Source organism: Rhipicephalus microplus, chromosome 6 (genome assembly GCF_043290135.1).
Source record: "Rhipicephalus microplus isolate Deutch F79 chromosome 6, USDA_Rmic, whole genome shotgun sequence".
Lineage (NCBI taxonomy): Eukaryota > Metazoa > Arthropoda > Arachnida > Ixodida > Ixodidae > Rhipicephalus > Rhipicephalus microplus.
In genome coordinates this window covers 70,384,617-70,456,705 of record NC_134705.1, presented here as the reverse complement: position 1 = coordinate 70,456,705, position 72,089 = coordinate 70,384,617, and the positions used below count along the sequence as shown (strand labels likewise).

At 43.8% G+C, this 72,089-nt stretch overlaps 1 protein-coding gene across 1 annotated transcript; it reads right to left on the bottom strand.

Moving 5' to 3' along the window:
• Positions 1 to 42,267: 42,267 nt before the first annotated feature.
• Positions 42,268 to 71,017, bottom strand: LOC119167598 (uncharacterized). Its single transcript, XM_037419096.2, has 5 exons — positions 70,873 to 71,017; positions 58,709 to 58,758; positions 54,760 to 55,026; positions 47,570 to 47,908; positions 42,268 to 42,964 (listed from the first exon to the last, which is right to left on the bottom strand). The coding sequence occupies exons 2-5, from the start codon at positions 58,748 to 58,750 to the stop codon at positions 42,773 to 42,775; spliced, it is 840 nt and encodes a 279-aa protein (XP_037274993.2). The 5' UTR covers positions 58,751 to 58,758; positions 70,873 to 71,017; the 3' UTR covers positions 42,268 to 42,772.
• Between the last annotated feature and the right edge of the window lie 1,072 nt (positions 71,018 to 72,089).

The following is a 72,089-nucleotide window of genomic DNA, read 5'->3' as shown; positions in this document are numbered from 1 at the left end:
GCAATGAAATTTGGAGTCACTGACTAGAATTTCAAACATGGTTAATTGTGCTGTATTGGGATGCAACAACGAGTGAAGAGGAAAAGCTGACCAAAATGAGAAGACGAATAAGGTCTGCTTTTTTTTCGCTCCGAATGTTGTTCACCACCAGTGCAATCAGACCCTCGAGATCTCAACGAAACGTCGGGCAGAATGGTTTCGTCACCTCAGCCGTGGAGACATTAGTGGAAACGCTACTCACTACAAGGTCTTTAGCGAGCACTTTGTCTTTAATGAGTGAATATTTGTCGTTCTTTTCATAATTTCAAAGATTGGCTTGCGTATGTTGGTTGACTTTAATAAGGCTGTAGTGGTTGTAGTTTACAAAATGTGTGAAGGCTTGTTTTAGAAAGCGAACTTGAAGCTCTTTATGCACGCGCAATTATCCTAAATAGTGACGCTTGCACAGCCTAAACAAAAGAGCTGCGGAAACAGTTTGCACTGAGTTCATTACTTTTTCCTTTAGTGCTGGTGCGTGTCACTACGTGCCGTGAAGATGCGTCACGAATTCGTCGTACTAATGCAGTTTGTAACTGTGCTATATCGTTTAGTGTAGCCTGCCTGCTTAGGGTGGCAGATTGGGCCACTTCGTAATAAATGTCGATAGCAGCTGGAGGGCGAGAAATGAACAGTGATGGGAGACGGGGTGCGCGCTGAGTTTTTTTTTTTTCTTCTCAATTAAACTTACTTGCAGGAGTGCTTAGACACCTGCTGTTGTGCTCCCAGCAAAAGCGCGAGTTCGTGGTATCGATTTTCAGTCACAGTAGCCGCGTTTTCATGTTTTTGAAACAGGCGGGTGTTTGTGTGAATGAATATTTCTTTTGGTAATAAAGTGGTGTGAAATAAAGTGGTGTGAAACCCTCTTTGTGGCGTGTCTCGAAGTGTTCTTGGCATGTAAACTTCAGAAATTTGCTAATGGCCAGAATAAGTTATGCCTGATGGTTTTTTTTTTTAAGTTGCTGTGGAAGCGAAACTTGTGCAAATGATCCCGTTGCTTCATTTAATTTTGCGCAGAACCTCTTAGAACAGTGTTTAATTAATTTCGTGCGGTTGTGGCTTGACTCCAAGTAATCGTTGGACTTCTTGCTACTGCAACGGGTATCTCTCACTGGAAAGGTGAATAGTTTTGTACAACTTCATGTTGTGCTAACACAGTCTCGGTTACACATTTATGAAGACCATTCTACCTGATGAATGTTATAAACCCGGACGGGGCTCCGAGCTTGCGCCTGGGGTATGACACTAACTCAAGTACTAAACCCGATAAAAGGTATGTTTGAATGAGCTACTTTTGGTAATGCACAACAAATTTGAATTGCGCAACTGCCAAGCAACAGTGAATATTACGCATGCAAGGAAAATAATAATGAGACCTCAGTAGGTGCTAGTAGACATGGTAGGTGGTAGTACATAAGACAGCTACAATTTATGAAGCACTCTAAACAGCAGGAGACTGCTAAGAGCCAGTCAGCCTGAGCATTTTTGCATTATTTATCGAAAGTTATCTATTACTCAAGTTGCCTGTGAGGCAACTGCAGTATAAGTTGCACAAGCATCAAGTTATGAGCCCCCATTGGTACTTTGAAGTTGTTATGAGAACAATAGTGTCAGCGGAGAGCAGACAGGTTTTAGCTTACGAAATTATGAAAAGATAAGTATTGTTGCCAATAGCAAACATTTGTATAGGTCCAATCATCAGTAGAAGTAATGCAGCATAAACGTTTTCACAAAGGCTTTACGTTTTATTTCAGGCACCAGCGACGTTACAATAGGAATGTGACTTAAAAGAAATCCTTAAGGCCAGTGGCAGAGTTCTCCAGTCCTCAAGTAAATTGAATATACAGCAGAGCACTGCGTGAAGCCCTAACATAGGTAAAGAGGTTTATTCATAACTTTCCTTCAAGACATGCAGCATTTTTATAGAACCTTGTTTTCTTACAGGCATGCTACTTGGAGGCCCCAATGCAATAGGCAATAAGAAAGATGATGAGCCACTAACATCTCATTGAACAATCTAGAGCGGTTCAGGTCAGTGGCCCGTGCGAGCTGTTCGTGGCTTATTCATAAAAGGAGATTGTTTCCTTTATTACATTCAATGTCTTGTTTTTATGCAGGCACATCATGTGGGAGCCCCGTTGCAGTGCATGGCAAGGAAGGTTATCAGCCGCATGCAACTCATTCAACGGTCAACAGCGGTTCAGGTCAGTGACCTATATAAGATCTCCGTATTACTGTCCGCAATATCAGGCAGTATTTTACATCACAGTGTACTTGTAAAGGAATTAAAATATAGCCCCGCCACACTAGCCACTAGACCACCGCGGCAGGGCCAAGCCTTAGCGGCAAGTCTACGTTGCCAAAACAGAAGAATTGCTAGAGACTATTGGGATAAGAAGTAACTTGTTCTGCGTAGAACCTGCAATTCAGTCGAGATCAGATGCCATGTTAAGGTGTATTGTTTTTGTGAGTCGATGTTCTGGAATACAAGGGTGGTCCCACCGCGGTGGTCTAGTGGCTAAGGTACTCGGCTGCTGACCCGCACGTCACGGGATTGAATCCCGGCTGCACCGGCTGCATTTCCAATGGAGGCGGAAATGCTGCAGGCCCGTGTGCTCAGATTTGGGTGCACGTTAAAAAACCCCAGGTGGTCGAAATTTCCGGAGCCCTCCACTGCGGCGTCTCTCATAATCATATGGTAGTTTTGGGATGTTAAACCCCACATATCAATCATTAAAATACAAAGGTGACTCATTTAAAAGTTATGGGTGCCACACGACTAGGTTTTGCGACATTTGCGTCTTTTAATACCATCATCAGCCTGACTACCCCCCCCCCCCCCGCAGGGCAAAAGCCTCTCCCATGATCCGCCAATTTACTCGGACTTATGCTTTCCGTTACCACGTTATCCCTGCAAAATTTTTATTCCCATCTGCCAAACTAACTTTCTGTCTCCGTTTTGTGCGTTTGCTTTCGGTGGGAATCTGTTCAGTTCCCCTAAGGACCAGCGGTTATCTTGCCTACGTGCCACGTGCCTGGCTAATGTCCATTTCTTCTTTTTGATTTCATCTGTGATAGCCTTAACCACGGTTTATTTCCTAACCAACTCGCCCCCTTGTCTCTTGTTGTCTCTTAAGGTTACGCCTATCAGTTTCATTTCCATCGGTCGCTGCGTCGTCCTCAATTTAAGCTGAACCCTCTTTGTAAGCCTCCACGTTTCTGCTATGTAGGTAAGTACTGGCAAGATACAGCTGTTATATACCTTCCTCTTGAGGGTTAGTGGCAGATTACCATTCATGATTTCAAAATGCTTGCCGAACGTGATCCATCCCATTCTTATTTTACTAGTTACGTAGATGATATCAGTCGTGACGCAACAATGATTGGACTGACCAACGCTTGTTTAAGGTGTTGTAGAAAGCCTGTGGAGATTATGTAAAAAACTGTTATGATGTCAAAAACATTTTATGATGTATATCAAGTGCTCATAAAATTGGGGCAATCTGAGGCTTTACGTTTAATATTTCATTACCGTAGCGATATCCTGTTCATATCGCGTGCTTCAAACACTTCGTCCATAGTTTTATTGTATGATGTTAGCCAAGAAGTTTCAATTGTAGATTACTAGAATGACCTCTCCAAAGTTGAAAGTGGCTTGAGCCAGGGAAGCTTTGAAACGTGGCTGCAATCTGTGTAGTGGTTAGCAAGCTTTCACCACGCGCAATTATGCACGTGAAACATTTTTAAACTTCGCATGGAGCCCCCTTCTCAAAGTTTCATAGAAATCGACAGGACCTCGGTGTGAAGTCTGTCAAAATTGTTGTCATGTCTGAAAAGTACAGACGCGTCAAAAAAAATTGCGATGCATTTCCGTGACTACGGAAGTGAACCGGTTTTCTCTTACACTTTTGTACTTTTCAGACATGACAACAAATTAACAAGGGAAATTGCCGAAGCCCTTATGAAAAAAGTGAAAGGCGATGCGTTTGTAATTCAGCCTTCAACGAGCTTGCTTGGCAGTGAATTTAATCTACTGCATAAGTCTGGTGCCTTATCTTAGTGATTTTAAGCGTGTGCTGGTAAGTTGGGGTTGGATTTCTTTCGAGCAGTATTGCGCAAGTGTCTATGCATGTGTGCCGTCCAAATGGGTGTACCTTATAAGGTCGAAGCTCCTTAAAGCGGCACCCGTCCGTCCCTCGTCGTAGTACGTAACATGTCTCACGCTTTGACTTGCAAGGTGGTGCCGATGAGAGATTTCTCCTGTGTGTTGTTGAACAATAAAAAATTCGCAGCGTGCGCGTTAAGTAAAAGGTGAATTCTCCTGTCTCTCATTCGCCATTAGCAGCCATTGGCATGTACATTGAGCACTATCTGACAAGAAAGGGTTGCTACGTTGTATACGCTGGGCGTAACCTCCTTAGTGTTAGAAAAGTTTAGTGATCGTTGGACCGCAGTGCAATCCATCCAGTGAATCAGTATATACCATTAACACGAGGTGGTTAAAGGTGGAAAGTAAACACAAAGCACAAGCAGTAAGAAAGTGTGCGTGTGCCTCCTCTCGTTCAGCTCCTTGGAATGTCCGCTAAATGGTGGTGCTTCTATATGAGGAGTATATGAAGAAAATGCGAGATGGTGGTACTTGGAGTGTTGAATAGGTGGACGAATGGACACACAGACAGATGCATTGACACACGCACGGATGGACGCATGGACAGACGCAGGAGTGGATGCATGGAGGAACGCAGGGACGGGCGCACAGATGAACGTGCGGACGCACGAACAGACGCATGGGCGGTCACACAGACGCAGGCATGGACGGACGGAAGCAAGAACGAATGGACAGACGGATGCGTCACCCCACTCTCCATCATTCACTCCGTGGATATGCTGCCATTTTGTTTATATTCTTTCTTGCTTTCCAATTTTTGTTAAGCATGGTTGTGGCGTTCAAAGTGTATGATAGTACGCAGTGTAATATGTGCAAACATCCTACGTTTAAAAATTGTAATTTACCTCCTGTTTCTTTAAGTGTTTTCCTAACGGCAAATATCTGGGTATTTTAAAAGACATTTCGAGTATTAGAACTGCTTAATACCCTGATTTTCTAGCTTCACAATCTAGGTTTGCATAGAAAATCCTGTTTCTCATAGTGATCGTGGTTTTGTCTGTTTACAGAATTTTATCGGTGCAGCATATGTGGCAGCGCTAACGCAACCCTCTCTTCTTTCCTGAAACATGCCGCTTTATACAAGAATATCAGCCACTTTCAAATAAAGTGCCCGTTTCAAAGCTGCATTGAGAAACTAAGCAATATTGGCACAATATACAATCACATTAGCCGTGAACACAGAGAAATTAGAAGAGCTGAACGGGAGAATATTGTTGTTGTGAATAAGCAACCATGTAGTTTGGTCTGTGCTGTTAGCATTTTTGTTATTTATTCAATGGATTAACTAAAAACGTGACGAATTCAAAAATAATTGTACTTGATTCATTCTGTCATGCGTCTAACTTTTGAAAAAGCAGCCCATACTTTCCAACGCACGTATACTTCAGTTCAGCATTTTAGGAGCTAACAGTGTAAACCTTTTAGACAGAACTTGTGGCCAATTTTATTTTTGTTTTTCTAGCTTTTACAGGCTACTAAAGAATCATTCAATCAATACTCGTTTCTTTATTCACGGAATCCACCTGTGATGTAGACTTTGTACAACTGCCACGTTGGCATTTAGTAATTGCTAAAGGTATAATATTTCCTCCATGTAAGCGTGTGTAAGTTTTAAACCTAAATTTTCATCTTGCAGGTATTGGTTTTATAACAGCGAAGTCCTTCACCGTTTGTATTGACAACCTTCTTCTAATGCACGCATCGAGTCCGAGACAGGCGTTCAAAGTGTTTTTCCTGGCACACTATGCATTCAACGTTGCCTATACATAAAACAGACAAGCCTCACCTTCGAGTTCACTGAGAGGTGGCAATGAAGCTGAATCTTTTATAAAATGCTTTAGTCAATTTTCAAGTTTTTTTCAAGTTTCAAGTTTCATTATTTTCAAAAACAAGGTACAAAATCTAGGATATACAGATGAGGGTCCCAGAGCCAGAGACTTTAGTGGGACCCTCGGTTTGTCGATACAAATGGACGGTAAACTTTATACAGAGCAACAGAAAATTCATACAATATACGGATATCAAAATGCACTTTTATATCACACATTAAGCCAAAACACGCAACAAGGTATAAAAAAACGAAGAACAAACGAGTCAAACAGGTAAACGATCACAAGTAAAGTTATACGAAAAAAAAAGATTTTTGACGGATTTTTGAACAAAGTAATTAAAGTGCAATGGTTAATGCTAGAAAGTAACACATTCCAAAAGGATATCGCACTGAAAGCGGAAGTGTTTTGCCCGTAAATAGTATGAGCGGGGGGTGACAGGATATTTTTATCAGCCGCAAACCTGGACACATAATTATTCTGCAAAAGATCAGATGTAATGATTGGGAATGCGAGTTGATTATACATCAGTTTGTGGAATAAGGTCACAAGATTTAACCGGAACAAAAGATTCACTGGCAAGATATTGTAAGAGCGTAGTAATATGTAGGCGTTGGATTGCGAAGAACTAGAAGTGACAATGCGGATTGACTGATTTTGAATGTGCTGTATTGATGATAAATGACAAGCATAAGTGTTGCCCCATGAGGCTACGCCATATGTAATATGACTATGAATGAACGCAAAATACAGCGCCAGTAGAGCTTCACGGGAAAAGAAAGGGCGAGCTTTGACTAACGCGTGGATACCAAACGTCGTCTTCTGCTTAAGATGGTTCACGTGACTGCGAAAGGTAAGGCATGGGTCAAAATGTATGCCACGAAAGACAACATCAGAACAAGCAGAAATGAAATGAATACCAAGTTGTATTAAGGGAATAGCAGATAATGACCTATGAGCACTTTTAAACACCATAAATTTAGTTTTTGTGGGGTTGATAAGTAAGTGATTACTGCTGCACCAATTCACAAGGGCACTTATAATAAGGTTTAACTTTGAAACAAGAACGTCAATGTTTTTATCAGATGAAGATATTGTTGTATCATCAGAGTATAGAACACAGTGACCACAGTCGAAAAAGTTAAGAACATCAGGAAGATCATTCATATATAAAATAAACAGCAAAGGACCCAATACTGAGCCCTGCGGTACTCCTTTGTTAACATATTTTGTTGTAGAGAAGGTATTTGCTGCGCGTAATGTGTACTGTCGGTCAAGTAGGTAATGTTTTAAGAATGTAAGTGCAGGGCCTTTTATTCCCGATAATTTCTGAGAAGTTTTTGAGAAAGCATAGAGCCGATAACTCTAGGTTTCCAATAAAATTTTTTAAATTGTTACATTGGTCACCTAAACTGCCTTCATTAATTGAGATGGCTTCGTTTCGTCGAAAGGCAAACAGATCATTTTGGAACAAAATTACTAGCATTGTTGTTTAATGATATGCTTTCTGTTTGAAGAATACTGGTTGCGAGTCACGCAAGTACATGGCTGTCAGTGCATATAAGTTAAAAGCTTCAAACTCAACCTTTAGTGCTAGAAAGATTAGGAGCTTAATTTTACACCCTTGTTGCTATATCCTATTTAATGTGAAGGTAATTAAAAAATATCCGTGTAAGCAGAAAGGTATATTCTACATAAAGAGCAACAAGGTCATTTCTCAAATTTCTCAAATTTCTCAAATTTCTTGCTACATATTAGAACAGAAAACTTAATGTATTGACAGATACTTTCAGTGCTAAAAACAAATAACTTTAGAAATTACAAAAGATATCTGTACTGCAAATGCACAAGTTCGCTGTTAGTCAGAACAAAAAAGTTTATTTTATAAAACTGTTATAAGTAACAGTTTTCTGGTACTTATAACAAAAAGTTCAGCGAAACCACAAACATTTTTTTTGTTACTGATAACAGAAAAATTATAAAAAATTACCGAAAATATCGGGATTAAAAACAAAGTTCAAAACAACGGAATTATTCTGCTATCAGGAGCAGAAGAGCTATGTAAAAATACAGAAAGCATAAAAACAGAAAACAAAAGCAAACAAGTTTTCTGCCAGGCCAGCTGCCAGAAATTTTCTGTTTTTTTTTCGGGAAAGAATTTACAGTTTAGTTAGTAAGTACTGACTCTTTACAAAAGGACAAGGCGCGTTAACATGGGCACAACAAACGCCGTTTGTGGCGTGCAAACATTGAAGCCATCTCAGATCTTTTTAGTAGGTGTGCCATACGAGACTTTGGAAGACCACGCTCAGCTATTTAAGGGTTCCTGTCAGCCCCCACACTGCTTCCCACTCCCGCAACTCTCTGCGCAGCTTCCGCGGGACAAGCAACTGCCGTCGCGTTAACTTCTTTGCTGGAGATTTCAATGCTGGCAGCACTCGCAGGCTTGCAGTCACATATGAAAAAAGACCTGCGGGTGGATTGTAGATTTGGACTTGATGAGAACCAGAGAGAAAAGTCGATATGATTGCGGTCGCAGTAATGTCAAACGCAATATAACTCCGCAAACTTACAAGCTTTATAATATAATGGTTCTTAAGTACCCGCATGTCCTAAGCGATCAATAACGATCAATGTATCCCTTAAAAAAGCTGCTTCTCGCTCAGTTTTCCGCCAACAAGGTAGGATATATATAGTTTACACAGTTGTCGTTCACCCACCATGGTCAGGGTTGCCACTGTTGGCTACGTTTCACCAATATCATGAATTCAAGAGACCCGTGGCGACCAAAAGTTATGAAAGGGGACTTAGCAAATTTTTGGCAATTTTAGGCTGAAGTCTCAACCGATTGACGCGTTTTATATTACGTCTCTTAATGGGGGCCGTTGTTTTCTTGTTTTTCTTAGTTTGGACCCATAAGTACTAGGCACACTTTAGGAGCAATGCAGTACGCCTGCCCTACTTCTCGAGTGTACATCTTCAATTCACGTAGATCCTGGCAATACTAGCACACCGGTGTGTCTTTTAGCAATCTATCAGCAAATTTAGGCAAACGGGCTGCTTCACAGGCACTACGCCGTGGTGTCGGGCTAAGTAGTGCTTTAAAAGCTTTAGGCTTTTTTTAAAATTTCGCTTCCAAAGTGCACCATGGCTAGCTCATGGTCAGGCAGCGTGCTCTGACCACAGCTCCTACTGACATGAATTGCTGTACTCTCAACTTGGTATGGATAGTTTCAGAAACGTTTTAGTTGATTCAGAGATTTCTTTTGGTTTTGCGAGAAGGATACGTAGAACACCTAATGCGGCGTATGGCGAGTGGTTTGTACATACCTTTCGTCTACTCTTCACCGCGAGGAGGAGTTATCTGTATTTCGGTTTTGTATACAGTTATTTTGCGCCTTTAGTAATTTTCCTACTTTGTCAACTTCAAGTTTTTTCAGCATGCGAGTTTTTAGGGGCAAAGCTCCTTAAAACAGCACCCGTTCATCCCTCGTGTCGTAATGCATAACCAGTCTTACGTTTCGACCTGCAAGGTGGTACCAGTGGGAGATTTCCCCTGTGCGTTGGTGAACAATAAAAAATCACAGCGTGCGCGTTAGCTAAAAGCCGAATCCTCCTGTCTCTCATTCCCCATCAGCAGCCATTGGCATGTACATTGAGCACTATCTGACAAGAAAGGGTGGCTACGTTATACTCGCTGGGCATAACCCATTTGGTTTCAGAAAGGTTTAGCGAGCGTTGGGGCACAGTGCCATAAATACAGTGAACTAGTATATACGATGACCTCGAGGTGGTGAAACGTGAGAAGTAAGCACGAAGCAAAAGCCGAATTCTCCCATCTCTCATTCTCCATTAGCATCCATTGGCATGTACATTCAGCACTATCTGACAAGAAACGGTTGCTACCTTATGATCGCTGGGTGTAACCTCCTTGGTTTTAGAAAGCTTTAGTGGGCGTTGGGTCGCAGTGCATTAATTACAGTGAACTGGTATATACCATGAACTCGAGGTGGTTGAAGGTGAGAAGTAGACACGAAGCGCAAGCCGTAAGAAAGTGTGCGTGTGCCTCCTCTCGTTTAGTCCTTGGAATGTCCACTGGATGGCGGTGCTTCTATGTGCGGAATATATGATGAAAAGATGCGAGATGGTGGTACTTGGAGTGCTGACTGGATGGACGAACGGACACACAGACAGATGCATGGACAGACGCACGGATGGCTGCGAGGATGAATGGACGTATGGACGGACGCAGGGGTAGATGCATGTACGAACGCAGGGACGGATGGACGTGCGGACGCACGAACAGACGCACGCACGGACGGGTGGATGGACGCATTGACGGTAACACAGACGGACGCATGAACGGGCAGAAGCAAGAACGAATGGACAGACGGATGCTTCGCCCCACTGTCCATCATTCACCCCTTGGATAGGCTGCCATTTTTGATTGTTCAACAACGCACAGGAGAAATCTGCCACCGGCACCACCTGGCACGTCAAAACGTAGGACATGTTACACACTACGACGAGGGACGAACGGGTGCCGATTTAAGGAGCCTGGCCCCTAAACACGTAGCAAGAAGTGCGAAAGAGTAGAAATGCATTCTTCAGTTGCTAACATCCAGAAGGATGAGCGAAAGAAAGAAGAGGCTCAGACTGGTGACCGTATAAATTCGGCCACAAGCTCGTTTGTGTCAACAATATTTCGTGTAATGTACTATGTAACCTCTACCTTCACGTGAGAACGCTCAATATTGTAGTTGGGTACTAAAATTATTTCCTTGACTTCTCATTTCAAAGTGAATTTGTGCATATTTAGTAACGGTTACTATTGCAAAAGTACTTAATAGTGTTCATTCTACAGATGCACAAATGTTTGGAAATGTACACCTTTCGTAAACGTTGTCATACTTTTTTTGTTTCGAAAGTTACCATACTTAGAATGTAGGCCTGTACTATCTTCCCCGTGTATCTCTTATTCAGTTTAATTGCAATACTTACTACCCTTTCATTATTGCTATAGTATTCCACTATGTTACAAGCTTTATCAGCTATATCTCTGTGGTGCAGTGGTGGTTAGAGTATCAGCCTCTCGTACAAGAAGTACATGGTTTGAACCCCGGCGATTCGCGATTCCCCACCAGATTTTAACAAAAAAGTTGTCCACGTGATGTCAATATTGCATAAAGAGGCCTGACGGGCGGCCTGTTTGGTGACCACTGCTGGTAACGCACTCCCTCATTAGAGAAAGACTGGCCAACCTGGTGCAGTATCGGCCACTACCTCGCACTTAAATACGCCAGTTAACCCTCGGTCCTCAGTCCCCAGCGGCTGCGAAGCAACGGTCGATGGTGGCGGTCTGATCTGCGACGCAGCGGAGGGTGTTAAGAATCTCCCGGCCCAGACAGCCCCCATTGGTACCTGAACTTGGCAAAGCTTAACGCTAGAACCTTATCACGAGAGGCACGTCTAGCTGTGCTAGTCAAAGAGCTAGAGGCTGTGAAGTGGGATGTGATAGGGCTCAGTGAGGTTAGAAGGACATATGAGGCCTAAAGTGCTAAAAAATGGGCACCCCCTTTCTCATAATGGCTGCCTGACAGAAGAGATCTGGGAGTGGGGTTGCTCATTCACAGAAATACCAAGGAACACGTAATGCCTAACCGGGAAAATACAGTGCGTTGCCCAATTAGAAGTACAGACAATCAACACAGCTAGTTACAGGAAATTCTTGTGAGCAGATATTGCCAAACTAAAGCATGCCCCCACCTCGCCGAAAGGAATGGTGAGAAAATGCGAATGCATCGCGTAGCGTCCATAACGGCGTTGCGAACGTGATAATCCAGCATTAGACCAATATTATTTTTTTCTTACACTGTGCAGCCAATAGTGCGGTTCTCGGCACGTGGCGTTTTTATGTCTTAAGAAACAAGGTATGCGTTAACAGCGCTAGTAGCTAGTGTGCATGGTTATCATGATTTGAACAAAAATATGGCAGCATATCTACGGGGTGAATAATGGAGAGTGGGACGAAGCATCCATCCGTCCATTCGTTCTTGCTTCCGTCCGTCCATGCGTCCGTCTGTGTGACCGTCCGTGTGTCCATCCGACCGTCAATGCATGTGTCTGTTCGTGCGTCCGCACGTCCATCCGTGCATCCGTCCCTGCGTTCGTCCATGCACCTGCTCCTTCGTCCGTCCATGCGTTCATCCGTCCGTGCAGCCATCCATGCATCCGTCCATGCATCTGTCTGTGTATCCGTTCGTCCATCTAGTCAACACTCCAAGTACCACCATTTCGCATCTTTTCATCATATAATCCACATACAGAAGCACCGCCATCCAGTGGACATTCCATGGGCTCAACGAGAGGTGGCACACGCACACTTTCTTACGGCTTGCACTTCGTGTCTATTTCCCACCTTTAACCACCTCGAGTTCATGGTATATACTAGTTCACTGTAGTCATGGCACTGCAGCCCAACGCTCCCTAAACCTTTCTAAACCCAAGGAGGTTACACCCAGCGAGTATAACCTAGCAACCCTTTTGTCAGATAGTTTTCAATGTACATGCCAATGGCTGGTAATTGGGAATGAGAATTCGGCTTTTAGTTAACGCGCACGCTGCGAATTTTTCATTTTTCAATAACGCACAGGAGAAATGTCGCACGGCACCACCTTGCAGGTCAAAGCGTAAGGCTGGTTGCGCACTACGACGAGGGACGAACGGTCTGCAAGTTATTCTGAAAATTTCGTTGAAAGACGATAGTCTTGCGTGTGGAGAGAGTGAACAAAACATTTATTTGATGTTCTGCGCCAGAAAATCAGTGAATGGTATTCTGGAGACGCTGCGTTAGAGTGCCTGCAGCGTGCAGCGGAGGCGAACGAGCGCATCAAATCCTGTCACACGTGAGACATGAGCGCCATCTCGTAGTTTTCTTGAAAAACGAAGCGCGTGGCTCTGAGTCGGGTGTGTGCGCGCGTCTCAGAGGTGATAAGATGTAGCGCTAGGCGACGGGTAGGTGCCACCACCGTGTCGTCTAAGCAAAGCGTTGGAAACGCTCGCATCTTCGTGCAAACGTTGCATGGTCAGCGCAGCGTTATAAGCGCTACGGTCCTTAAAATCGCCTTTGTATGCCTTTTCTAGTAAATGTATGCTTTTCTAGTAAACGACGCACTTTCAAATTATATACGTGTTGTTATAGTGCCACAGACATGCGCCATAACTGCTTTTTATCTGACAATTGCACAAGTCATCATCATCATCATCATCAGCCTGACTACGTCCACTGCAGGACAAAGGCCTCTCCCGTGTTCCGCCAGTTAACCCGGTTCTGTGCTTGCTGCTGCCAATTCATACCCGCAAACTTCTTAATCTCATCTGTTCACCTAACCTTCTGTCTCCCCCTAACCCGCTTCCCTTCTCTGGGAATCCAGTCAGTTACCCTAAATGACCAGCGGTTATTCTGTCTACGCGCTACATGCCCTGCCCATGTCCATTTCTTCTTGATTTCAGCTATGATATCCTTAACCCCCGTTTGTTCCCTAATCCACTCTGCTCTCTTCTTGTCTCTTAAGGTTACACCTACCATTTTTCTTTCCATTGCTCGCTGCGTCGTCCTCAATTTAAGCTGAACCCTCTTTGTAAGTTTCCAGGTTTCCGCTCCGTAGCTAAGTACCGGCAAGATACAGCTGTTATATACCTTCCTCTTGAGGGATAGTGGCAATCTACCTGTCATAATTTGAGAGTGCTTGCCGAATGTGCTCCACCCCATTCTTATTCTTCTAGTTACTTCAGTCTCGTGGTTCGGCTCTGCGGTTATTACCTGCCCTAAGTAGACATAGTCTTTTACAACTTCAAGTGCACTATTACCTATCTCGAAGCGCTGCTCCTTGCCGAGGTTGTTGTACATTACTTTCGTTTTCTGCAGATTAATTTTAAGACCCACCTTTCTGCTCTCCTTGTCTAACTCCGTAATCATGAGTTGCAATTCGTCCCCCGAGTTACTCAGCAATGCAATGTCATCGGCAAAGCGCAGGTTACTAAGGTATTCTCCATTGACTCTTATCCCTAACTGTTCTCATTCTAGGCTTCTGAAAACCTCCTGTAAGCACGCGGTAAATAGCATTGGGGAAATCGTGTCCCCCTGCCTTACACCCTTCTTGATTGGTACTCTGTTGCTTTCTTTATGAAGCACTATGGTAGCAGTTGATCCCCTGTAGATTTCTTCCAGAATGTTTATATATACTTCATCTACGCCCAGATTCCGCAGTGTTTGCATGACGGATGATATTTCTACTGAATCAAATGCCTTCTCGTAATCTATGAAGGCTATGTATAGTGGTTGGTTATACTCTGGGCATTTCTGTATTACCTGATTGATAGTATGAATGTGGTCAATTGTTGAGTAGCCTGTTCGAAATCCTGCTTGTTCCTTTGGTTGTTTGAATTCTAATATTTTCTTTACTCTGTTGGCAATTACCTTTGTAAATAGCTTGTATACTACAGAGAGCAAGCTGATCGGCCTGTAATTCTTCAAGTCCTTGTCATCTCCTTTCTTATGTATTAAGATGATGTTAGCGTTCTTCCAAGACTCTGGTACTCTTCCCGTCAGGAGACACCTCTTAAACAGGGTGGCTAGTTTTTCTAACACAATCTGTCCTCCATCTTTCGGCAGATCTGATGTTACCTGATCCTCACCAGCAACTTTGCCCCTTTGCATGCTCTCCAAAGCTTTTCTGACTTCTTCTATCATTACTGGTGGGGTGTAATCTGGGTTACTGCTAGTTCTTATAGTATTAAGGTCGTGGTTGTCTCGGCTACTGTACAGATCTCTGTAAAACTCCTCCGCTATTTTAACTATCCTATCCATATTGCACAATCCTATCCAATTGCACAAGTATGAATGCTAAATCTTGAGCAACATTGGTGGGCGCTGCGGATGGTGTCGGCCGTTTCAAGTACTTGGTGCCGTTAAGAGTAGACAAACAGACAATTGTACAGAAAGACAGACAGACAGACAGACAGACAGACAGACAGACAGACAGACAGACAGACAGACAGACTGACAGACAGACAGACAGACAGACAGACAGACAGACAGACAGACAGACCAAAATTTTTGCGTCGAAGGTCCCCAAGGAAGACTATCGTCTTTAAAAAACAGCCTTCCCGGCTCGGTGTTCGCGTTTCACAGCGGCATATCGAGCACACAATTCCGGATGTTCTTGAGAGGCGCCCGGCCGCGTGTTTCCGTATCATATCTTGAGAGATGTATTAGGAGAATGCGGTGCAGCTATTGGCTGAAAGAGGTCAGATGATCTAGATGCGCCTCCGGTTTGTTGTCTTGATTTTCGTTTCTTTTTATGCAAGATGGCGCCACACGCAGAGTGATTTTTCCGAAGCTGGTTAAAGCCGTACGTCTTAGAAATTTGGGTTTTTCGCTGACATGTGTTACGCGTGGCTGAGCAGATCATTTTACGATGGATGCAGTGGTGTTTAACATTAATCCGGGAGTGTGAAGAGCATGCCCCTTTCGCCTGCGATCATGAGTTCGACACGACGCAAGAAACTTTCGTTTGCGCTGCCGCGCTGAAGCCCCGCTTCGTACAGATTAAGCCGCCCGTGGGCCGCAGGCATGACGGACACCGAAATGTTCGGGCTTTTTGCTGCCAAGAGTTTTCGCGGCTATAAACGCGGATCGTTTTACGACGGACGACGTGGTGTTTGCATAGATTGTGTCGCGATGGGCGAAGTGGTGCAGAACGTAAATCCGGGAGCGTGTGCATGCCCCTTTGGCGTGATATTTATCATGAGATCGTGTGTGTACCATGACGCTAGAAACCCTAGTACTTGATTTTACTCGCGTATGAATGCAACCTTATTCAAATACGGTGTAAAAAAGGGCGTGAGGTGATTTGTCAATATTTGTTCATTTGTCACAACTCAGTTCGATGCCATTGCAAATAAACTTGATGCTGTAGAAATGTAAAAAAATAAATTTGTTTCAAGAATAGCGTCATTATAAACTTCTAAGCTGCTTCTGGTAAGTGTATACATCATTTTGCAAAAGGCAGGGAGCACTCATCTCCCAGCCTTTCATGTGAACTATTCTAATGTAATATTATGACTTGAGCATGTTATAAAACACCTAACATGTCTGCGTGCAATGCAATCCTCACAGTGAATGAGGCATGCATAACCAAGTAGTAACAGTAATAGATGGCCCATCATGACCGTAGTGTCGACACCAAAAAGGGAGAACTACATTTAAGGGCTTCTTTTTATAATTAGACACATCATTATAGAGATCTAGTAGGTAATCACACCAAACAAAAAATTACATTTAGGGGCTTATTTTCTTTGTTAGACACAATAATAATGCGATATAACGGACAATCATGCCATTTCGCATGATTGTTCATTAGATCTCAATAATATTCTTTCTAACAAAGAAGAAAAGCCCTTAAATGTACTTCCTTTCTTAATTCATAGTGAGCGACTAGTTATGACAGACTTGGTCCCTTCAGGTAGTATACGAGGAATTATTAGTCATCTACCAACTTATAATAAGCTCAGAGACTACGCAACGCCACACAGACACAAAAAAAGTGTTCTACACTAACCATCATGGCTACTGGCCACGCTCCCGCATTTAATTTACATATACTACATTAGGTGGACGGGGAGATGGCCGCCGTGGTAGCTTAGTTAGTAGAGTTTCGGATGTATTATTCGAAGGTTGCAAATTCAATCTCTGCCCAGGGAAACTTATCTTTTCGTCTAATTTTCTTTCTACACATTTAAAATACAAAACCGAAACAGGGCATATTGTGAAACGAAGTACAATTAACATGCTGAGCAACGTTGGCAGGGAAAAAAACAAAAAAAACATGAGTGCCTGTGGAACAATTGGCAGACATCGATTCACGAAATGTGCCTGTAGAATGTACCCATATTTTGTAAAGCCCTGCAATGTCGCTTGTGATACACGGTGGTGGTATCATGTTTGCTGTAAGAAATATCTGAATACGCATCTCGCTGACAACTACCCCCCCCCCCCCTAACCTCCAGGAATCACACAGATGTATGATGCACATACCACGTGGACTCGCATAGCCGGAAGAATGACATAGGTTGTGTTATTTGAGCACAGGTTCTTCTCAATGCGATGTGTAAGGTTCACTATTGACATTAGTATAACAATGCCAAATTCCAGGCCCTTCCTGAAAAGCGTTTGTTCTTCCTTTAAACTCGTCTAAGAGAAAAACACATTGTTTATTCAGATGTAAGTATTACTTGCCCAGCAGTACATATTTCTTAACTAGAAACTGATGACAGCACATATATTCATTAACGCAAAACCAGCACCACCTAGAGCCTCTTTGGCGTGTAAATGTTCTGCTATTTTCCTCCATATTAGATTTCATATTCAAGTGCATACTGTTTCTTGTTTTTCATCAGGCTAGCTTATTACACCACTAAATAAATTTCCAGTACGACATTGTTTACTAAAGGCTCAATACTTCATTAAAGAAGTGCAGTTTAACGTATAACAGCTTCTTGATGCAGACCAAAAGGTCAGTGAAGTTGCTTCAGTAAGCTATTACCATCTGTCATTACTAAATAAGCACCTGTTTTCAAAGTAGGTAATAAGTTATACAGATGCTATCGTAATTTTTCTCAAGAAATTATTGACAAATTTTGAACAAAATGGACCAGGATGGTTAACAGGTCAGGTTAGCTCTCCATTGAATAAATTACGATACATTTCACATTACTTCGCATTAACCAGTGTCCTAAGAGACATATGTATATAAATGAGGGGGGGGGGTCGAAATAGGCATTACTCATGTCATGCTTTTGTATCTTACACAGGCATTTGTATGTTACACAGATAACAAGGTGCTCTATAATTGCCATGGCAATCAACAATCAGTATGCATCAGGAATGCTTCCAGATTTCATGTATTTATGTTACTTGTAATGAATTGGACAATATTATTTTAAGAGATACAAGTCGGCATGAGCACTACAATAACAGAGCTGATCTAGTTGGTTTGTCTTCCTGTTTAGAGATAAGACATGGAAACATGGACACCAGAGAAAAATAAAGTTGCGTAAACGCCGCCTAACAACGGAAAACATGCACAGCAGCAGAAAAGAAAGTAGACATTTCAACCTGCTTGCGTATATCTCATGTGTCCGTGTTTGCATGTCGCATATTTTAACATTGCGCTTGTGATAACTACAAACCAGTGGTAAAGACTTAACCTACGCATTTTCATTTCAGTTCAACCACTTAGTTAGATCTCTATTGGTTAAGAGAGAGAGAGTGAGAATTTATTAGAAGGCAGAGAGGTCGGCCTGAGCTAGTTCGCTCTAGCCTGCTACTCTACACAGGGGATAAGGGAAAAGGGAAGGAAAGAGGGATGAAGGGTGATGATGGGGACAAGAAGAGGTGGTGCGTATGTACAGTAGCCACTTAGCATAGTACCATACAGTCTAGTTTCTAGTCCAGTGCTTTTTATAAAATCTAGAACAGCCTTTGTAGCAGTTTTTGACAATGTTTGGTCGTTCATTGCTGACAATATGTGGCTTTCACTTAATGGTGTTCGTCCAATGCTTGCCAACGTTGCAGTTAGCATTTTTCTTTGCGCCACGTATAATGCACAGTCACAAAATATGTGAGCTATCGTTTCGCGCACTTGGTTCAGTGATAAAATGCTGCTCAAGTCTTTTTTTTTCTAAGAACTATGGATTATGAAAGCATTTCTTATGAAACATTTGTAGATAAACTGCAAGTAATTCATGAATTCCTACCTTTCTTGGGAGCCCTTACCAGGTAAAATGTTAAGCGTTAAAGTAAGTGCATTTTAATAATGAAACAGAGCTTTCTTAAGTCTCATTTACACTGCTATTTTCACATATATAAACGTACAAAAGAAATTGTGTTTCGAAGTTGTCCTATGTCTCAATAAATATTGTCCATAGTTGTCCTATGTCTCAAAAGACAGAACACCTTTTTCAGCGACTCTAAGCTCAGCTAGCGTATGTTCACGTGTAGAATCGTGTACTTTGTCTTTTTGTAAACCCCGGGCTCCTATGATAAAAGTGTATCTGCTGTGGTTGCTAAATAACTGAGACATTTTTATGGCTAAGACCAGCTCATCTGGTATTATCCTTGTTGTGGATTATGGTGGGCGTTGGGCAAAGCAATACAAATGAATCTCGAAACAGACTAGATTTTGAATAATTTATTTTGGTGTAAGTAGATAAAAAATACAAATATTTATTACAATGAAACTGTTAGGTGTGACGTCATCAATTATTGAAACAGGGGAAAAAAACGTCAAAAGATACTTGAGGGGGGGGAATGGGGGTTTGTGTTACATCGCAGTATGTTCTCCAATCTATTGTTAAATGGAATTTTCTGTGCAGTGTCCAGGATTTCTCCTGAAAAAAAAATAGGGGCAAGACAAAGGAAATTAAAAGAAAACAGCAGACTCCAGGGTCTTTCTAAGCTTTCGCCAGCCCCAAAAACATTATGAAATATTTCTCTTAAACCATCTTTAAACAAAAGCAATTTTTTTTGTCATTGCTGGCAGTAATTTCCACACTTACCGAGATAAAGAGAACATGTTTTCTTCAAAACTATTTTTATTAGGAAGTAAACCTCTCCACGCAAAGTGGCCCACAATATAACTTGAAGTTTCAAAGCTTTCGTGAGGGAAGGCTTACAGCAAGCGTTATACTAGTGTTAAATAAGTACTGACACAAACTTTTGGGGCCCAGATAGCCTGCGATGTCGATTCTCTTGAGCATTCGTATATCATCTGCAAGATATCAACAGCGAATATAGCTTGGAAGGCACTTTAAAATAATTCTGAACGTTGCGTGGGCAACCGAATCCGTAGCACTATAGGCACCCTTGGAGGCAACCCCTAGGTGACCCCCTACTTCCCTCACGTCGCCACGCTGCCGTGGAGAAAACAAGTTATGATGACGTCATATCTGCCACTTTCCTTTTGCCGCGTTGGTTCCCGAAGTCTATATTTCTCCGCGGCTGGTTACGAGTGCATGGCCGTGGCGCACGCTTAGAAAGTTTTGTGTTTGGCGATAATCCAGTCTCGTTTCCTATTCGAAAGTAATTTCTGATGGGGACCATGCGAAAATGCGTCACAGTTCTGTGTGCTGACGTGGTCAAGAGCTGCACACGCTAGGTGGCGACAGTTGCACCCAGTTTTTAGAACTCTCTCAAACTGAAACTGAGACTGATTGATAATGATGGGCCTGTAATTAACTCTCGATCACGTGCTGCAGAAAACGATGTGTCGTGTCATGACTAACAGACTACCAGCAACGCATTGCAGCAGAAAAACGCGAGGCCAAAGCTTTTGTGTCAGTACCCCTTTATTAATCAATAACAGACTATTCATCACTTTATCAAACTTGAAATGCAGGCTGTAAAATTATACATTATTTTATAAATAATTGTTCACTTTAACTGTGCAATATTTTCATTGTTAACTAGTACACTAAAGTCACACATGGCATAGGACCCTTCAGGTTCGTTCAACAGAAAGCAGCAGGTTCGAAAGAACTGTGTATTGAGCTTAGAGATAATATAAGGCAGTGAGCTATGCTAACATCAACAATATATAAGTCCTTGTGAGGTTTTTTTTTTTCATTCGGTAGTTTTTGTTGAATTGACAAAATTTAAAAATGTGGTTGAAAAAAACCACCATGAAAAAAATCCCTCGCAAAAAAACAAGTGGACTAAAGATTTTAGGTTTGTGTGGAAGATGTAGCACAATTGCAGCATAAGCTGGAGGAGTGGCCTTCCATAGAGCATTCAGGAAACTCTCATGGGGTGCCTACTGCAGGTACACTAGCTAGGTATTCACTACACCCAATCGCCATCATTTTGCATAATAACAAAACACCCAGTGTGCATCTGTAAAGTGATTACGTAGCTTGCACGCTAATTTGATGCTGCGACCGATGATGATGAGGATGGGAAATTATGCTTCGGCCCTTCGTAACGAGTTGGAAGCCTTCAACCATCACCTCATTAAAGAGTTCACGTGTAGTGATGTCTTGTGCAAATCTGCTCTTCTTCCAAGCAATTATTGTGACTTGTCACCTAACATAATGCCTGCAAAGGGTGTTTTTGCGAAGAACACTCAGGCACTTCCATTACTTTATGGCAGAATTAATGATCACCATCTCGATTACGGCTTGGATTGCTCACACGTTGAGCTTCCTTTCTTATTAAGGATTACAGCTGGAGACAATATTGCCACTAAAACTGGCTATTGTGAGCTCATAACTCACACTGCAAAACGTTTTTCTTTTGTGTGCAGAATTCATATGGCCCAACCAATGAAGAACAGCTGTGTGATACGGTTGTACGCTTATCATAAAAGATATCGCACACTTCGACAGTGATTACAGCATAGTTTCCAGCAAATGCACAAATTTGAGCAACAATGAGCCTCACATTGTACGTCATGGCCTTCATGCACGAGTACAAATTGACAACTTTCTCAAGACCAAGACAGGGCAGTAGGTTTTAATAGACTTGCTGGATGACAAGGTGAATCTTATAAGACTTGACAGAATTGCAGCTGGCTGCTGTTTCTGCAATTGTGCACAATACACGCATTCAACACTTTTCCATGGCCCATGATGGGGGCATGTCCATTACAGTTCATCTCTGCTGGATACCCTCTTCAATTGGGATGCACTTTTGAATCTATAAAGCCCTTTATATCACAAGTTATTTACAACAAAAATTAAAATGTAAATTATAAAGTTATATTATCCCAACTTTTTTGAAACCTTGGGTGTGCAGCATCACTTGGATGTTCCTTTGAGTCTCCTTCTATTATACTGATTAATTTTTCAACACGTTCTTGAACCGTATTCACTACTGTGGCACACTTTTCACCCTTTTCTATACAGTTTTTCAAGTGGCGCAAGTGTATTCTGGATGAACGAGACGTTCGTTTGGACACTGCATGCCAATTTAAAGTATAGATTTTATGTAATACCTAATTTCTGTGGCAGTGTTTAAGACCTTCCGCAGAAAATTTCTATTAGGCCCTCGGTTCTCTTCATCACCCTTCATACTAACAATAAGATAATTATGCAATGCGCCAGGCAGGGCTCGGCGAAACCCCGAGACATGCATAGATCATCTTTAAATATTTTGCATAATGATATTTTCCACCAACTTGTGCACAAAATTGCACAGAATTTGGCATAGTGTGCGTGGCAGTGCCACTGAAGATGCTGGCGGAGTATAGAAATTTTGGCTAGTTGTTGTGGGTTCATCATGGTCAAGGAACTTGTTGTTGGGCTAACTGGTAAAGCATTTCAAAATGTTAATTAGAGCGCGAAAACTTGACACGATCACTCACACACGCACACACCCATGCATCAAACACACACAGCGCTCACTTCCAACTGATTTATTCACAGCTCGAAGGCTTGAATATATACAGGACACATTGTGCGCACACACACCATAGAAGGCCAACAGCATACATTATTAATACGTACAGTTAATCAATGTCATAGCCTCAGAGCGATAAACTGAAGTTCGCTTGGTAACAACAAGATTGAAGGGGCGCTTACACAGTGATCTTTCTTTTTTTTTCAATGTAAAAGGCCTCTAACACTTCACGTGCAGTTTTACTTGCGCTTCTGCCTGGAATCTTTGTCTCAGAAAATCGTGCGTCACAACCACACGAGATGACATGCGCAACCAGGTGCACATAATTGTCATCTCTTTTTGTTAATTTTTGGGCGTGCTCTCTTAATCGGTCATTAATACACCGTTCGGTTTGGCCAATGTTCACTTTTCCGCAGGATAAGGGTATGGAGTACACAACCCCCATGGAACACTTAACAAAAGCCCTCTCAGTTGGAAGTGAGCACTGTGTGTGTTTGATGCATGGGTGTGCGCGTGTGTGAGTGATCGTGTGAAGTTTTCGCGCTCGAATTAACTTTTCCAAACATCTTGGTCAAGCTGCATGTTCCGGCAGAACAATGAAAAAGAAGTAAGAAAAACAAGAGCTGAATTACAAGATTTCATGAGATACCATTATGTTATGTGAGGAGTGATTGCATTGACTACAAAAAGAAGAGCGCTCATGTAATTAGAACATGTCACATGAGTTCAGCAATTTTAGAAAATTTTAAATTTCTACTTTTTCTGACTTATGCAGGTCAGTAAAGGTTTATTTATAATACTATATGGACCACATATAAAAAATGCCAGATACTACAGTGACTAGATTTTGCTGCTGTAGCACAGTGAAATACTTACTACCCTTGTACTTTGGTGCTGCTTGTTTGGCGTGAGTGCAAGTTAAAAAAACCTGTCTGAATTAAATGCAACGCGTAGCCTTTCATTTTTGTGAATTTCATGTTGCATATTGTTAGGATTTGCAATATACTACTTCTCCATTCATTGCAAAAGAACCAAAAGCCTAATGAGTCTGTTCATAAAGTTCAACAGCACGCACTTTTCCACGTAAATCTTATTCCTAGGTTGCATTGGAAGCACAGACCTCATCACATGGCTGGTTCTTTCTGATAGCAAACGTAATATGCGTGGAAAATTTATGCATCCGGAAGTATCAGGGAAAGTCGTACTGCTTAGCAAATGACATTTGTATAACAAGAAAATGCCGAGAAGCCTGATGCCAACCAAGACTATACAGAAATCTAGGGCTGTCAGCAGGAAACCGAAAAGCTGTGGGTTAACTTCACTTTTTGTGACATCATATACATGTGTGCATATATATATATATATATATATATATATATATATATATATATATATATATATATATATATATATATATATATATATATATATATATATAAATTGTTAAACATGGTAAACTACTTGCGCTTAGAGACCTAAAATATATGTTTGAAAATATGTGACTGTCAAGTGCAAAAAAAGGCTGATTTGCTGCTCAATACTCAAGTTTTAGCTCTTCCAGATTGTGTGCAAATTAGGATCAATGGCATCACTAATAAACCCCACCATTTGAAAATATTTCATGCTGGGTATGTACCAGTTCGTAATTTCATTTTCTGAAGACAAGCAATCAATGTGAATTATATCGTACCGTAGATCCTGCCTAACATTTTTTTTAAATATTAGTCACCAACACACCGAAATTCAGAGTGACCATGGTTGTGTAGATAAGTCGGGTTCAGTAGATAAGGTTGAGGAGATAGTCGGAGTAGATAAGAAACAGAGCTAGGAGCATATGAGAAACAATGCTTTCCACCAGTACGGAAGTAGCAAATCTGGGCCTTTTGTCCAATGAAGGTTAGCGAATACCTTCAGAAAAGATGTTCATCTGCAGCAGGATCCGCTAGTTGAGCTGGCTCAATGCCAGACTAGTTCGTTTTTATTCAGTGCACTTGATTGTTCATATTAGTGCGTTTTGGGTCTTACGTATCCTTTTCATGCATCTTCAATATACAGCAATTATCTTCTGTTTGCTTAAACTAGCCTTGATGTTCAGTCCTTACTTCTCATATGGGAGAACATTAAGATGCCGTATATGTCATTTCATGACATGCACTCTCACACTGCCTGCTGTGATTTCTCTGCTCATATCATTTTATTTTATGATCAATCAATCAGCTGCGTGATTGTATTCTCTGCTTGCTTTTCATTAACCAGCTATGTAATTCAACAATTATTTTACCACGAGCCGTGCCGAGTGCTGTCACATGCAGCACTAAGGTTCCGTATACAGTAATTTCTCAGATGTATTTGCATAATGTTTCAATTATTTTTTCATCGTTTTAAATTCACTCCTGCCCAACACCAGCAGTGTGTACGAGATAACTGCAGAAATAAAAAAACACAAGTGACTCAATAAATAAATCAGATGTTTAGGCTCACGTCTGGGCTTACCAAGTGGTATCGCAAGCCTAGTGCTACTTTTAAGGCAACACTAATATTCTTGAACAATTTCTAGGGTGAGCTCGTGCTTTCTATATAACATAATATATCATTAAAAAATCCCTAGGAGAAAGATTAAAACTAACTAAGATGTGGACGAACTGTTAGGAAAGCTAGAATGGGTGGACTGTGCATTCGCATGAACTGGACGAGGACAGAGACCATTTCAGGAGAAGGTATTCATTGATTATTATGTGGGGTTTAATGTCCCGAAACTACCACATGTTAATGAGAGACAGTTAATGAGTAGTGGAGGGCTTCGGTATTTTCAACCACCTGTGGTTCTTGAACGCGCACCCAAATCTGGGCACACGTGCCTACAGCATTTTCGCCTCCATCGACAATGCAGCCGCTGCAGCCGGGATTAGATCCCGTGACCTGCGTGTTAGCAGCTCAGTGTCTTAGCCACTAGCACCATTACAGTGAGGCTCGAGCAAAAGATAGGAGTACATATATTTATGTGAATGACGTTCTGGTGCATTTTCATGCCATTTGTGCAAGGTATCAGAACACACAACTTGCTCCAAAATTTAATACGGCTTCACACATCATGGTGATTTAATCCTGCTTCCAGTAAAAGATCATCGAAGTTTGCCTGCTGCATGGTATGCTAAATTGAGAACAGATGTGTCATTTTAATGTGATCATGACATCGTCTTCCTTTGATAACATGCAATGTGAAGTACTGTTATTTCACATGATCATATCTTTCAAAACATGTCAGTCTAGGAAACTTATTTGCAGTTAATGAGTTAGTGGAATAATTGGTTTTGAAACACACTGAAGTGATAAATGGCACGAAAAGACACACACAAAAGAAGACATACATGTGCAGTGACTCACAAATTATTTCATATTTAGTAGTGCATGAAATATAAAGCATTTTATTTTTAACGAGAGAACACGTCTGTCTTCTTTTGTCTGTGTTTTCATACTGTGTATTATTTCACTAACTTCCTGTTAGTTCTTTTTTCTTGCAAAGCAAATTTTTTGCAGTTCATTTGTCGATATTTCTATCAACAATTGTTTTGTAATCTGTGTTCAGTGACACAAATAAAAAAAATGCGTAGAGTATTTCCAATAATTGTATCTGCAAATACCATATGTGTCTGTACTGTACAACTGTTTCTCAATTCAAAAGCCATGCTTTTTGTTTCACAATACTTTAAATATACAGGTTGCATGGTCAACAGTGCATGAACACTGCTACATGCACTGCATGTTTTATTCAACAAGACAGAGATATGCATTAAGTGACATGTACCATTTCCTGCTTCGTATTTCCAAATTTTTTTAAAACAACCCAAATCATTTTTGAACGTTAGATTACCCATCCGTCTGGGAGGGACAACTGCGCTATCTACTTTTTAATGAGGTAAGGCCCACGCTATGCTTTCAGTGTCCTTCTTAAATGCGGAGTTGCATCTGGGGAACACTGAGGGTCCAACCGCTCTATACTCGACTGCATGAGCTTCATGAGCACTACGCACGTTAAGAGCGCGCAAGCTGGCAGTGCGTCGCGTGATAGAAAGAGAAATAAGATGGCAAAGGACTCATGAGCGAACGCGCGGCGCTGCGAGAAATAGCACACCGTCACAAAACAACTAGCAATGAAATAAGTTCGTCTCATCTTAGTTTACGCATGGAACACAGAAGACCACAGCGCGAATTTCACAGCCGATACAACCCACTTACCTCGAAACAGCTGACATCCGGAGTAGTTCGAATGGCGCATCTTCTTCGCCAGTCGGCAGCCCACACAAAAGCGTAATAAATAAAAAATCGGAGCACACCCGCTGCGTAAGAATACAACTTGTTTCAGCGACACCGTCAGCAAACAGCCCACACGTTTCGGTACAATTTCTACGGCGTCAACAAGCTTCATCGGCTAATTGCAAAACTAGCGTTATGCTAACGTGTATGTGCACCGCCAACTTGCATACAAAACAAAAAGAAACAAAAAATACCGGAAGTGCGTTTAAATCATGTGATTGCTTTCAGCCAATAGCGGCGCCACATTTTCACATACGTCTCCTGGGATATGATACGGAAACGCGCCGCCCGGCCAGTGAATGGTCAAGAGTGCAGCACCTGGGAACGGGAAAGTGGGTGGAGGGAGGAGTGAATGGCGAGAGGCGGAGCGGCGAAGCACTGCACCTACCCTCTCCTACACTCTCTCGCACCACATGCTCCGGTTGATTGATTGATTTGTGGGGTTTAACGTCCCAAAACCACCATATGATTATGAGAGACGCCGTAGTGGAGGGCTCCGGAAATTTAGACCACCTGGGGTTCTTTAACGTGAATCCAAATCTGAGCACACGGGCCTACAACATTTCCGCCTCCATCGGAAATGCAGCCGCCGCAACCGGGATTCAAACCCGCGACCTGCGGGTCAGCAGCCGAGTACCTTAGCCACTAGACCACCACGGCGGGGCCACATGCTCCGGTTGCCGGTTGCAAGGATAAGCGTGCGCGCCTGCAGCTGTTGCTATGAGAGAGGGACGCAGAGCGTAAAGATAACACCTGCCGGCGCGCGGACACCACCAGGGACGCCACGGGCAACACCGGATGCCTGACATAGCCCATCTACAAAATGAACGCATATTTTAAAAATCCCTGCATATCCGCAGAGTGAATGGTGATGAGTGTGGCAAAGCTTCGAAGGGATTTATCGGCAAACCGTGAACCATCCGCTGGCCGCGTCCATCCGTTCATTCGTCTGTCTGTCTGTTTGTCCGTATGTCCTTGCATCTGTCTGTCTGTCCGTCCATGTGTCCGTGCGTCTGTCTGTTTGTGTGCTTGTACGTCAGTTTGTCTGTCTTTGCGTCTGTCCATAGTTCGTCCGTCCGTCCGTCCGTCTGTTTGTCTAACTGTCTGTCTGTCCGTAGTCCATCTTTCCGTCCGTAGTCCGTCCCTCTGTCTGTCTGTTTGTCCATTCGTCTGTCTGTCCAGAGTCTGTCTGTATATCCGTTCGTCTGTATGTTTGTCCATCCGTCCACCCATCTGTATGTATGTCCATCCATCGGTCTTTCTATCCGTCTGCCCGTCCCTCCACCCGTCCGCTTGTCTGTCCATCTGTCCGTCTATTCACATGTCCGTCTCTCTTATGCCTGCGCTTCCGTTCATTTATCTGTCCATCTGGTGAACACTGTTAGAAGCACAGAAGTATGAAGACGATTAATTAAAGCTGGTTGACGGTTTATGTCCAAGCACAGACTACAGAAAAATCAGAATCCTTGTTAGATCAGACGTGTACTGGCAAATAATGACCATACACTTCAGAGGTTATTCTTTCCATCTCTTCCCTGGTTAGCAGTCTCTTTCCGATGACTTTCTTCAATGATGATTTCATGCTTCGTATTATCCTTTCATAAAAGCCTCCCCCCCCCCCCAAAGCGCTGGTTCGGTAATAAATGGAATGGAATGGAATGAAAAAAACTTTATTTCAGTTTTGCAGGACGCGCTTAGCGCGTAGCGGGCGTCTCCCACGTAGGGGCTGACAGGGAGTACCTGGCGGCCGCTTCGTGGGCCTGCTGGACGGCCCATTGCTGGTCGGCGGGCAGTGAGCTTTTGAGGGACCTCTCCCACTTGCTTGAGGTAGAGTCGAGAGGAGTTGTTCTACACTCCCAGAGCATGTGTGCGAGTGTCTCTGTCCACATGATGGGCATGTGTCGCTAGGGTATGGATGAGGATAATAAACGTGAAGCGTGGCAAGGTTTGGGTACGTGTGTGTCTGTAATAGGCGTAAGGTTAATGCCTGCGGTCGGTTAGGTTTCGGATGTGAGGGTTGGAAAATGCGGCATTACGGGTAAAAATTCTTCGTTTTTTCATTGTACGCAATTGGTGCATCCCGATTGGTATCCAACCCAGCAAGATGTGGTTGCCCTGTGGTGGTGTGGTCGGTAAGTGTGCGCGCTGCATCATGGGCGATCTCGTTGAGGTTGGATAGGGCCGAGATGGACGGGGAACCACATGACAGTATGGTGCTTTAGGGCACTCGGGTCTGCTTTGCGCAGGATACGTAGCGCCTGGTCGGAGATGGCTCCGCGTTCGAAGGCTTTGATAGCCGGCCTGGAGTCGCTGTAGATGAATTCCCGTTTGCTTTCTAGCATAGCTATAGCTATAGCTATTTGCTCCGCTACTTCGGGGTTTCGGGTGAGGATTGTGGCAGATTTCAGAGTCTGCTGCGCGGATGATACCGCGACCGCGGCGAAGGCTCGGTTGTTGTGATAGGCAGTGGCGTCCATGAACGAGACGTTGTCCGCTTCCATGTCTATGCACTTGAGAATGGCGGTCGCCCGCGCAAAGCGCCCGCCTCTGTTGTATTCGGGGTGTACATTTCGTGAAATGGGAGCAATCGTAATAAGGTCACAGATTTCGCAATGAATAAGGGTCCACTCTGGGGGGTCCTTGGTCCTCGAGGAGAAGAAGACGAGCAAGCGCAGAATCTGGCGCTCTACTTTATTTGATCTCCTTGGTTAGTTCTTTTAGAGAGTTGTTTTTGTATTTCCTTTGGCATGCGATTGATTTCTCTGTTGGCTTTGTTGAATGTCCTTAACTTGTCACTAAATACTGTGCGACATAAGCCTCTTTTCGCTGTAAATCTTCTGAATGCATGTAAGAGTGTTGTTTTTTTTTTTTGCAGTTGTCGACAACTTGGAATTGTACAGCTCTTGTTAATGGTTGGCATGCGGGGTTAACGTCCCAACACCATCATATGATAATAAGAAACGCCGTAGTGGAGGGATCCGGAACTTTCAACCACTTGTAGTTCTTTAACGTGCACCCAAATCTGAACACATGCACCTACAACATTTCCCCCTCCATCGGAAATGCAGCCGCCTCAGCCTGGATTCGATCCCGCGACCTGCGGGTCAGCAGCCGAGTACCTTAGTCACTAGACCACCGCGGCGGGGCCAGCTCTTGTTGTTGCACACACGAATACGGCGATGTGCAGTTTTGCCATACCTCTCATGGCGATTTTATAAGAATCGGGCCTGCAAAATCTACATCAGTCACTTCAAATGGTTGTCGGTGGTTTACACTGCCAGCAGGCAGAGGTACTGTGTCTTGCTGAATTGGGTTAGCGTCAAGTTATAAACACTTGAAACATCCATGAAAAACATTCTTCACCAGCTGCCTTCCCTTGATAATCCAATATTTCGTTCTAAGCTGCGACAGTGTTGCACCGACTCCTCCATGTAACGCGAGTTGATGCGCATGTACTAGTAGCTTTGTAGCGGCCGTGCACTTTGGTAGCACAATAGGATGCTTTTCGTTGTATGTCCGTCCACTTTGAGACAGACGACCCTTGTGTCTTATTAGCCCTTGATATTCTTCGAAGACTTCGCAACGACAAAGAAACATTCTTGTTGTCTTAGTCGTATTGCTCTTGTTGAGTATATTATGTTCCCGTATCTTTCATTGCTCCAATTTTATTATCGCCTTCTCTGCATTCTTCAGTTCCTCAAATCTGAGATTGCCAATGATCCACTTCTTTCTTATTATCTCTATGTATCTCAGAACCCAAGCTGTTGCTCTGAGCAATCTTATGTAGGCTCCATACTTCTCTGCGTCGATCATGGCCGGAATTGACGTTTTTAGTCGCATAACATTCACTACTCTCAGTGTCTTCTTCCGTTTCCGTCTGCGCTGTGGACTTGTTTCCGTAACAAGCCACTTTGGGCCATGCCACCATAGTCCTACTGTATCAAAGACTTTGCGCTTACACTTCTGCTGATAAGATCAGCTGGGTTCTCTTCACTTTTAATATATTTATACTCTGATAGCCTCGTTTTCTCTTTTATCTCCACCCTATTCTCTACAAAGACGTCTCGTTTTTTTTTCTTTCCGTGTAGCCAACTGAGAACAATGATCGAGTCCATCCAGTATCTTGTACCATCTATCATCCTCACTAATTCGCTTCTGATATATTCAGAAATACGTGCAGACAGCAACGCAGCCATTACCTCAAGTCATGCTAACGAGACTTGCTTCGTTGGCGCTATTCTTTTTTTTTTTGAAACTAGTACTTCAGCCTCCTTTTCCTTCCCGTATTGATTTATCAAATAAGCCGCTGTTGCGTATGCATATAGACTTGCATCTGAAAACAAGTAGAGTTCCACTTGAATAAGCTTCCTCGTTTGTCTTACATGAAACCATCGTGCACGGTGCAGGTAACTCTTGAATAGATTCCAGCTCTTTAATTCATCTCCTCCAAGTCTCCGTTTCATCAACTGGCAGTGAGTCGGCCTAAGGCGTCCCTTTCCACCACATGTTTTGTATTTCTTGCTTGGCTGTGATCGTTAATAGAGTAAAAAGTCCCGGAGGATCGCATACTCTTGCAGTGAGCTGTAACATTTGGCGCTACGTTAGCACATCACTAGTATCGATGTCTTTTATGTCAAACGATGGTAGGTAAAGCCTATTTTCCTTGAAGTTCCGTCTGATGCCAAGGACCTTTATTTCAGTGAAAGCCCCAAAGCTTGCTTTTTCCTTTTCCTTTTTCTTTTGTTGTAATACAGGCTCATTTGTGTTGAACTTTCTGAGAGTCAATGACGCCTCTTGAAAAATCTTCTTTCATTCCCAGAAAGAAGTTTCTCGGCTTCCTTGGGTGATTCGGCTCTCATTATCACGTCGTCGACATAGATTTTGCTCCTTAGCTATTTATTCGTCTCTGTAAATTTCTCCTACAACTTTCTGAGGTTTCGCTGTACTGTTGCGGCGAGCAAGAAAGTACTGGGAGCAGTGCAAGACCTCACTGTTGAAACTCAACTTTTTACAACCTTCTCATCGCTTACACTCGGAATTCTATTCCACCAAAGGAAACGCAGTGCGCCTTTATCTACCTCATGTATTGAAATCTGTAAGAATGTCTTAAGACCGGTAACAGCTCACAAAATCACGGGACGAAGAGAAGGAACACAAGCAATTAAGCGCTCCTCTCAACTGAACATTTATTGAAATATACAAAGTATATGAACACACAAGACAAACAAACAGAACGTGAACAGAGGGCCCAGCGAGGGGCCGTGTCGACGTCATTAACAATTTAACGCTGCGTATCACTGCACAGGCACGACAAAAATCAATTCAAACAAACGTGCTTCTGATGTCAACACTCAATGTCAGCTGTCCTTACAATGCGATGGTGTCGGAAGTTTATCAGCATGTGCATGAGATCACAATTGAGATTTGGTCCAGATGCAAGGTTGTCATTTAGAGATGAGCCTTTTATGGGCGATGATGATGCATCAAATACAATTCTTATCTTTGTTGTATGACAGTCTTCCGTGATGACGGCTTGATGTGGGAAACCGCATATTTGCACAGCGCAATACTACGAGTAGTTACGACGTAACTACAGAAGAAGAGACAAAGACAGAAAGGGCGCTGACTTCAACTGTTGATTCCCAATCACCAACTAGCACAAGCATATCTCTTATCAGGCCTGATGTGGCCTGTAGTAGCAGTGTGCAATGGTCCACTTTGTTCCTCGGCCCCTCCTGCCACTCCACTATTCAAGTACTCTCTGATAGTATTGTCGCAGTACACTTTCGTCCTTCCGTAACCTTCGAGTGAGTTGTCTCAATTTGGTCATTGCGACACCTTTATTCTGATCAAGCTCCACGTTATCGTTGAATGGAAGTCGTACTGAGTATATTTTCTATTGACACTTCAAGTTCCTGCTCAAATACTCCGTCACACTCTCTTCTTTCATTGCGTGTTGTTCGGTGCCTTTTATGCCGATGGTTTCTATGTCCCGGAAATGCCCCATTTCCGCCTCAATGTCCGACTTGTACACTTCAACGTTAAGTACCATGATGGTTGACCATTTCATTATTGTTGCAGCAAACTTAGCTTTGCCCTGCACTGTCCAACCGAATATGTCTTTGTTGCTGTCAGCTTCTCTCTCAGTTTTCGGATGCCTCCGGTCATTATTTGCCAGTACTCGTCTGATCCAACAAGGATTTCAATTTCTCTATAGTCTGTGCTGCAGAGAAATAAACCATCAGCCAGCTTTCATTCATCGTCTTCATACTTCTTCTTCATGAAAACTGGTAGGAACGGTATTTTTTATCTTGACATAACTTCAACCACGAGTGCTTCCAACAAAACCTCTTTGCCACTATATGCGCTTCTAAGTTAAACTTCAACTGAATGCTGTCTTTTCCTCTTGTCCTCCTCCGAAAGATCCTGTGGTCAGTCTTTTTTTTGGGGGTCGGGCAACCTAGCTTTTTGGACAAGCTCTGAAGGATGATTGTTCTTTGGCTATCAGTGTCTAACAAAACCCGGCAATAGCACGACTTGCTTGTACCTTCTGTTATTGCCGCTGCAGTCTGCAGAAAGATACTTGACGATATATTTGTATATTGACAGGTTAGCTCTTACTTTTCCTGATTTTCATTTTCACCTTGAGTGACCGCTGTGCACTGCGCTGTGAGTTCTTTTCTCCTGCCTATAGACGTTCTGTAATCATCCCGCATACCTTGCATTTTATGCGTGCCTTGCATACTTTGGTGGTATGGCGAGGCCTCGTGCAACGGAAGCATCTGTCAGACGCTTTTAGCTTCATTTTCTCCTCTTCATATGGCATATTTTTTCTACAGTCATTAGAACAGTGGGTATTAGTCACAGAATATACAAAAATTTGCAGTGGTGCTCTGAAAATTCACCATTTTTTTCTGTTGCCTACTGTCAAATTTGTTGCCGTGGCTTTCCTTCCGCTCTGCCAATTCCTCTCTGCACTCAATTTGGTCGTCCATATACCTCATCAAACGCTTCAGAGCTTCCTCATTATGTTTCGTTGCATTCTGATATTGATCTGACGACCTACCGCCTGATGAACTTTGTTTCAGTTTAAACCCCATGTACATCTCCGCAGGTAAATATATTTTCATTACTGGTAGCAGCATCGTTGCATAGCACTCGATGTTCACTCCTAAGAATTGCTGCCCACGTGTGTGCACTTCTATTTTGTCTGACAGTCTTCTCATTCCTTCATAGTCACTACAGCTTGCTACTGTACTCAGGTGAGTTAGCTCTTTCATGTGCATTTTTACAAGCGCTTCGTCTTTCCCGTACCCCTATTTGAGCATGTTGATGGCATTCACATAGTTGCTGCCTGAATATTGAAGTCCCTCCACGGTAGCTGCCGCTCTCCCGGTTAGAAAGTATGTGAACTTTTGATTCTCGCTAAATTCTGTTCTCACGTTAACAGCCGATTCAAACTGATGTCAGAATATCTACCATTTCCTTCTGTAACCATAAAACTTCACTAATTCTACCTTTGGTAGCTTTACTGGATGTGCTTACGGCGCCTGCTGGCATTGTCATTAGAAGTGACTTGTTTTCTCACTGGCTCACGCTTTTCTTGTCGGCAAAGGTGAGCATTTATGATATGCAGAATGCCAATCGTCTTTCACTTGTACTCAGTGGTCTTCGCGAACTCTGCTTCGGCTGTTTCCGGCGTTATGAACTGTTTCATCTGTCCGTGAACTTTCTTTAACATGTCGGCGATGCCTCTGATCTGGCTGGTTATCAGCGATATTGTCGTAGTGTCTTCATTATCCAGAAACTTATTTTCTGTTTCGCTCACTAGGTGTGTTATTTGCGTCCACAGCGCTTTTTTTCCTTCGAAATTACTTCCCTATTCATTTTGAATAATTTAGGAAATGATTGGTGGCTAACAGATTTCAGCAGTGAATCCTAATCCGTGGCTGTGTTGTACCCCGTGTCTGTGCCGCTCTCTGATATGGCGATGTCCCGTCTCGCTGCCGTTGGTTCATACTGGGTCTCGTCTTCGTCCGTCCTCTGTGGCATGTCCTTCTTCCTAGTATTCCGAGGCCAGTTCGAAGAGGAGATGCCGCTATCCTGGTCACGTGCGGTATCATTGTAACAGAAATGAAATTAAACGAGCGTATATTGCGTTCGCTTGCTTGCTTGCTTTCTTGCTTTCTTTCTTGCTTGCTTGCTTGCTTAATCCTTTTTTGTGGCTCTCACCCACTAAGAGGGATCCGCCAAGAAGCCAGTGATTTATGTAAGTCAATACCTTAAGATTATTTAGGCTAGGGAAATATGATTACATTGTTTTGACTTGGCGGGATTATTTCGGCACAATGTGAAAAAAGTGAAAGAAAAGAAATAAAAGAAATTTTTGAAAAGCTGTGATGTAAACGTTATATGAATTTCTTGTGAAGTTTAAGTCATTACAGTGTAATAGTTAAATATTAAATGTTAGATTGGCTAGTAAAAATTGAGAGCTGATCGATGGCTCAGCAAGGTTATTTTCTTGTGTTACATAGGAATTCGCAGGGAGCCCCGCAAATGTTCCTGTCGCTGAGTCCTAATGAAGCGGCTCTAAAGGACGAAACATTAGGAGTAGTAAGTGATATTCCTAGTTTCTTTAATAAAATTTTGAAACAGTTGTTTTTCTTTCATTTTTAAATTGGTCGCATCTGAGAACAAAATGGTCGATATGTTCTGGTTCATTACAGGTTGAGCACAGAGGGGATGGCACTAGACCAGAGCTGTTTAAGTAGAAATTAAAAGGTGGTACACGGCAACGTAATTTCGTTATTGAGACTTTCAATTTACGCGTGGGACACCATTTTTTATTGCATGCGAAGTGCACGTGCAAGAAATCTGGATTTGTTATCGTAATTTTCGATGAGTCTTCAAGAAGTAAATGTTTTCTGAACGTCCCTGCTGTTACATAAGCTGTAAGGGGCACGATTGGCACAATCGGAAGATCAAAGAATGCTCGCGCGAGTGAGTCATCAATCTCATTTATAAGCATACAACGATGGCCTGGCACCCATATCTTTCGCACTAGACCATTGTTTGCTGGGATTATTGATTAAAAGTTTCTAGTACTGCTCATGCCGACGATGATAAAAATGAACACACGGAATACAAGTTGCGAACGAAAAGCAAGAATCTTTTCTTTCCTTTATTTGCTTATTAACGCTCGCGCTCTTCCGTGCCCCTTGTCTTCGGCGAGTTTGAATAGACACTATAAGTACCGCCATTTTGTATCTTTTCATCATATATTTATCGTATACAAGTACCGTCGTCCAGCAGACTTTCCAAGGACTAACTTGAGAGGGGGCTAGCACATGCAAGAGACGAACGACCCACAATTTCAGGAGCTTCACCTCATATATACAAGATGCCTAACATCAAGGGAAAAGTCAATTGAGGACAGAACCGAAAGGGCTTCGCAGTGAGCACGTACTGACTAGCCCTACAAAGCGTTTCAATAAAATGAACAAAATGCATGATATCCGCCACTTCAATCGTGGATATATCACCTAATCGTTTATAAGATCAATTTTATCCCATTACAATAGACACATGAAGGGTAAATCAACGTGACTCAAGTGTTCACAGTAGATTTTACTATTGTAAACACATTTGTTGTTTACAATTATTGTCCCTGAAATGCCGAATTCCCGTTTCAGGTGCAGCCGGACGGGGCGACAGTGATGTCGTTCGGCACGCAGTCATTCATTCATTTGTGCGGGTATCAGGTCTTCTTTTGTGTTACGTGTGAAGCTCCTTAGAGTGCGGGTCATTTTCTCGTAGTATATTTCAGCAGCCACTTTTGGTTAGTTTTAAGAGTTACTCACTAGATGGCGTTGTGTTTATAGGTCCTTGGAAATACTATCACTGGATGGTGTTCGTGATTTTTTTAAAGTTAATGATTCACAATAGATGTCGCTTTTGTAAAACATTCACAGCACATTCACGAAGGCAATGCTGATGAGTGGGGCGAAAGTTCATCCGTCCGTCCGTCCGATGCGTGCTCTTGTGTGATAGGAACAGACAGAAAGACAGACAGACGGACAGATGGACAGGCATAAAGACAGACAGTGGGATGAATGGATGGACAAACCAAACCATCAGACAGACAGATCACTGACGGTGGACGCTTAGCCCCCTTCATCATTATTCACTCTCTGGATATGCTGTGAATATTTATATTTACCAGGAAGTACTCCAAGCTGGACCTGCCCCTTGCTTAATGAGGAATTCGTAGCAGGCATTAAAATGCATCATCGCAAGCATCTTATGACTTCGTGCTCATTAGCGTAAAGGACCAGCTGGAAACCTGATGTCTACGTTTCCAGTAATTTTGTATTTGGATTAGCAAGCAAACGTACTATAGCAGGTTGCTGAACTCTGCTGTATAAGCAGACCAAGGTCTATGTTTTTTTTTCCTCTTTCACTCAAGCTAAGTGTACCGAATGTGAATTGGCTTTCTAGCAGTGCCCTGTCGCAGTCTGGTGAGCCCTCCCATTGTAGAATGCACCACACTGTGAACCGTCGAGCGGTAACATTATTCGAACAACTGAGACAGCTTATTGCTGTCCCTTAGTGCCGTAGATCGTACTCTAAATGGTCGAACAATTGTTCTAAACACTCCTACCCTAAATTGTTACATATTTGTTCTAAACCTCCATTTCACATGGTGAAGGGGCCGATCAATACTTTCCCACAGTCATCTGCAGGGAGTGCTCAAATGCCTTTTTTGGAATGCCAGAGCGGATGAGTTCAGTGATGCTCCACTATTTTTCGGCTCATAGTACGACACCGCCGTCGCCACACCGACCACGGTCGCCCCAAAAGCCGCGGCGGGAAAGTGAGCGCGGGTATCATCTTCCAAAGCGTGCGCATGGCTGCCGGTAAAAGGAGCGATCGAATCTGGTTGGCGATTGTTCGAATCTCCCCCGACAGTATGAAAACAATAGCGGGCCTGTCTGACAATCTGCGTTGTGGGACAACCCTTTCGACTAATACCTTGTTGCAGTTTAACAAGAAACCATCCTGTCATCGTCTCATTCCTAGCGCTCGGGCCTTGCTGGCACAGGCCAGCTAAAAATGTGTAGCGCACACAAAAAGTATTTTTGCCCTTAGAGCCCACTCCAACACATTCATCTTTTTTTTTCAACCAGACTCCTCTGGACTCGTGGCTTCATGAGCCTGATCGAGTCGACTAACGAATGAGTTTGCAGACCTATGCATGCAAGTTCCGCGTTTGAAACACACAAGCTGAGCTGGCTAGAGCCAGCTCGGCCTGTTCCAGAGGTTATAACCTCTGGAACACTGGCGCCACCAAAGGGCTAATTCGTTTGTACGGGCCAGCGAAACGCCAGCGTCGGGAGTAGGGCAAGAGATATACGGGACAGATATATTAATACATGGGAGTTCATTTCTCAAACACATGATACGATTATGAGGGGTGCGTAGTAAAGGGCTCCGGAAATTTTGACAATCCAGTGTTCCTTAATGTGCACTCGCATCGCACTGCATCGAAATTCGAGCACTACCACGAATGAACCCGTGACCTTCAGGCCATCAGCCGAGCCACTGATCCACCGAGGCAAACTACGAAAGTGAGAAGCTGAGGCGAAATGTCTGCGCTTGTAGCAGCAAATATGAAAACAGTGGAAACAAAGCAATCGAAGAGTAATTAGATCATTGCAAGGTGATAGAGATAACCACGAGAAATTCAAGGAAAAGGGATTAGATATAACACGATCCAACTAAAATAGCATTTCCTACTAGCGTTCTTTCGCTCTTGCTGCATTCTGTTTACGCCCGCCAGTGCAAAGCACGCCACAGCGTTCGAGAAGCCTTACCATTCTGGTAGATCGTTTTGTTTACATTGCGTGCCAGACGCGAACACTCGAGCTTATTTCAGAGCACGGTGTAGAGAGAAAGAGAAAAACTCTATTGTTTATATAGTATATACAGGGAGTACGAGGAAGATGGCCCGGTGCCCATATGCTAGGTGGGCTCCTCATTACAGAAGTTCATTAGCAGCCAACGCGACTCGGGCTCGGTTGACCAGGGCCTCCTCGCTCGCCAGGTCGGAAGAGCCGAGCAGGCCTGCCTTCAACTTTATCGGGTGTGGTGACGTGACTGCGGAAACATACGATAGTCGAGCCTGCGCTTAGGACCCTCCCCACTTTCGCCAAATAGAAAGGCAAAGGCTTCTTCAGAGATTCTACCCTAATCGCAGTTTATTACTGCATCCTGGGAGTCGCACAGAACCACTTCGCTTTCCTGGCTAGTCAGGACCAGTGGGATGGCTACTTTGTTGGGTATAATCCGATGACGATGGCCGTTGGGTATTCCGCTGCGTCGACGAGCACCTCGACTACAACTGAGGCACAAGAGTGGTAGTTTTTGTGGCATCAATTACGAGACAAGTCATTTTCTGCGAAGTAGGAAGACACTGATTACGTCATTATTGGTTATTTTTCTGAAGAGAAAATACCCGCTACACACCTGTTATTGTGCACTTTGTTGGTGCGGTGTCTGATGGCAATGAAAGATAACGGCCCAACATTTTGCAAGAAGTGCAAATTTCGATGACCCCCTCTTCGTGCAATTCGAATACTGTTACGTCTGGCTGTTGTTTTACTCTTCTAAAACGCCAAATTTCACATGTTAACCTGATTGCTTACCCAACATTAGGCCTGTATAGGGTCCGTTTTCACGGAAGTTTCTCGCACCGAGAGGACTCTATGGCAGAATAGTCGGTTTCCGCACGGAGTGTCCGGATGCAATCACATTTTATGTTAAATATATTCTAATATATGTGCTGATAAGCCATCTCGGCGAACCGTGATTTTCGTAGAAGCAACGCAATAATGGAAATTATCACGAACACATACAGCGATAGTGCGCGTAATTCATGTGTGCGTGATTCTATCCTTTTGTGCGCTGTTCCATCAAAAATCATGTTTTTTTCTCTCATTTTTCATATCGAGTGATAGTGGTTAAAAACACTGACTGTCATGGCGGTGGACAATTGCGATGCGAAAAATGATTGTTATCTCACAGCTTTCCTTGTAATGCTTTAAGGAGGCTGTGCGGGCGTTGCTATTTTTTACCGCAATGATTTTCGCTTTCGCGGCCGGTGTTCAACTCGCACTATACGCGTTGTGCCGAGAATGCGGTGGCGAATTCACCTTGAACATGTTTTCGCGTTGTCTCGCATTATCCTGGCTAGTGAATACTGCAAGCATCGGTGCAGGTTGTTGACTGCAATATGCGCGTGCGCTAGCCCTTCGAAGGACGCAAGCAGACCACCTCTGCTCACGCTTTCAAAAAATGGAGTCCAAGAATGCATTGTCCTTGAAATAGCTCAGTTATGCTGCAGTAATTAAAGGTCTATATTTACGCCTTACTATACCTGATAGAAACCAGCAAGGACACTTAAGTGAGCACACACAGCAGAGGCCCTGTTGGCCTTTCATGTCTGTCATATTTCACAGGCCAATTTAGCCTGTCAAAATCGGGCTCTAATACCCAGGAAGGAAGAGAGTGAGGCCTTGCGAAAAGAGAACTAACGAGAGGCTCGTCAAGAAGGGCGAGAGTGAGGCTCAGTGAGGGAATCCATCTGTTTTATGAAAAGTATTCAGTGTGTCTCACTGGAGATAGAGTAGGGCATTGTTTCTTTGAGAGTTTGAAACTTCATAATGGGCAAGACGGGTTTGGAGAGCAAGGACACCCGACATGAACTTCAGTGGGAGCTGACGCGGGAACGAGCATGTTGCTGCCCAGCCAACCTCACGCAAGACACACAAGCTAAGCACCAATGGATGGAAGATTTGGGAAACTATATGTAATTATGATGGAAGGGAATCGGTCTTTTTGTTTTGACAGTGTTTAAGTGCACTGGCTGGATTCTTTCTTAGGCTTAGTAGAGCTTGGCTTCAAAATGGAATTCACTTTGTGCACAGAACGTAAAAAGGAGTGCACACTTGCACGATGATGAAGCCTGCGCTTCAGCTACAAAATTTCAGTTTATTTGAATTTCAATTTAGCTTTGGTTCCCGGCTGTATGACTTGTGCGCCACAGATACGCGGGTAGCCATACCTTATGTATCCAAGAGCTTATTTCGTACCAGATTTCTGCTTCGCTTTAATAATTGCGATAAGAATTGTGAAGTCGAATTCTGAAGCTAGCCCATGAAAACTTGACGAGCGGCTAATGAACGTGTAACACGTGCTTTTCCTTGGACATACCAACAGATGGCTCGTCTCGCAATGAAATGTGTTGTTTTAAGCCAAGAATGTTTTGCTTTGAAGTGCTCTCTAGGTTTTTATACTACCTGCCGATTAGGAGGGCTTAGAAATTAACGAAATTATTTCAATGTATTAGTGCAGAATTGTTAACGCATGATATACTATGACCAATTTGATGCTTTCGCTCAGGATTGTACCTTGAACTAGCAGGATACTTCTCATGCGAACCCTCCAAATACTTAGAGGAACATAACAGAGTATATCGATAACACACTCGCCTCAGTAGCAGGTTTTCGATTCTTATTGAGGGGCGGCTTACTGCTCTCCCATAGTTTAGTACCAAGTACTCCAAATCGCGGAACATTTTTTTTTCAAACACACAAGTGTGAGTGAGACCCATGAGACTGCTTGATGTTCTCCCATAGTAGAGTACCTAGTACTCTGAATCATTACTCATTTTTTTTCTAAACACTCTACTCAGAAAATCAACTCCATCAAATACACATTTGACAACTAACTTGTTTTCAAATATTTTAATATATTTACAATATCAATAAATGGCATGCTGTTCCGAAATCACGTCTCAGAGAAAGGGCATGTGCAAGTTTCACGCAAAAATTGGCGCTTGTCAGAGGCTCAGTAAAAATGGGATATACAGTAAAGCACATATACACACTGTACAAATATAATGCGATGATTTTGTTCATTTTTGCGGCAAGTAGTAAAATCGCATTAACATTGCTCGGACGCCGCTGTTGCCAAAAAATAAAGCGAAGAAGACTGCTGATAATGTAAGCGGGCCCAATTTTTAAAAACATAATTAAGGCACGCTGTGGAATAGCTGTAAACAGCTGCGAAATACAACACACGACGCCTATTGCGTGAATATGACAACATCAGCGTGAAACAAACTTTCACCAAAACATTTGAACTCGTGAGCGTACATGACACATTACAGTGAATACTTATTTAAAGCTCAATTCATATTTCGGCCCGGTGTTCCGCCAGTCCTATTTCTAGACCCTATTTACATCTTATGCAATAAAGTCGACCAGCTTTCGTAAAAATAATGAAAACGAATAGTCTGCTATGCTTATATTTTTTCATTGAAGCTGTTCACTACAGCCCACCTACTAAACCATCGTGTTAGGAATAATTGCCTTGCTTTGTCATGTCAGAATAAATACTTTGAGCAAGAAAATTCTAAATCTCTCTCTCTTTGGTACGACTGTATGGCTACGCCCGAGTGAACGTTAGTTAGTTTTTACCGAATTCTTATGCGCGTTACCGATTGCACTCTCAAGGTTCTTGTAGTTAGCTAATTCAATTGATGATCCATGCCGTTGCATTTGAAAGGTCTTGTGCAACTAATGCCAATGGGACAATGAGCTATCAAGTGCATCGGGGGCAGTTGGCTGTGAAGCAGGTTGTGATAATAAAAACCCGCTCAAGGTGCTCAATACCTGTGAGACAATTATGTGTAAATGATTTAGGTGTTACAGCGTACGCTGATTTGATCCTGCATGCATATAAAACCGTCAATATTTTTGCATAAATCAGCGTTGCGACGGATCACGTAAATAAGAAGTCGTCGGTGCACACCAGTGTGCACGTCGTCAATATTATTCGTCCCGCTGAAGAGACTGGCCAGGAGAAGAGTCATCAGTGTTTCGAGCACTTGAGTATTGCGCTCATCGTTCAGGTGTCGCGCGGGCAGATCTGCTCGAAGACGTCGAGGCGTCGGTACGGCATGTCCCTCCAGCGATAGTTCCAGCGCCTTCGGAAGTCGGGTTCCAGCGGTGCGTCCAGCAGGCCTGGCTCGAGGGTTACGGGAGGGATGTCGGACTCGTCGCGCTTCCAGGGGCCAAGATTCCAGCGAGGGTCCAGGGACTACACATTTGATAGCGAGGGATATTGTTACATGGATATTGTTACAAGGTAGTGCGAGTAAAGACGTCGACATTCACGTTGACAGAAAAAACTATTGTGGTAGCCTATGCACAGACACTAGCTCAAAGTACTATCCTGAGAAACATGACAGGAAAAAACAGGAACACGTTGAAAATGCCCTGAATCCTAATGTGATTGATAGTCGGATGGCATAATCAAAAATAAAGTGGAATGGGTGACGCTTCTCCGCGAACTGTTGTCAGTCCGACCACTCGCCTGTTTTGACGCGAGAGCGTTCAAGAACTCGTTTTACGGAAGTTTAGGTGTCGACGCATAGTTAGCGAAAAATCACTGCTGTGCGCAAGTGAAAATCACAGACAAGTGAAGAACAAAAATTGGGGACCCTTAAGCTTCGCCTTTAATAGTTGAACGCAATAGCAGAATCCGGCCCCTAGCGCATCCTTCAACCGCTAAGTGCATACTTACTAATAGGTTTTGTTACATACACACACGCACGCACACAAACACGCGCACAGTAAATTGGACGAGCACGCGCTATTATCGCCGAATGGGTTCGTTTTCGTCGCGACACCTGTCGAACAAAGTGCCTCAGAGGGGCCGTGAAACTTTTTCGAGTAACCATAGAATGAACTTGCTAGTAGAACTTATTGCCTCACGAATTCAACGCCGCAAAAATTTTAGGACTCCGTCCAGTGCGAGTGGAGTTACAAAGGTGTGTCGCACGCTGTAATTGCATTATCTCTTCTCACATCCCGACGAAAGCGCTGGAAACTAAGCAGGGAGGGGTGGCAGGACAAAAAACAAAAGAAAGCTACCGCGTCTCGTCATCTTGAGCACTTTTTTTTCCTTCGAACCCATGGCTTCCGAGTGTGATCGCGCGCGCACGCGTGGACAAGTAGCGGCCTCCCGTGGCTATCTTGGTAACTTGATTTTTCAGTCACAGATGCACAGACGATTTTTCGGTCACAACCAACGGGGCTGACGCCGGCGGCGGGTTTTCTTCGACACAAGCTCTCTAACGCGATCACGTTAAAACATTCGGTTGGAGAGCGCATTGAAACCAGGACTTCTACGAAACCAGGGGGCGTTCTAAGACGGACCCACGTCCGTTCAAGGGGTAACCTATAGTCGAGGCAACTCGGGCAGCTCTGCTTGACGTACACGCTACCAAGCTCGTATGCCGAACATTGGGTAATAAGAATTAACATACATATCGTGAGGCACACCTTTGTGTCTGATAGGCATTTTCTTCACGCTCAAAATATATCGCACAAGTATGCTTTCAGGCTCGAAATGTACTGAGCATTCTGTGTTTAGGAAAAGTAGCGATTTCGAGTACGTCGTACTTAACTACGGGAGAGCAGTGAGCCGCCTCAATAACATTAAAAAAACTTGGAAAAAAAAAGGTTATCACCTCATGATTATCTCGCGGGTGCTATACTCACTTTATCTAGCCTTCAATTATAGCCTCTTTGCGCCTATTATATTACTGAACAGTGATTTCTCTCGAAGTTGTAGAAGCTGAAAAATGAATACCCGGCTCTGTTGCTTCGTTGGCACAGCTGAATTTCATGAGGGCACTATATGCGTGCCAACCTTTTTTGGCCTTAAAAGAGACGCACAAAGTTTTCTCTCACTCTACTGCGATACTTAAATACCACGCATAGTAATGTACAAAACATTTGAGGTTTTTTTTCTGTAATAAACTACGAAGGTTTACTTCATAGAAACACGGAATTTCACCCAGTTTTCACTTTTCAGCCAGAGATTGGTGAAGATAGAGGACAACGGTGCTTGATTGATTTGATATGTCGGGTTTAACGTCCCAAAATGGACAACAGTGCTGGACAGTAGCCATGATACATGATCTTAGACACTATTTGAGATGCTGTTTGGGTATTGCATCTATATCGTGACAAGTTTACCAAGACGTGTGTGAACACCTGTATTTCCGATACATTGAATATAGTATAGTTTATTTAACACAAAAGACTTACCACACCACCAACATGGAAAATATACGTTGGTTGAACTTCGCTTCTCAAACTGATACTGCTGCCTTAAGTCAGTAGAATAAAACATTGCTTTATATTTCTACCAGAGTTTTTCAGCAAGCATAGACGAATGCGGTCCCTAGATTATAGATGACGAGCTCTGACCACCCCTGTTGGTGGAGACAGTCATGTGGTGACTTTCGCATTCTCTTGATAGATAAGCGCACGAACGAGTTTTTTCTTTTTTTCTTTTAAATAGGCGACCTTCTGTTGTATCGAGCTTTTTCTCTTTAGTTGCGTGAAACCCACGATACATGGAATTAGCCATTGCCCTGCACTGCATACTCCAATGCACACGGCTCCTTTCGCACACATTTTGATCCCGCTGTAGTGTCATCAAAATTGCTCTTGCGTGGTGCTATGTTAAGATATCTGCAAAATGCAAGAATGGGACTTGCCTTGTGTCTCATGGTTTTAACAGATCAGTAATTTGAAGAATCTCAATCTGTGTAAACAGCTCTCACGAGCTGTTTTATGGAATTCATTTCCACAGGCATTCAGTTTTTTCTAGGTATTCAGGGTTACCTACATCGATGTCCTCATGAGGTCGTGATGCATGACTGCTGGCCCCATGGTAGGACGGAGAGGGGGGGGGGGCTATTTTGATTGAGGGAAAATGCATAAAACCACTGTGCTTATAAGAGCGTTCAGAGCCTCAGGCGGCCAAACTTTCAAATTCCTCTATTGGAGCATCTCACAATGCTATTGTTATTTTGGACGTAAAAAGCAGCAGTTACTAGCTCTTAGGGATGCTGCGTGCACCACGTCCCTATACTTATTCGCTGAGCTTAATACGAAGCCGCTAATCTAATTTACTTAGAGAGTTGTGTTCCTTGTTTGGCATCACCTAAATTTTCATAATTACTAATCAAAAGGTCATTGCAGCTGGAAGTGCCAATAGTGAAAACACTGATATTCTGCGGTTCATTGGGCATCTGTACCATACCTCCAGAACGAATCTGAGCTGCGCATGTTGCAGTTGACGTACAGATGTCCAGTTTTCCGTTATTGCGTAAACAGCAATATGTTTGCGGCCAAAGTAGGACTTTACAGTAGTATTTGCGCCATCATGCGGATGCTTCTAATTGAAGTTGTTGAGATTAGATGGCAACCTGCCAGCTGGCCGACAAGCAGAGCAGCGACACCTACCAATCACAATATCGACAAGCAAGATCTACTATCAGACGCGAAGTCTTTAAAGTGCAGTCATGCTAAGCACTTAAAGGAATGTAAATTATTTTGCGGCGAACCTAATGGCATGAGTGGAAAGTACAAAGCTTTTGAGATTCCAACATACATTTCATACATAGAAACGAAACTACTCGTAGCTATTACATTTTCAAGCGTACATGTGTTGCGCTTATATAGGTGTTAAGTGTTTAAATAAATAGGTAAACAATTGTAAATTTGCAAGTGTAGTGCAGTATCTTAGAATACAACTGGGATGTATCATATGAGGCACAATCTGTGTTGATAAAGTCTTGTGTCTGTATCTCCAATAGTTTTTACGTGAGCATCTTGTATCATAACGCGATACAATTTTTAAGTACTTTGGCCCAGCCCTGGAGAACAAGAGATGTAAATCAGCAGTTCAAAGTGTTAGGTTTATTACTTTAATTACTATTAGGTTTCATCATTTCAGACTCTACTGTGCTCTTATGCCGACACGACTTAGCCTTGATGTGTGCGATGCACCTCAGTATACTACTGTAATAGCGCCGATTTTGCCCACCTTTTCCATGCTTTTCTTCAAACTCTAAATACTTGCTGCTTAAGTCAACCACTGCTCAGTTATTACTTACCACTGCCCTGGTAATACCTAGCGAATACCTTCAGCTACTTGAATTCAGATCCCGTCAAAAGTACAAGCTTTTCACTGGTCCTAATAGGATAATTTTCTTAAAGTTTTCTTAAGTATAGAAGCTGGAGCGCATTTATGAACATTCATATTTGGAAATGCGCGCGACGCTGTGTGACAACAGTAAAGTATACAGGACAAGTACAATCTAAAAACTAAAGTTTCTTAATAAATGAAAGGTAGAAATAGCTAGCTGGTTGCAAAAAAGAACACAGGACAATGCTAGTTCTGCGTTCCTGCTTCAGGTATTAAAAGAAATACCTAATTCAAGATTATTGCTCTCAAATTGAGTTCTCTATAGGCGATCGGCTTCAAGGCACAACAAGTAGTAATTTAATGACGTCGATTTAACAAAAGAATCTTATGCAAGTAGACGCTAATATTGGAGCATGAAACAGACTTGCATACAAAGAGTACCTGATAGATACGTATCGATATGAAACAGAAGTATGGCATGTGCGTGTTAAGTAAGATACGAGAAAAAGAGAAAGCGGTGCAGTCTTGGTTTTGAACGTGTAGAAGGTATGTCTCTTTGATGACGTGGACGGAAGAGCTTTCTTCAAATAATGACATTTCAGGTCGCTACCTCGAACCAGATCTCGTATAACTATCACCTGTCACATTATAGAAGCAATTTGGTGCGCCTTCGTCATGGCGCATATACACACTCACCGAGCTCTTTTTACCCTGAGACCGCCGCTTGCGCTTCTTGATGCGGGGTGTGGGGGCGTCATCCTTCAAAGTCGCAGCTGAGGTCGCCACATCGGCGCCGGCGGCCACATCGCCGCCACCAGTGTCGGCCACGGACGCGTTGTCACTCAGCTCACAGCTGATCCAGCTGGCCGCCAACATAGACGAGCCCGCCGTCGAGGACGAAGAAGTGGTGGCCGTGTTCGGGTTCTCGGGCATTGGAGGTGCCATTCGCATTTTGTTCAGCACATCCTCCACGATGTCGGCTGTCTCTCGCTTGGTGTGTATGAAGCTGCAGCGTGCGCCGAAGCTGCAGAAACCCTGGAGGACATCAAGAAAAAATATTGTTGCATAGCGAACCATTTGAAGCCTCTCTCCAGGAAGCTGTTGACACTAAAGGGCGCTCTGTAATTGACACGTGACTTTGGTGCTCCTCTAAGATATCGGAGCTTCTACAGCCAAACTAGGAAGAGCCCAAAGCCATCAAACTGAACCCACCCCTCACCCCCCCCCCCAAGAAAGAAAAATAGACAGCAATCTTACACCAAGTGTGAAGATCCGATCCACAAAGTCGCGCCCATTCGAATAATCCGAATGACAATAATGAACGGGCAGAAAATGCATAAACATTTAAATTTTGGCAAATAACATGGATATCGTCATTGGTTAATGAAGTGTGTACATAACAGAAGACGAGCCCTGAACGAAGACAACCTGTTAAAGCTCGTCTATACTGTCACACCATTTCACTTACGTTAGGGCAATGCACGTCTGGAAGAGGGCCGCGCGCAGAGCTAAATGCCACGATGAGAAGGAAGATGAAGAGTGCTCTTGGACTACCAAAGTGAACGTGCACTTTTCGACTCCTGCACTTGGATATTAATAATTCTCTTTAAGAAATTGCGGGAGCTTATTAGAGGGCGCAGATCCTCAGACTCTACAGCACCAGGGCACGTGGACAACTCCTAACAGACATGGGCGTCCTACCTGCAGAGGTCGCAAATGCCTACCACGACCTTCCGCAAAAGCAGAAAAACATCATCATATCTCCGGCTCCACACAATATGCCTCCCCAGAGCAGCATAGCAGGAAGGAAGGAAGGAAGGAAGGCTAGGGTCATGACACTCGTACTGTGGACGGCAGAACTTGCTGGCAGAACGATTTCGTCGACGTGGACCAGCATGGCAACAACAATAGTTGTGCACCAGTGTCGATCAACCACATCGGCTCGACCATGAACGCCGCTTCCGTACAATGGTTGTCTCTTCATGTGCGGTCGTGCGAGTGGCCATTGCCTTGGCCTTTCTGAACGACATGGCAATAGCTTGAGAAGCTCCGGGGCAGACAGCCGTGCCTTCTGTGTTGGCGCCACGTGTAACAAAACCCGTCACATCCACGACGACAAAGCATCATCATCCACACTCTCACGTGGTTTCCCCGCTCTTGTGGGACTCATCATGAGAGGCACAACAAACCTAAACGAGGCGGCCCATTCCTAGGCGCAAGCTCTCTCTCTCCCCGGCCGCAGAATACTCCCCCGCCAGCGTGCTGTTGTGAAGAACAGATTATCTACCACTTATAAGGAGATCACTTAGTGCTTTCATGCCGGCACATGAGTCTCTTCTTCCTTGGAAGAATTTAAATAGAGTGCAGACAATAACTCAAGTTATTGTGGTTAGCTTCGTATCCCAGCCGGGATTTATTACACAAAGCTTATCCCGACGCTGATTGCAATAGCTCCTGCGGGCACTGGAACGATTTTGCTAGCCCCGAACATATTCTCTGGTGCTGCCCCTCGTTACCAGGCAAGAACCAACTGAGCGAAGACAGGTTGCTATCCGCTTTCAAGAGTGATTTCCACGCTATACTACGGGCCGTAAAAAGGGCCCATGATGCTGCGTTTCGGCTTGACCTAACAGTGCCGATGTGAGAGCCGTGGCAGCTACAGCGATCCCGGACTGGATATCTCTCCTATAGTGTTTGAAGGGCGGACCCTTCAGACTCACCCCGTCCATAGCTCTCACGGTAAGTAAACTAATAAATGCTTTCCCACCACCACGAACACCGCTGAGTCGTGCACCGAAGGACTATCAAATATCTGCATTCATCTATCCATTAGCCATTCGACTCCGTGAAGGTGGTTGGCCAGTTAAGTTTTTTTAGTTCACGCCACTGACCACAGAGACTTCGCAACATCTGTAGGCTTTAGTGCAGCACACAATGTGTGAATGCCAACTTTTAAAGACCAAGCTTACACTGATCACCCTAAAATTGGCTTGGCTTCTAAACACAAACGTATTGAAAGGAACAGACCTCTGCTGAGCAATATAAGAAAATAAAATAAAAAAGAAACGCCTTGTGAAGCATTTGCTATTTCATTGATTTCTGTTGGTGTGACAAAAATTACTAACTAGTCACACGGAGCTTCATTGTAAAAGCAAAGCTTGCATCTTTAAAGCGAATCTGTTGAGATACAAACACCAGTAGGCGTGATTTGCAAGATCTGAAATATACATCCCGAAGTTTCTTTGAACGTGTCCAGAGCAGCTCTTTCACCAGTGTGAATGAATAGCGCAATATCCCCATTGAAGTTTTGCTTATTTCCTTGAAATACTTTGCTATAATAAAATTTAAACATCCCCGATTAAACTATTTACGTTGACTTAGTGTTGTTAACGTTTCTTGTACAGAAAATGGGCCATGACATTCGAAACTTCATTCTTAAAGCTGGAACACAAAGATGCGTGTCAAGGCTGCTTGAGACAATATGCATTCCTGTGAAGCACCTGAAAGACGTTCAACGGCTGCGTTTTTCCTGCGGCAACATACCATAGCAATATAGATGGTTTCAAGATTAGAAGCGTTCTTCCCAAAAAACAAAAACTTCTGGTCACTTCAATCAACAGCTCATAACGCCGAATCTGAAAGTGCGTTTTCACGTTTTTTTCAATGGAAAAGATAGTCTCTTAATAGTTTTTCAAATGAAAAGAACGTTCATAATGTTCAAGGCAATCTCTTGCAGTTTTTTATGTAGCTCAAGAGAGCATTTATTTGAATATATTTTGCCAAACAAGGGAAGGGAAGTGTAGAAAATCAGCGAGCTATTTTCTAACGCTCTTCTGACCCACTGATGCTATTGAGGCACATCAGTAAACGAAACCGGATGTCATCAAGGGCCTGTGTTTGTAAACAGTGAAAACGTCAATATTTGAAGTCGCTCACACAATGATACCGCTTGTTCAAACGTCTGGCTCTCAATCGTTCTTTGTGGTTCACTGCTCAGTTCTGCGAAGCTACGTCCCATCGGATCAGGTTATACCCAGGCTTTGCTGATGAGCCACAGTTGAAGTGCAATTAAAGGCCTATTTTTTGTCTTGTTCCCATTTTGTAGCGGTGGGCCGGCGCCGCGTAGAAAGGGAGCAAACACGCACTTATTGCAAAATATTAGGCCCGATTTGAGCCGCATATATGGCACGCATGTATGAAGGCTGACAGCTCTCCATTTATATTGAAAAAAGTTCAAAAGTTTTTTCATCCATCTGTCCATCCATTGAATATGTTCCACCTTTTTTGCCACAAATTACGAAGGATAATTAATTAAGTTGCTGATAAGTACAACGCATTTAGCAAGGGAGCATGTGTTTGTAGAGGGGGGGGGGGGTGTTGGAGGAAACTGTGCATATGAGCCTACACTACAGTTTAAGCTGCAAGGTTAGTACCGGGATAAAGTGAAAGTTATCCCTCGCGGGAAACCCGAGTGTATGAAAATGGCATGGCGTGAAAAGCATTTGATTGCTCTAGGACGTGGTTTTATTGATGTAACAGTTTTGCTGTTGATGTGCCCCTTCTATTTGTGTCGCCGGTGTGTGCCACTGGGCGCCTACCCAGTGCCACATACCCATGTTGAACGAGCAGTCAACAATACAGGTGCGTTGCTTGTCGACAGTGCTATTTTCATGGCTTTGTAGTATAGTTACCAACTGTCTTCGCTTTCATTCTTTCATAACCTTTTCTTCCTGAGTACAAGGTAGCCAAGCAGAAATTTCATATCGCTAGCCTCCCTGTTTCCTTCACATTGCCCTCTTTTTTTCTACGTCTTATATACCAATGTTGACAATATCTATTTATAGATACATAGGCTGGCGTGTAAAGAAGATGTAGGAGCCAGGGGTGTCTCACCCTTACTTTTTAGGAAGAAATTGTTTCACTCCGGGGTGCACCACGGCTCCACTGCTATCTGAGAACATATTTTACAAATTCACAGCCACAGGCAACACGTAATTATATGGTCAGACAGCGAGGAAAAAAGCAGAAAAAGTTCCGTCACCAAGAGTCGATCTAACGATCTCCCGCTCTGCTGCGCGTACTGAGTAGGCCGTGAAGCGCCCATTTTTCAACTTGCTATACGACATGATGTACAGCTCTAATAACTGATATACAACTTGATTTAGAGCTATACATTTTGCTTCAACTTGGTATACATTATTTACCACTGGCGGTATTAACGCGAGCGCGTTAAAGAGCTCATTTCGCAAAAATTTTGCGTGTCGGCGTTATTGGTTGTGAGCGAAAAAATTATCTTACGCGTGACGGATAAATTGAGAACGATGTCAATATAACAAATAAACAAAAAATCCTGGAGCAGAATGAAGACTTAACCATGATTGTTCAACCTAAAGTGTGGATATAACCTCGATCTCGCGTGGGAAACAGATGTTCGACCACATGTCAGCGCGTCTGCTCGTGAATACTTTGAAATTAACTTTCTCTGCTTGAAAACGCAGTGAAAGCAACTTTCACACTTTACAAACACACACGTCTTGTATACATACTTCACAGTGCGACATTAAATATTGCAGTATTAATGCGTGGTACAAGCGTCCGTTGCCAATGGGCGTCAGAATATGTGATTATCAAAATGGTTCCGTGGTTGAAAGCCGGTACCCCATTACAAAAGGAGCACGCGCTACTGCTCATGTTTCCTTATGGCCATGTATTGTGGGTGCATAGAAAATTCGAAAAGGTTAACAGGATTTCGATATCACGTTCAACTCCTAAAGGCGGAGCTTTAGGGTCCCCGAATTTTTTTAGAGATAAGTGACTACAGCATGTCCTTGTAACCACTGGTGATATTTAAGTTCGTCAGCTCGCGAATTGTGATGCACATATGCGCCTCAACAGGGCGTGGCAACTCGTGTTTCCGCGCTTATGCCGTGAACACGGCAGTTTGGACGTCTATGGTACTTTCACCGCATCTGTGCGTTGAACCTACAGAGAGCACCAAGGACACTTCGCTCGCTGCAACAACTGTGCTGCAAAAGGAGCACGTTACTTGCATGCAATTCACAATTGTGAAAGTTGTTCGCGCTTGCCCCGTCTATATTAGTGCGTTCATTTCGTGCGTCATTCTTCGCGTTGGAGAAGTCAAGTGTCGAGCTGTGATAGTTGATCGTTTGCTCTCGTCTGCGTATGTTCGTTTCGTGCGTCCTTTCTGCTTGAGAACATTGGCACAACATTCGAATGGTTTGGCGTTGTTCGGACGACGTTAGGTTGTTTCTATAGCATTCATTCCTTCCCCCTTTTGGAGAAATAATGCACAATAAACGCTTAGCTACATTTCTGAGGATTAGTTTTGTTATGTTATACCGATTCCTTTAACAGAGGGATCAGTTATGCTTTTTAGGGCTCACAGTGGAGCAAACTTGGCTCTCAAACACTCAGTATAAAAACTTTATGCAAAAGGTAATGTCTCTGACAGAGCCCGATTGGCCCACGAGTAAACAGCATTAAGGGGTGTTAAGGACCTCATAGTCAAAATCAAGAAGAAGAAATGGTCATGGGCAGGGCACGTAGCTTGAAAGGAAAATAACCGCAGGTCATTAAGGATCAGAGACTCGATTCCAAGAGAAGGCAGGCGGGTGACCTGTAGTCAGAAAGTTGGGTGGGCAGATTAGATGACGTTCACGGGTATAAAGTGGCAACTGACGCAAGCTCAGAACTGAGTAAACTGGCGCATATGGGAGAGGCCTTTGTCCTGCAGTGGGCGTAGTCAAGCTGATGATAACGAAGAAGCCTAAATGACGGCCAGAGAAATAGTTCCAGTCCGCTGCTTATGTAGAATTTCTCGTTCGTTGGGTTCGAAGTCCTCCAAAAACCAGCTAACGTGAAGGTTATTGGCTGTACCTCTAGCACATAAAGTTGCGACCGCCGTGCGTGCATGAGTTTCAGGCCCCGAAAGTATACTTCCTCTCTCACAACCCCCTCTCTCACCATTTTTATGCGGCACCCTGCTGACATCTGGCCATCATAGTTGAAGCGGTGGCAAGAACCAAAATACTGTAGAGCGTTCTGCTCGCCACCGAATTTTTGGTTTCTTGAAAGACTACACCCCATGCGAAAACTGCCGAAATTCAAAATTTTAACTGTTTTCCGAAACACGGACATTCCACGCGAGTGACACATTCACAAGAACGTCATTGAGTTTTTTGGAAATAATTGGCATTGTTCTCCGGTAGTTATCATTAATTCATATTGTGTTTATTTTTCGACCATACGAGTGAAGCTGGTTTTATACGGTTTCATTTATTTTAATGATTTGCGGCGCTTGGCGTCGCAAAACAACTTGATCATGTGAGACGCCTTTGTGGATGAAAATTTTGACCACCTGGGGTTTTTTCTCCTGCACTTAGATATATCTAAGCGCATGGGCATGTAGCATCCTACTTCCTATTATTTGATAATTGTTGGCTGCTATTTATGAAATGTGTATTTAAAAGGCTCTAATATGGGAGAACGTTGTTTTAGTCAATAGCTGTACTAATTGGCCTAATATAGCTGGCAGTATGATGGAATTGCTATGAGCGAAACAAAACAATGCTAGTCGTGGAATATAATCATCATCAACATCATCAACATGCCTGACTGCGGCCACTGCTGGACAGAGGCCTCTCCCATGTTCCGCCAGTTAACTCGGGACTGTGCTTGCTGCTGCAAATTTATACCCGCAAACTTCCTAATCTCATCTGCCATCCTAAGCTTCTGTCTACCCTAACCCTCTTGCCTTCTTTGGGAATCCGGTTAGTTACACTTAATGACCAGCGGTTATCCTCTCTACGCGCCAGTCGTGGAATAAAAGAACGTTAATCAACAGGACATCCGCGCTTTTCACCGACCCCTTCGTGGAAGTCCTTGCAGAGCTGCGACCGGTGCTTGGGGTGGCGCGGCAAGGGCCGCAGCTCGGCGGCGCTGTGCGCGTACACGCAGCCGGCGCCGAAGCTACAGAAGCCCTGCTCCTCCAGGTGATGACACATCTCAGTCTTGTAGCGGCTAGAGAACACCGTCGACCACCAGGGTGGACTGGGCACCGGCCTGGCATCGTGCGGGTCTCGGTTGATCATCACCTGCTTCGCCACTTGTCGCATGAGCGACACATGGCGGCGCTGCGCGAGAACAACCAGGGTCACGACAGAGTCAAGAAGCAAACTTGGGTACGTGGGTGAGGTGCGCGAAGTGCAACACGTTACTCAACACGAATAGTAGTAAAATATTTCACAAATAATGATAACAGCTTAAATGTCATTGTTTTGCCTAGTTCACACACACGTCTACGGTAACAAAGCATCGTGTCACTTCTACTTGTCATGGCTGTTACAAAACCTCAGCTTTTCATACATCCAGCGTAACTGCGCTTATCACATCTGCACTTCCGCAAGAGATCAGCGTGTAATAATCTTCGTGACGATATCTCCTCAGACACAAACGCGATTTGACACATTCTTGATTGATTTATGGGGTTTAGGCTGTTCGCCTTTAGCCCTTTGCCCCTGCAGTGAGCTCTGTATTTGGCTTACTGTAAATAAAAATACTACTACTACTACTACTAAAACCACCATTTGATTATGAGAGACGCCGTAGTGGAGGGCTCCGGAAATTTTGACCACCTGGGGTTCTTTAACGAGCACCCAAATCTGAGCACACGGACCTACAACATTTCCACCTCCATCGTAAATGGAGCCGCCGCAGCCGGGATTTGAACCCGCGACCTGCGGGTCAGCAGCCGAGTACCATAGCCAATAGACCACCGTGGCGGGGTGATTTGACACATTCTTGAGGGGGCACTTTCCTTAAAATACAGTGTCGCAAGGTTGTTTTATAGCCTACCTTTCCAGCTTTGTATTTTCACAAAGTGTCTTTTTATTTACCCTGCTGTGTATCTGCTCACATGTACGAATTTGAAACTCACTGACATACGGCATTGGTAATTTTCTTGCGCTGTACTTTTTTTTACTCATTTGTACTCTAGCCCCGTTTTTCACAACTACACTTTCGATTTCTTTGTAACCCTCCATGCTGAATTTTCTCGCGCAGTATTTTTTACTCGCTTGTACTGTAACCCAGTTTTTCCAACTTCACGTTCGATTTCTCTGTACCCCACCCCCATACTGCATACCTTCGGGTCCTAGAGGTATATTCACCAAGCAGATAGAATAACCTTACTAAATGGAACAGATAGCTTGGCACCGGAAAGAATTAGGAATATTTGTATTCAAAGGTAGCGTACCACTACTTATGTAAATAGAAAATAGGTGTACTAAAAAATACCATTTTCATTACAAGAACTCGGAGGCTGCCTGTTCTAGTTCCACTGACCATTGAGTCTGACCAACTGAAACACCTATAATCATCCATTTGATTTCAAAGTAGGTCCCTATTAGTAAATTGTAGCTAAAAACAGTTGCTTTAGTTTATACCAGGCCTAATTGTCTGTTCGATTAATTTAGTTGTGTACGACATAAAACGAGCCTCCAGGGAAGAAAACGTGCCCTTCTTTCACTAACACACAGTAACACATTGCAATGTGATTGTTTGAACTTGGACTTTAGAAGAGCGTAGATCAAAATTTTGAACAAAAATTTTATTTCATGTGGCAGGCTGGTGAGCGGGGACTGATGATGGAAAAATCGAATATTGCACATTTAAGATTGCAAAAGTGATTTTTAAAATTCCCGCCAAGAGGTGGCAAATCAGCGAGTGAAAACGGGGACAAGTACTGCGTGACGTTGGCTTTTCGTGGAGTAGGAAAAATGGGACGATCGTTGTGGTTTGGCGTTCGGGGCCATTTTATTGAAATGAGAGAGAGGGATAAACTTCTTTCCACCGTGCTGCGCAAGAGTACAGTTGCTGACGTCGCTACGTCTGCAGTACATTTTGCGCAGTCTAGCATACTTAAAACTGAAGAATATGGCTGCCCTCCAAGAAGCCCTTGTCTAAAAGAAGGCCGGAACGTCTACAGATTTGCCGCACACATCTTCAACGTCCCAACTCTTGTGGCCCTCTTCTTCCGTTCTTTGTGATGATTGTCGCGACGAGTTTAGCAAAGGAGCCACACTCCTATTCTGGACTACGAAATGAGAAAGTTTTACTTTCAAGCAATATGTTCTCTGACAAAACTGGCCATAGAATTTCTCGCTACCCTTCTTTCAGCAGAAAACAGACGCTGCTAAAGCTTTTTCAAGTCAATTTCTGACGGAGGTACAATGCAACGCTCCACGACGACGCTGGCGTAACAGAAGTGGTGGCTGATGCACATGCAGATTCTTGCTTTGGTTGCTGGTGGCCTCTTTCATATTGTTATACCACACAATTGTATCATAAAAATGAAAGATCGGCTCTTCACTATAGCAAAGGTCTTGAGAGCCTGGTCTCGCAGCACAGATGCCCAGAAAGCCACACGAGACCCACTTACAGTTTTTGACCCGCCGTGGTGGTCAAGTGGCTAAGGCACATGACTGCTGACCCGCTGCTCGTGGGATCAAACCCGGGCCGTGGTGGCCGCAATTTTGATGAGAGCGAAAATGCTCGAGGCCCGTGTGCTTAGATTTAAGTGCAGGTAAAACAACCCCGGGTAGTCGAAACTTCCGGAGCCCTTCACTACGGCACCTCTCACATATAATGGTCGTTGTTGGAAGTTAAATCGCGAATATATATCATTGTTTCTGTAGTGTTTGCACGGAACAGCATTTTACCGCCTGGAAAATTCTTCATTCTGTATGTGTGTTCTTAATGTCCCTCTCTTCGTTTTCTACATTTTACTCTCTCATACCCTCTCCCCACGTGTAGGGTAGGAGACTGGTCTTAGATAAGTTAACCTTGGTCCCTAGCTCTTATACTCTCTCCCATATTCACAGGACGGCATATGCTAAAACACCGCCCAAATTTTCTGTATGTTCTCAGAGACTTATACATCAGCTTGCACTGTGGTCCAATAGTGCCACATAAAACTTCACATTTACAAAACTAGCATAGAAATACTCCTAAGGAGTGCTTTGAATCATGCCGTATTTTATCATATCTTAATAAAATAAGTATGCTTTCATCAAAACAATCAAAATTTTTTATCAGAACATCAGCTGCGATATTTTATTGAGCCATCGTAACACCAAAACACTTTCGGTGTAGGATATTGTTATAGAGTAACTTATGACACGTCTTAATTTCAAGGAATGCAGCATAGTCGTTCCTGAATGGTCATTTTGTGATCATGTATGGAGCACATTACGAAAGAAATCAATTCACGGGACATACTTGAAACCAATATAGGAACTTTACAGTGTAGTAAGAATGCTCTTCGTTTCAGAGAATCATTTGACCAAAGCACCGTCCGCACTTTTCGCAGCTTAATATTAAGTTATTGCTAGTTGAGCCCAAGCCGGGAGGCTTAGACGAATGTTCAAGAAAGCGGAGAGTGTGGCCCTCTGCATGCAATAATTATGTAAAATAGTAACACTCGCACTTTGGTCATGGTAAAACCGAAAATATTGTAATAACTCTGAGGTCAAATCTTATGAATCGAATTCGGTACGGCTTTATGACTGATTAAAGGCGTGCGTTGACAGTGCCTTACATGCAGTGAACAAGAAGCCTAAATACAACTACTGCATTGCACTTAAGAGTTTGTCAGTATCGCGCGAAGTGTTTTACTTGCTTTGTGTGATATACTTTGCCTTGTCAGTGCTACTAAACAAGTAACTGGCCCTTCTTTAAATCTTACCGCGCAATGTTTCTCACGCCTGTTTCTGAATGACAAAACAACAAAGCTCGCGTATGAAGGCTTGCACTTACCAAATCTTTCTTTGGGCGGGGGCGCTTCTCTGGAATACCCATTGTGTGTGCTAAATGGAACGAAAAATTCAGTCAGATCAGTACACAGAATAGCTTCGAAATCGCGCGATAAACCAAACAAGTACGAAAAATGATGAAGGTCGTTTTCGCCGCAAAGGCGAAGCAATAATGCGAAAGCAACACACTTCAATGTTATTTAAAGTAAAGCTAGCAGCTCACTACCTTAGCTTGAGACTTCAATAAAACTAAAGATCACAGGAGTAGAGTAAAAAGCCACTGCAGTTATAGAAGCATCCTTCGTGCGGTCTATGGCTTCACTGTAAACTTTGCTAGGAGAACAAAGCGGGCAAAGGTATAGGCCACCTGCTGTTTTTCTCTAAAGACATGCCACACGCGATCGCAGGTTGTTACCAAACCCGGCTGGTGAAAGTTCGGCAGCAATGAAGCAGCTATCTGCTCTAGCACACCTCCACGCGCGGCAAACGGCGACCGTCACGGTTCTTCGATGCTTCAGTTGCGCATGCCCGCAGTAGTAATACATTGAGTCCAGTCAAACTTACACACACACACACACACACACACACACACACACACACACACACACACACACACACACACACACACACACACACACACACACACACACACACACACACACACACACACACACACACACACACACACACACACACACACACACACACACACACACACACACACACACACACACACACACACACACAGCGCGGCTAATGGTGCAATGTTATTCATTCGGACTTCATCGAAACCTCACGGTGAGTGCAACAGCAAGAACGTACTTGGACCGTCAACTGCTGTAGCAATGAAGTGCAACGCAATAACACTTCATGAACTTTCAAACGAGTAGTACAACGCGACGTATGTCTCTAAAAACAAAGGTCGAATAAAGCTATTCATTGATATGTGGGGTTTAACGTCCCAAAACCACCACATTATCATGAGATACGCCGTAGTGGATGAGTTCGAAAGTTTCGACCACCTGGTGTTTTTTAACGCGAACCCAAATCTGAGCACACGGGCCACCAGCCCATTCGCCTCCAGCGAAAATGCAACCTCCATAGCCGGGATTCGATCCCGCGACCTGCGGGTCAGCCACCGAGTATTTTAGCCACTAAACCACATCAGCGGGTCGGTCGAATAAAGCTACTTCCCCCCTCAAATGTTGAACAGGGAATGACATAGTCATCGCTTATATTTTTTTCAATTAACTAACGATAAAAAAGCATAGTTGATTACTATTTTCAATTATGTACTATGAAAAAGTATCGTTGATTACTTTAACAATTAACTCATGAGGAATCGTCCGCCACCATAGCCACTGATCGATCAAACCCTATCGATGGGAGTTTTAGGGGCGAAGCTCCTTAGGCCATGGGTTGTTCCCTCCCACGTATATGTGTAACCAACTGTAGGCTATAATTTGCCTATTAGATAGCGTTATGTGTATATGTACTTGGAAATAGTATAACAAGATGGCGTTAGTGGTTTTTACAGCACAACTCCGGCGTGAATAGGGAGTTTTAGCTTGTACGTATACTTCTTTACGTTAAGGCGTTACCGGATACCGGTTCGCGTTTACCGTCTTACCGGAACGGATATCTTTCAACGTGTTAGCTCCTCATACGTAAATTTTCACGTACGTACGTAAACGCGTATACCTTTACGTTGTCGCAAACCATAAATGGTGATGCTAACTGCATATAAACTGCATTCACCTTACATATGATTAAATCACCATTGTGGTGAAATCACGATAAGTTCTTTTGTTGCGTACAGTATCCTCATATGCGCGAAAGAGTGAAAAATACAAGGCTAATGCAACGATGGTGTCGACATCTTGTGACACTTCGTGCAACCAGGCATGAACACGTTGGCTTACGCGTAATGTTTTTGAGGTGAAATTGATTAAAAAGGTAACTCATTTGTAATAACGTCGCTGCGCGTTTTTTGCATCAGACGTACAATGCACAATGTTTCTGCAATAACAATTTTGTGATTACCTGGTTCACTATCACCCCGCTAGATGGCACCACCTATCCAGCCTCTCTGGAGTTCGCACGTTTACGGCGTTTATGTCCTGGACCATTCTAGCTTTGGTAATCCGGCGGTATCAATGTAATGGCCATTGGCGCTCGCAGTTCAGCTACTTCTGCTTATTGATGGTTCGAGTCCCCTCAATGCGCATACCACGAGTTTCTACGAACGAAGGTGGATTTGCGAGATAATGTTGTAAACGTAAAGTCTATATGGCAGGAAACGTAAACTTTTAAACCAGATCCGGCGGGAAACGTAAAGGTTTACGTTCCGTAAAGACCCGCGCATGCGCAGATTCTATCCGGTATCCGGTAACACGGTAACGTAAAGAAGTGTACGTACAAGCTAAAACTCCCTAATGATGATGAGTGGGGCGAAGCATCCGATCGCTTGTCCGTGTCCACCCGTCCATGCGTTCTGACGAAAGGGTGGTCAGACAGAGGCACGGATGAACGGAGTTACAGACAGACAGACGTGCGAATGAACGAAAGCATGAATGAACGGGCAGACGGAAGGGCGAATGGACGTGCGGATGGATAGAAGCACGGACAATTGGACGTAAAAATGGACGGACGAATGCTTTGACCCACTTATTACTTACTATTTGAATATATTGCAATTTTTTTCGCTTCTTGCTGTGCTTTGGTTTTGACAAATTTGAAGAAAATAAACCGTGTTTCACTTCGCGACCCGATTTGAAGTGGCAAGCGTAAATGATTAGCGTGGTGAAGCGTAACTGCAGAACATCTGCCGATCGATCTGTCGTGACAAAGCAGCTTCGAGCAACGCGAACATAGAATGATCGTATAGTACAACGACTAGGCAAACCGATGTCATACCTCTAAGTCCCATGCTCACTGAAGCACCATGCAATGCAGCTCCCTTAGACACTAGTGCCCTAGCTCCCCTTAGTGTATATGTAGGAAACTATGCAGTTGACAGTATCATTCGTATCAAGAAATCATTCTTTGCGAAGAGACACTCGACAAAAAAATGTCTGTTCCTCATTATTAACTCTTAACATCGCTATCGGCATTCTTGCACCGAGAGGGCGCCAAGAAAGTGGAAAAGCACGCTTAAAAAATGTGGGTGGCAACGCTATCTTGCGATTCCCGCACCAACCATGATGACCACATAAGTTTTGAAGACCTCTACCCGGGCTTACAGCATTCCTGATCGGTAAAAATGAAGTATGTTGCCGTTTGAGGAAGCCGGAGAATCAAAACATCAAGTTTCAGGAACTTAAGTAACGACAATATCACTGAAGTACGATAGATTCACTTCGAAATCTGCGACGTCAAGCATGGAAAATTTTGGAGCGATATCAAAAACTGAACCAGTGTGATTTACTGCTACAAGAGACATATCAAGATTAAATTAACGTAAGCGTTTCGAGAACTTATAACTCCAAACAGATGTATTGTTTCACTTTTGTGTCCATGTGATGCCAAACTGATTCCGAATTCTATATTTTATTCTTCATTACATTATTCAATGATTACCCCGCTTAGCCTGAAAGCGCTGCAGCATAGGGGTTACAATGTTCAGAAAAACGTATCATTAATAAAGCACACTTGTTCATTAAATAAGTGATTCCAATCTCTAATCAAACGAATAAAAATGAATTAGCATGCAAATTAGATCTGGGACGGTACTCTGGAATATTGAAACAATGATCTGTTCACGAGAAAGTATAACGAGTACTGTGATGGTCGTATTCTTTTCGATTATTAGATTGATGTATATGTGGGGTTTAACATCCCACAACCACCATATGAATATGCAGACGCCGTAGTGGAGGGCTCCAGAAATTTCGACCACCTGGGGTTCTTTAACGCGCACCCAAATATAAGCACACGGGCCTACAGCATTTCCGCCTTCAACGGAAATGCAGCCACCAAAGCCGGAATTCAATCCCGCGACCTGCGGGTCAGCAGCCAGTTTTCTTTTCTTTTCAGATGCCGGTTTTACCACGAAATATTTGCTACAAGAGATTTAGCTGTGGTTTCTTTCGACATGACGAGAGTAGTTCCCATCCTAATGTGGTAAATCGCAACTGCCGAACTACTGCCGATTGTTCTTCTGTGGAAAAGCAGCTTCGAGCCATGCGAAGCCAGAACAAACGCATAGTACAAAGACTAGACTGGATACGGCCGCTGCTAGGGATACGGCCACTGTGCCGTCGTTCGTGGAACCATTAACCCACTCAGTGATGAGGGCTTTTCTTGATTTTATCAAAGATGGAGAGAAAAAGTATTTTTTCAGAGTGCACTGTGGATGATTCTGTGTATATAAATATGTGGGGTTTAACATCCCAAAACCACCATATGATTATTACAGACGCTTAGTGGAGAGTTCTAGAATTTCGACCACCTGGGGCTCTTTAACGTGCACCCAAATCTGAGCACACGGGCCTACAGCATTGTTCTACAGCATTGTTCGGGGGCTGCACTTCCGCCTCCATTTGGAATGCAGCTGCCGCAGCCGGGATTCGATCCCGCGACCTGCGGGTCAGCAGCCGAGTACCTTAGCCACTAGACCACCGCGGCATGGCGAAGAGTCCGAGTTGTATATGACCATCAATTCAAGGTGGACGGTGACCTTTGCGGTACACTCCGCCACCCTTAACTGAAAGGCTGGGTCTACTGAGAATTTTGGGTGGAACCTGACCTTTTCTCTGTCAGAAATTGATGGCATTCAATCTAATGGCGCCATTCCAAACGTCGTTGTGATCTTGTGGAACTGTGTTAGAAGGATGAAATAAAAACGTAATTAATTTTTTACGGTACTTATTGTTGAGATTACAATTAAAGCTTTCTGGGCAGGCATTTGAGCTCTGCTTTGTAACCAGGCCAATATAGGAGGCTTCTGCATCGCTTTAGCTAGGTACGCTGGTTTCCAGTTTGCTCTACGGTGTTCTCATTATCTTTTGTTCACAGCGGCCTTATCGAGACCGAAAACCGTCCCAAGGTACGGCTTTCAGCTCTCCTATGGTAGAGTACCAAACACTCTAATAGTCGTTAACCACTTTTTATAAACATCCCGTTGACCTATGCCTCCCAGTCGTTGAACGGGACATCAGAGTATTTGTTGACTGCATGGGCCTCAAAGTATGAGGCTTATGGGACGGCTATATGCCGTTCCATAGTAGAGTACCAAGTAGTTTAAATCGTGAACCACTTTTTTAAATGGACTGGTGAATGTGCTCAATGCTATCCTGCCATGGGAGAAAAGAATTAGGGCGGGGCATGCCTAGCATCCACATGCCAATCTTTTTTGACGCCGCCTGCTCCAAGCGTTCGTGCTCATACCCCAAGATGCTCTTTTTTATTTGGGAGGGGGGGGGGCTAGAAACATTAGTAGCATATATAGTAACTACACAGCAAACGCATACAGTAAAATATGCTCCCGTGCATATAGCATATTTTAGTTCCAGTATATGCTTTAGGTGTATATACAGTACCTGTAGCGCTGACTAGTCAACCTCCTCAGCCATTTTCAAACCTCTATTTTTCAGTACGCGGGGCCCACTTTCAGCATGCTGATGACTTATTTTTCATGACTGGGCTTCCAAATTTTCACGCAAGGAACCCACCACTGAAGCACTGTGTAAAAATGGTTAAGCAACAAAAGCTGAAACGTGCGGCCACGGTGCTTGGCAGTGCGTCAACCCGACATGGCTCTGAAGCCTTTCATAATTATTATTGGTTTCATGTTTGCGGATCCTAATCAGGTTAGACACGCTTGGCTTTGGTGTCCACAGTATTTCACATGCCGCACCATGTACTGCACATAATCATGGTCATGAGGGGTAGTAATGAGCGGTAAAATTAGTTTCGCAATGCGCTAAAAAACGACGAGCAGTCACAGAGGACGCAGTCAAAGCCACTGTGCCGCAGGGAAAACTTTCACCGGAAGAGTCCGTTTGCCTTGGCGAACGCACTCCAGCAATCACCACACCGACGCCGCGATGCTGCGTTGTTGCAAGCTTTTGACATCGCGAGCTAACTCGGTGACGTAGTTTACAGGATCCACCCGCCATCAGGGCTTGCGTTCCGGTTCGCGATTTAACGCGGTTTAGATGACTGCCGGATCATCAGTACGCTGTTCCTGTCGGCACTTGGCCTCCCGAACCCGCTTTTGTTCCTGGTATTCACAATCGGCTCGGTGAATGGCAGTTCTCACTCGGTGCTCTTCTAGAGTTGTCCGCGGCATACTCATGTAGGAAGTTTTAGGAGACACTGTTGCGTGCGCGCTCTGGCGTTATGGCTGCGGCTGGATGAGCGACGTCACTCACTACGCAGTCAATGGCGCTCGAGATTGGTTGTGACGCTGTGAACGACGTAACCGATAACACAGATAATGGAGACTGCTCGTTGCACCACTGCTGGAGAGTTTCTCGTTTCTCCTAGCCACAGATCAATTTCGCTGAAAGGAAAGACACTAATTTTTTAAGACTGAAGTGTTCATTACGCTGCGCTGACAATATGAAGGGAGGAATGAAAAAATCGGTGTTTCCTAAGCTTCGCCTAAATATTGAGGGGCTTTAAATAAAATGGCCCGGCGCGGCAAACTATACCAGCGACTACGTTCTAAAAAAAGCTCTCGTTTCTTCAAATTACTGCCGAATGACGCCATATGTCACGCAGCGCCTCCAGACGGAAGACGTCCTTTGCAGCGATGCATGGAGATACGCAAGTAGGTTTTTCTCTGTGTGATCACGTGATTGATGAGAGAGTAAGGAGGAGAGATTACAGCTGAGCTAGCGCAACGGCTGCTTCGCGTTGCTGTGCAATCACAATAAGTGATTGCTGAGAGAGTGACGGAAAGACGCCTGAGAAGCCACTGTCCCTGATCATGGACTGATAGACTGACGGACGCCAGTATTAGCCCTTAAAGGCTTTCGCCTTAATACTACGTTTACTGTTGTAGTGCGGGAGCCAATGAGTTAAATAATGCTCTCGTACTTCATGGCTCACTCGGTAACCATATTCATCATCTAGGCTACGGTCACCACTAAAGGCATGGCAGATATGCACAATATCAATGACGTCATCTTCGACGCAGTGCCCTGAGCAGTTCGTGTACCATACTCAGTGACAACGTTTTTTGGCAGTGTTTGGAAAGACACAGAAACGAAACGCTCACCTGCTCTCGCGCCAAGAGATCGTAACTATTTTAAAGCGAACACGGTTGTAAGAAGCGAAGCATCGTGTGGTCGGAGCAGTGTTCATTTTGCGGCGCCCGCACACATACTACGCATGCGCATCCTCTCCTACGCTTCCCCTCTCCTCTACCATGGGGTCCACACCGCCACAACGCATGCATGCCCCTCCCTTTCTTTCGTCTCATACGCGTCCCTTTCCAGGGTGGGCGACAAAGGCAACTATCAGTACACGCGACCATTTCATAGCCGTTGATGGTTGGTTTGCGGCAGCACTGCTATTTGGCCTCGTTGCAACATATCCATGTTGAAACGCTTGCGTATGCACGCGGGGACACAGAAGAGAACGCAAATGGTCACATTCTAGCAACTGGTTTATTTTTCGAAAACATTCACTGAATACCCCTCAGATCTGCGTACACTGGTCACCTAAAAAACATTTGCACTGCGCGCATATCACATCTAACAATCAGTACAAAACAACAGAAGCGATGTTTTTTTTTTTCGCCAGTAAGCCTACCGAAGGGTGCCTAACATTCTGATCTTTCTGCTTGTCTCAGATAGGCCTCCAATATTTCTCTTGAAGTGTTGTTACCGCATCGCCAGGCCATGCGTTTTCAACATTTCCCTGAAGTGTCAAAAGACCTGTAGAGCCACCCATTTTTTAACCCAAACGTGCGATTGCCGACCACCCAGTGTCTGTATAAGAGGCGTATAAATTATCAGAGTGTCGAAATGAACGACATTGCATGCATGTACGCAATTAAAGCGACACTAAGAAGCAAAACGAACATTTCGCGCATCTGTAAAGTACGATTCAGCAATCCCGAAACATCACTATTACCGTGACACGATGCTTGGTAGGCGAGAAAACGCGCGAAAAAAAACTGTTGGTAGAGACACCACCTGGAGATGCCGGCATCGAACACTGACGTCATAAGTTTTGAAGACGTCTACTGGGTCTGTGTTGCTTCCAATCAATAAAAATGAAGTGAGTGCGAGAAACCTAGAATATTAGGTTTCTGAAAATTTCGTCAGGCCAGTGTCGCAAAATAAAAAATACATTTTGTAACTTGACATCAGGTGCAGAGATTTCACGGTAAAAATTAAAATTACTTCAACCTTGATTGGCTCCGTAATAACAAACCTATAACAATTATGATAGTTAATGACGTGACATTAGACTTCTCAGAGCACTGTTTATCAATCTAAACCAAGTGATTGTTTCTCTTTGGTGTCCCTTTAACAACCTTGTTCGGCTGTCTTCTGCTTGGGTATTCTGGTAACCAGACACAGGGTCCCCGGAAATCTGCTTATTGACTCGGCGATTGGCGCTCGCGCGTTCAGATTTAAGAAATGGGTGGCTGTAGGGGTAAATAAAGCAGTAATAAAAGTTATGTGTCTAAATATGATACTGCGTGAAGTCCCACGTGAAACAAAATCACTAACGTGTTCATCCGTCCAGTTTTTGAACAGGCTTGCCACATAAGTAAAATTTACCAGACAGTAACACCCTTGAATCAGTTCGTAAGAAAGTAATCTCCATGTACAATACTCACGGATTGAAACAGGGCACTCGGAGCGTGTGGCCGCCGGTACATGTGCGGTTGTTCGTGGTTGCTCATAGAACCAAGGTGGTGCATTGTGGTATAGGGTGGGGGGGAGAACACCTACAGAGCATGAATACTCCTTCCGGACGCCAAAGAGCCTGTATTTAGTTCACAAAATGCACACTTCCAGCTTGGCGCTGCGAGGCTTGCGCACATTAGCATGTCGACTGAACTGGCTCGCAGCTGCGCAACATTCGCGGCGCCAGCAGGTGGCGCTGTCGTTTTGCGCAGACATCCCAAGCGGCCTGGTCTGACGTTCGGCAATGTGGTCTTGTACATGAGATCAGAAGTTCAAGCAAGATTAAAAATTAAGAACGTGGAATAGGCAGTCTTGCCTTAGGATCTCACGGGAATAAACCAGATCAGGGAGTACAAGGTGATACGGGATGGACATCATTTGAGGGCAGGGAACCTAGCAGCAAGATAAAATTTGAGAAGCGATTGAGAGAAATGAGAGAGGAGCGTTGGGCTAGGAAGGTGTTCAGCTACTTGTACATGAAGAATGTCGATACAAAATGAAGGAAGCGAGCCAGGAAATTGACTGGTAAATACTTGGAAAACAGCAGGGGGCCCAACCAAAAAGAATTATCGGTTAAGAAGAAGGTGAAGGAAGCTGAGACCGATATGTGGAGAACTGGCATGATTAAAAACTCCGAACTAGAGATCTATCAAACTTTTAAGCAGGAAATTGCCAAGGAAAGAATGTATGATAATACTCGGGGTAGTTCTCTACTGTTTGAGGCCAGGACGGGAGTATTGCGAACCAAGACATATCGGGCCAAATACGAAGATGTAGACACGGTATGCAGTGCGTGTGAAGAGGAACAAGAAACTGCCGAACACTTGATAATGTTCTGTAAAGAGCTTCAACCTATAGTTCAGGATGAGGGCGCAGAGTTTTTCAAAGTACAGGGGTTTAGGGACAAGTAGGGCAAAATAGACTAAGTGGGTAAAATTAATTAGAAGGAGGTTATCTGATTGGTGGCTAAAGTCAAGGCACGAGTGAAAGTTAAACCCTTCACTGCAAAGTACGAATCCTCAATCTCACTATTTAAGGGAAAAAAATAAATCTAGTTTTTGGTTCATTAAATATTACGGCTTGGTGGCGCTAGCCACCGCCCACTCTGAAGGGTACAGCCATATCCATCCATCCATCCTTAGGCGACGCGGTCCGCATACCGTACAAGTATACGACGCAGGATGCAGCGCAATATTATGTCTTGCATAAGTTCATAGACACGACAAACATCTGCACAGAACGTTTATTTTGTGGTTTCTGCCACGACATGAAAGAAAGAGTCGCAAGCCTGCCTTCGTTCAACACAGAAATCATGTAGCGAGTCTTGTAACGCCATGCTGGTGGTGTGCACTTTGTGAACTAAATGCCCGCTCTTTAGCGATATGAAGGAGTAATCCTGATCTGTGGGTGTTCTCACCCTCACTCTATACCACAATGCAATATCTTGTTTCCAGAAGCATTCACGAGCGGCGGCACATGCATCGGTGGCCACAAGCCCCTAGTGTCCCGTTTCAATCCGCGAGTATATACAGCTATAACCGTAACTTGCCCCTTATTCTCAGCCGGGAAACGTGACCATAAATACTTGAATGGTTGAATGAGTGTCGCGTTAGTTCAAGGGAAGTCGAGGTAATGGAATAAGTTGGCGCACTGTTATGTGCGCTCTTCCATCGTGTTACACGCCTGTGTAACATTCCTGTGAAAGCCAGCGTTCGCTATCATCGAGTTTTGTGCGCTTGTAACTAACGAGAATGTGATCCTCGGAATAAGCCCTTTATATCTTAAAAATGCTCCAACTAGAGCTTCTAGGTTATATCAAGAAACAGCTGGAACACGCACGACTAGAAAGACTGTATTTGACGCTGAGCGAACTTGCAAATAGATTATATTTCTGCGCATGAGTACCGCATTTTCATAGGCTGATTCGCACACATGCGTTCGGCGTCATTTCTCCCTCCTTTTAGTTACACCCCTCCCCGGGAAACATGTAGATTTCTACTTGCAAAAGTAAACGCAAAAGCTGTTGGTTAAGCACCAATGCCAATCTATCTTGTCTCGTGTGTTTGCACCGATTCTCGAAACATGCAATTCACTTTGCACACTTGCCAAGGCATTATTGTCAATATTAGTAGTTTGTCTTTCACTCGAGCTGTACATTAACGATCTTGCAAGAGTGCTGAAAGGGACGATAATCGGCGGCGTGTCACACAATAGACACTTCTGCGGAAATATACCATCTGCGCTGTATCAGTTAGCCAAGCGTTGCCGCCTGTATACGCTTGTCAACTTATCTCTCTTGCAACGGCCTATTGTAATCCTAAACGATGCTTGGAACGACAATCGAGTGCAACAGAGGAAGTGGGCGGTACTCCTAGAAATCTAGTTAGCACTGGCTAACTTTTGCTTCCACTAAGAGCGTACTATCGGCAGGGCTATACGTGGACGACAGCAGAGTTTTATACTAGGCTTGTGCCCTGACAGAAACCCAATGCGTAGTAACTCAAAGTTTACAGCAGCAGACCGTAACCCTGTGCTGGCCACCACGTCGACGACGATACCCAGAGATGATTGAAGGCAAGGAGAGGATGTACTCAGAAAAAGAAATATTCACCACAGGTAAACTCTTGTGCACACCGTGGAAACTGCCCTGCCGAGCAAAGACGGGAAACACAGGCATTGTCAAGCCCAATTTTCACAAATTCAGGAACCGTGTCTGGGACCACTGGCAACAAACTGTGCCCTAATTTATCAGCACATGAAGCCCAGACATTGCTCTCCGTCGCAGCGTACGGGCCCGCAGCGCTCAAAATGTAATGTGGAAGACTATAAGCCCACAGGTAGTAGCATATTATATAAAAGCAAATAGACGAAATGGACAGATACAAAATATCGCGATTTTTATATACTATCTCTTAGTGACAGAAAGAAAATTCGTCCCAAGCAGCCTTTGCTTGCTCAACACGAGTACACTCTTGAGCAGGAGACGTGTGTTATGGACCGTGTTCATCAGGCACCGTAGAACTGCTGTATTGTGTCAGAGTGCTTTCAATAAAACTTCCGGACGAAACTACCACTTCAACCTAGGTTTTCTATAGATCGCCTCCGGGATGCCAGAAAGTTCTTTTGCGCCAAAGTTTCACCATAGGTCTACAAGGACATTACTTGTGTAACAGCGGCCAGTAAACATTCATGCCGTTCTCATGCGTTCGCACTTTTTGCGCAGTCTTTCAGCTGAGCGAGGTGGTCCTGAAACGCCCACAATGTACTTTTATAACGTTAGGAAAATGAACAGACTTACGTTGTTGCTTCTGCAGCTTTTGCGTGTCTCCGGTGCACTGCCCCAACCAGCCGACTGGAACCCGACGCGCCTTCTAGTAACTCTACAGTGACTAGATTGGTGCAAGCGCTGATTTTTGTGGGATCCTGATGAGAGGAGGAACAAGTGACAGCAGCGCACTCTTGGGGGTGTTCCATTGCCTCTTTATTTTTAAAATATTTTTTTCTGTTTAGCTATCAGCTGACGAAGCTAACAGAAACTAGACACGTGTTTGCAGAAGTACAGACATTTCGAACCTGAATTATATGGTGCATCGATCAAATCCACGAGACATCGAAACATCTGGCAGAACTGCTGACGTACCTCACAGTGCGCTTTGCAAGTTATCAAACTTTATTATCAACAAGCGTTGGTTTCGTTGCTCTCGAGGTGACCGTCATGAATTCATTATAATTATAGCAATAATTTCAACAACCTGTCTTTACATTCTCACACATTGCACAGTGAGGTGCGCAAGACCACAAAACTTAAGCCACAGCAAGTTAAAAAAAAAAGCGTCGGCTCTCACGTAGTTTGCCCCAGCGATCTAAATAGTAGCTTTAGCCTTATGCTCTGGTCTAAAGAGAATGCGTATTCTCTCAAATTTTGCAGCTGTGGGCCGTCATGCCGACGACGATTCCCGGAGGTTATCGAAGGCATGGAGAGCTTTCTGGATACAGGCAGCTTCCTGACAACCCAATGAATCATGACGCCACGATACGTGTGCCTTCTGCAAACTCAAAGAAAAAAAGCTTTCAATGAAATATGTATTAATTAATTGATACAATAAATATGTATCATGAAATATGTATCAATTAACAAACGCGATACTTGACCATCACGGTCAACGCAAGGGCTGCGAAAACAATTCTTATCGCGCGATGACGTCACCAACAGCAAAAATTGTGAAGTCATCACGAAGGCACTCTGACGTCAGGTAATTACGTCATCTCATGATTTCGTTTGGTCACCGGTTCGCCTACCACATCGGTAAACGGTTGGCCGATCACGGAGGCCATGCAAACTAACGTTATGTGCACGAAGCCTTTGCTGGGTGACCAAGCAGAATCAGTGCATTGATGGAGCGGAAAAGAAAAGGAGGGTCTTCCCTTCGAGTCGTCCAAGGAGAATTTTCAAAGGACCTCAGGTTTTTACTTGGCGCTCAGGTTTTTTACTGCGCCCTGAATCTTTGCGATGTT

Bases quoted from the DNA above. Each gene is read 5' to 3' on its own strand.
- LOC119167598 (XM_037419096.2), bottom strand. From the start codon at position 58,750: ATGGGTATTCCAGAGAAGCGCCCCCGCCCAAAGAAAGATTTG. The intron at 47,909-54,759 runs GTCGGTGAAAAG...GATGTCCTCCAG, and splicing joins GCAAGGACTTCCACGAAGGG to GGTTTCTGCAGCTTCGGCGC. The intron at 42,965-47,569 runs GTGAGTGTGTAT...TCAAATGTGTAG, and splicing joins CTCAGGGTAAAAAGAGCTCG to TCCCTGGACCCTCGCTGGAA.